Source organism: Azolla caroliniana, unplaced genomic scaffold (genome assembly GCF_043228905.1).
Source record: "Azolla caroliniana isolate FFs.n. ecotype wild unplaced genomic scaffold, voAzoCaro1.0.p SCAF_14, whole genome shotgun sequence".
Classification (NCBI taxonomy): domain Eukaryota; kingdom Viridiplantae; phylum Streptophyta; class Polypodiopsida; order Salviniales; family Salviniaceae; genus Azolla; species Azolla caroliniana.
In genome coordinates, this window is record NW_028230449.1 from 19,408,719 (window position 1) to 19,480,659 (window position 71,941).

The 71,941-nt window shown below is 38.1% G+C and overlaps 6 protein-coding genes across 9 annotated transcripts; 2 read left to right on the plus strand and 4 right to left on the minus strand.

Annotated features, from left to right (window-relative positions):
* The first annotated feature begins 5,499 nt into the window (after positions 1-5,499).
* On the plus strand, positions 5,500-9,284 carry LOC147855775 (pentatricopeptide repeat-containing protein At4g13650-like). 2 transcript variants are annotated; one of them, XM_087330491.1, is made up of 2 exons: positions 5,766-5,905; positions 6,057-9,283. In XM_087330491.1, the coding sequence occupies exon 2, from the start codon at positions 6,107-6,109 to the stop codon at positions 8,573-8,575; it is 2,469 nt and encodes an 822-aa protein (XP_087186617.1). In that variant the 5' UTR covers positions 5,766-5,905; positions 6,057-6,106; the 3' UTR covers positions 8,576-9,283. The 2 variants fall into 2 exon arrangements, with proteins under 2 accessions (XP_087186616.1, XP_087186617.1); XM_087330490.1 differs by having other exon boundaries at positions 5,500-9,284.
* Positions 9,285-12,915: 3,631 nt separating this feature from the next.
* On the plus strand, positions 12,916-14,869 carry LOC147855776 (uncharacterized). The gene has a single exon (XM_087330008.1). The coding sequence runs from the start codon at positions 12,944-12,946 to the stop codon at positions 14,750-14,752; it is 1,809 nt and encodes a 602-aa protein (XP_087186134.1). The 5' UTR covers positions 12,916-12,943; the 3' UTR covers positions 14,753-14,869.
* A 1,543-nt stretch (positions 14,870-16,412) lies between these two features.
* On the minus strand, positions 16,413-19,957 carry LOC147855777 (probably inactive leucine-rich repeat receptor-like protein kinase At5g48380). 2 transcript variants are annotated; one of them, XM_087330324.1, is made up of 3 exons: positions 19,328-19,957; positions 17,396-17,979; positions 16,413-17,254 (listed from the first exon to the last, which is right to left on the minus strand). In XM_087330324.1, exons 1-3 carry the CDS (start codon positions 19,842-19,844, stop codon positions 16,676-16,678), a joined length of 1,680 nt encoding a protein of 559 aa, XP_087186450.1. In that variant the 5' UTR covers positions 19,845-19,957; the 3' UTR covers positions 16,413-16,675. The 2 variants fall into 2 exon arrangements, with proteins under 2 accessions (XP_087186450.1, XP_087186449.1); XM_087330323.1 differs by having other exon boundaries at positions 16,413-17,979; positions 19,328-19,956.
* A 5,331-nt stretch (positions 19,958-25,288) lies between these two features.
* On the minus strand, positions 25,289-27,841 carry LOC147855778 (S-adenosyl-L-methionine-dependent methyltransferases superfamily protein). Its single transcript, XM_087330811.1, has 6 exons — positions 27,576-27,841; positions 27,065-27,171; positions 26,726-26,916; positions 26,349-26,590; positions 25,805-25,920; positions 25,289-25,545 (listed from the first exon to the last, which is right to left on the minus strand). Exons 1-6 carry the CDS (start codon positions 27,792-27,794, stop codon positions 25,314-25,316), a joined length of 1,107 nt encoding a protein of 368 aa, XP_087186937.1. The 5' UTR covers positions 27,795-27,841; the 3' UTR covers positions 25,289-25,313.
* Positions 27,842-30,299: 2,458 nt separating this feature from the next.
* LOC147855779 (GDP-mannose transporter GONST1-like) lies at positions 30,300-34,291 on the minus strand. The gene is made up of 9 exons (XM_087330532.1): positions 34,076-34,291; positions 33,370-33,565; positions 32,371-32,510; positions 32,164-32,293; positions 31,987-32,085; positions 31,727-31,881; positions 31,506-31,622; positions 30,705-30,802; positions 30,300-30,612 (listed from the first exon to the last, which is right to left on the minus strand). The coding sequence occupies exons 1-9, from the start codon at positions 34,153-34,155 to the stop codon at positions 30,572-30,574; spliced, it is 1,056 nt and encodes a 351-aa protein (XP_087186658.1). The 5' UTR covers positions 34,156-34,291; the 3' UTR covers positions 30,300-30,571.
* Positions 34,292-38,204: 3,913 nt separating this feature from the next.
* LOC147855780 (uncharacterized) lies at positions 38,205-45,233 on the minus strand. Of its 2 annotated transcripts, none has more exons than XM_087330124.1 (9): positions 44,883-45,233; positions 43,283-43,326; positions 43,163-43,208; positions 41,344-42,147; positions 40,870-41,213; positions 40,158-40,369; positions 39,544-39,800; positions 39,199-39,377; positions 38,205-38,600 (listed from the first exon to the last, which is right to left on the minus strand). In XM_087330124.1, exons 1-9 carry the CDS (start codon positions 45,124-45,126, stop codon positions 38,517-38,519), a joined length of 2,214 nt encoding a protein of 737 aa, XP_087186250.1. In that variant the 5' UTR covers positions 45,127-45,233; the 3' UTR covers positions 38,205-38,516. The 2 variants fall into 2 exon arrangements, with proteins under 2 accessions (XP_087186250.1, XP_087186251.1); XM_087330125.1 differs by having other exon boundaries at positions 43,283-43,345; positions 44,883-45,014.
* Between the last annotated feature and the right edge of the window lie 26,708 nt (positions 45,234-71,941).

Consider the following 71,941-nt stretch of genomic DNA (forward strand, 5'->3'; position numbering starts at 1 on the left):
AAATGTGTGTGAAAAAATACTAGTTACAGTTTACAAACTTACAACATCAAACTTAGCCAGATTTGAGAAATAATGTAACTCCAAATCTGGCAAGGAATCGGACATTGTATAAAACTATGAGTACTATCTTCCATTTCAACAATGCAAAAAAAGCAATTGCCTTGTTACTAATCCACATCACTTTTTAGAGCTAATCCCAAAGGCAAACCCCCAATCAAAACCCTCCAAATGAAGACCAATGTATTACTTCATGCAAATGAACCCTTAGTTAGCAATGGTCCAATGAATTTATTCCTACCAATAAGTGATAGTGTAAACTTTACTTTTGTTTGTACCACCATGTTGTGTGTTACCCATTTGATCCTTGGGAACCATCATTGATTGACTAGGAATTCAACATAAAATCCATTGCTGCTTCTTGAATCCACAATCTTAACATTGCAACGCTTAACTATAGATCGTGCACCTATAAGCATCATTTTATCAAATTGAATTGGTCAAGCGCATTAAAAATGCTTTTGCACGTATTGTTTTTGGTGTGATTTCACTATTGTCACATAATGTTTGTGAGTCGAGAACCTATACACATATTGGCATATTCTCATCCTCCACGTGTGATGCATATCAATCATGTTGAAGTTCCATGTGCATTCCTTCACAATAAGCTATTGTTGTTGGATGTCTTTAGTTCCGTATATATGCTAAATATGTGTAACTTCTATTTGTTTCACATTATGTAGACATTAGTGGATTATTTTGATACTAAATGGTGGTGATTAGGACAATCAAAATCGAAAAAATACATGGCAATATTCTTCTTTCATCATAATATGATGACTTTTGTTCATTACCATTGAAAAGGTCTAGATGTAAGCAATTATTGCAAGTTATGCATTATCGAGCAAAGATTCCCTAGTGTTATGGCACTTGGGAATGGATGTAAGTGATGCATTCATTGTTGACCAAGACGTGAAGATGTGAACAACTTAGGGCAATTACAATAGGCACTCTGACAACAATATAGTCAAGATTGGGCATTACCAATTGCAACGTCAATTGATAGGTATAAAGATATGAGGTCTGCAATGAAAGGCATGCCTTCTGTAGCGACGCAATACTTGAGAATGGATGTTACACCTGCATGATTAGTGAAGAGGCCAAGATTTGCCCAAACAAACCCAACATGCATGGTGATGACATAGTTACTAAGAACGGGTGTTGCACGTACATTGTGGACTTGTCCCCATACTACACACAGGTCACAACTAGCTAACCCATCACATGTGAATGATGTATCACATTCATTAATACTAAAAGTTGTTCCTATTCAAAATAAGTAAGAAGGTTGGGAATACTTGTCGCCGCAAATTAATTTCGAATGTGACAAGTTCTAAAATGCTTTCTGGGTTTTTCACAAGAGAAATGTTTGGTTTCTGAGCCTGAAGTAATATGATGGATTGCTAAGAAGGAGGTTTCTGTATGGATATATAGAAAAGTGTATGTATGTATGTATGTATGTATGTATGTATGTATGTATGAATGTATGTATGTATGTATGTGCGGTGTCTAAATACCACCAAAAATTGAAGAGGGCAAGTGAGGGAATCACGGAGAGGGACAGTGCAGGTCGCTCAGCCGAGGGCACATGCGATTTGCACCATCCAATGTGGGGAAAAAAAAACGCGCAAAGAAATCGTCACTTATTGGGGAGCCCGATTAGGAGCCTGATTAGGAGCCCCGCTTACCAATCAAGAGCCCGATTAGGAGCCCCGTTGTCTGACAACCTTTGTAACTAGGAGCCCGACTCTGTCAAAGGGAGCCCCTCTGCCTGACAACCTCTGTCACCAGGAGCCTGACTTTGTCAAAAGGAGCCCTGTTCATTATTAATGAGCACTGATTATAAAAACCCCGAATCACTCATTTTGAACCTATTTTGAAAAGAGAGTTTTAGGGTATTTGGAGGGAAGAATCAGAGAGGAGCACCACTTTCCACCAAAATCAGAGAAGCACAACACTTTTCGCCAGAATCCGAGAGGCGCACCACTTTCCGCCAGCGAACACTTCCCAACCACCTACATTCGATCTGCAAAATGAAGGCAATAATATGTATGTATTTTCATGGTTACTTTTATGTTTTACATCGTTTAAGGTTTCTTTTCATTTACATTTGATCACATGGTTCCATATTCTAACATGGTGAGAGATTTAGTTGTTCCATTTTTCAAATGTATCATATAAATGCATTGTTATAATTTCAGCATCAATATGAAGAAATGTTGAGGAGGAGCCCAATAGTCTATTGTGACCCGTTGAATAATCCACCGATGGTCAGCTTGAAGACATTGGGTGATTTGGATCCGATTCAACAGATTTTGTAAGTATGGCCCAAGTATTGAATAATGACATTTGTTATTGTAAGAGTTGCAGCAAATGTGTGTATTGGTGTAGGGTAAGGAGCAATGGTTCGGATTCGAAGATGTGGAGCTCCTTCGAAAACGTTGGCAAAATGGGCACGCCGGATTTTGGGCTTTCCCATATATTAACCGGAGGAAATGTTATACTTCGTAACATAAAATATATGATATCGATGTATTATCAAGCTTTTTTGTATCAATTTTTTGTAACAATGTTGTAAATCTTTTTAATACATTGGAACCAAGGTTGCCAACCTTTTTTGCATATTGTAACCAAGGCAACTTGAATGATCGTGGCATGTTGTAAATGGTTGATTTTGTAATATGGCATCTATACGTCTTGTGTATCTTCTTCTTGCCTCTTATTTGTAACATGGATGTAAAGCTTGTTTATGTGAAATTGTTTGTATACATGTTGATGAGTTTTGATTATGTTCAGAGGATGAAGTTTTGATTTTTCGGTTTTTGTATGCAATGGATTTACTTATGATACACTCTTATGCCAATGGATTTACTTATGATCTACTTTTAGGCCAATGGATTTACTTATGATACACTCTTATGCCAATGGATTTACTTATGATCTACTCTTATGCCAATGGATTTACTTATGATACACTCTTATGCCAATGGATTTACTTATGATCTACTCTGAGGGTGATGATCTACTTTTGTATAACCAAAACTGATGATGATGTATATGGATTTTGTAATATCAAAATCAATATTTAAATCTCATTTTAGTTGTATCTGACTCAATGTGGAGTCAAATCTGTTTTATAGTTCTCTGTTTGGTGTTCTTTGATAGGAAAGTCCAATAACTTGTGCCTTCATATATTTGCCTTTATTAAACATTAAATTGAGTAAGATCTTGAGGAGTTTGAGATATCGGATTAAGCCTTCTATTTGATTATCACTTTATTATACTTAGTCCATGATACATATTGTTAATATAGTCTCACATCCTACAGGTTATCAATCTCTATGGATAAAAAATGTCACTAGATCTCCAATGACATTAAGTTTCAAGTTTCAAATTAGGGTTAATGTTGAAAATTCTGTTTGAAATCCTCAAAAATCATTATGTTCTATGTATATGTTTTTTACACAAGTTTGTATCTATGAACTAAAACTACATATTGGGGCATCTTTATATGACACCTTTTTGCTCATTTTTTCTCACATTCTTATATTTTTTTGTGAAGCGAACATAAATCACAACTTTGTTATGTTATACATGTAGCTGCACTGAAAAGGCCATCATGGTAATATCTCAATGTTCTTATATGAATAACCATTGATTTATTGTATGGATCTTGGGTGTGTTAAACCAAGGATTTTCTGTTCAATGCTCAAAAAGGGTCACAATTCAATCTTATAGACAATCCTACAAGAATACTAATATATGAGTTCAATACATGCTAAACTTGTCCTATTATCATGAGATATTGTAGTTGAGGAATGTTAAGAGAGAATGGAGTATAATAGAATCTATTCTTATTTTCCATTCAACAATTAAACATGTCATCGTATATGTGATCCCTTGTGAAGGGGGTTTGCTATTTTGTAGTTAAAATTTGTGTGAAGGTAATTAATGTGCTTATATGCTCATCCTTCTTGGTGGGATTTGAGTATCATGCTTCTCTAGTACGACATCATACTTATTGCATCCGATGAGCATGTGAGAATGATATTCACCATCCACAAGGTTTTCTATGCATACCTTGTATATATTCAAAATTGGGTAGTATTATATTGATACTGGTACTCTAGAGGGATGTATGTATGGAAATTTATTTTTACACCCTAATAGGGAATCTTTCATGTGGAATTGAAATGTTATAAGTGCCACTGTTTTTTGTACTCTTTAGTAGTTGTTTGCTATATCTATTTAACCTTGGAAATTCCAAGTGGTGTCCAATGCTTCCTACAAGTTTGAAAATGTGAATGTGTTATTGTGTCATTTCTTCTTGTGTTGATTGATGATCCATAGGTAGTAGTATTCCATGGTAGAAAGTCAAAGAACCAAGAAAATGCCCAAGTTATGAAAGTTAACTTTACATGGAACATGAGTGAGTTGCATACTATTGTGAATAGAGTGAATGAGTGAGTTTGAAAATGTGAATGTGTCATTGTGTCATTTCTTCTTGTTTTGGCTCATGATCCATAGGTAGAGTATTCCATGGTATAAAGTCAAAGAACCAAGAAAAAGCCCAAATTACGAGAGTTAACTTAACTTGGAACATGAGTGAGTTGCATATTAAAGTGACAATCAATATAGCCCAAATGGTAAGAGCTAATTTTACTTAAACAAAAGTGTTAAGGGCAGGATGCGGATTAGAAGGATCACAGGGTAAAAGATCTACAATTGCAAAAGACAAGAATTCATCACGTTGTAACTTGTAAAGACGAGAATTCAATACCACTATTACGACCCTTAAATGTAAATGAAGTGTAAAGTGACTAACCAAATGTTGAAACCCTAATAAAGAAAGTAATCGAAGAAGAAAAAAAACCAAAGAGAAAGAATTAAAAAGAAGAAGGATTTGAACCATAAACCTAGCAAAACTCAAGGATAAACTCTAACCAATACCGTATTCATTTTTATTTTATCATATTGCTATATTATTCTTTATTACTTTACTTTTTTGAGAGTCGGGCTCCTACCCGCAGTTGGTCGGGCTCCTAGTGACAAAGGCTGTCAGATAATGGGGCTCCTTTTGACAGAGTCGGGCTCCTTGTGACAGAGGCTATTAGATAGCGGGGCTCCTTATGACAGAGTCGGGCTCCTGGTGGTAGAGGTTGTCAGAGAGTCGGGCTCCTTGTGTCAGAGTCGGGCTCCTGGTGACAGAGGTTGTCAGAGAGTCGGGCTCCTGGTGACAGATGTTGTCAGCTTTTTATCCAGATTGGACGGTGGAGGTCGCACGCGCCATCAGCTGAGCGACCTGCACCGACTGCGCCCGCGATTCCCTCACTTGCCCTCTTTAATTTTTGGTAGTAGTTAGTCACGAGCGTATGTATGAGCTCAGTCATGGTAGTCATACATATATTTAATGATGTATTTCAGCAGAAGAATGACATGATGATGATGAAGAAGAAGAGGAAGAAGAGGAATCGTAGGAGGAAGCTGTGGTAACATAGCCATGGATCGAATTGAACCATCTCGGTGAAGTGGAGAAAGGTGAGAAGTTCAGGGTAGAGAAGGATCTTTAAGCAGCTCACAAATCTTTCCGAGGCTTAAAAGTTGCATATCTGCGACACTGTGACTGGTTTCCTCGAATAGGATGTTGTGTTTTAGCAATAAATCATCTTGGAATTCTCGAATCATAAATTATGTGAAGTGTGGAGAGTTACAGCATGCTTTTGATCTATATCAGAAAGGTGAAGAACATGGATACTCTGTTCCTCTGAATGGGTATGCATATGTTGCCCTTATAAAGGCATGTATAAAGATGAAAGACCTTGAGAGAGGAATAAAAATCCATACAGAGGTTAGTAAATCAGGCTTAGTTGTAAATGATCCTTTTGTGAGAAGCACATTGCTTGATATGTACCTCAAGCATGGTGCCCTTATGAAAGCGCAAGAAATCTTTGACACAATTCCAATTCAAGATTCGATCTCATGGACTGCGTTGATTTCAGCTTATACAAGGCATGGATATGGAAGAAAAGCGCTTTGTTGTTTTGAGAAGATGGAAGCTAAAGGAATCTCGCCGGATGTTGTTACATACATTTGCGTCTTGAAAGCTTGCGGCAACGTAAAGTCTTCAGAGAAAGGTTGTGAAATTCATGCTCGGATTGAGAGTAATGGATTGTTGCAAAGTGATATAGTTGTTGCTACTGCTTTGATCGATATGTATGCCAAATGTGGTTTGTTTGATAAAGCAAAACAAGTCTTTGATGGGCTTTCACATCCCACAGTTGTTTCTTGGAATGCACTCATTTCAGGATATGTTCGGCATGGATATGGTGTGGAAGCATTGAAGTGTTATAAACAAATGAAGCTTGCTCGCGTATCTTCGGACGCTATCACATTCATTTGCGTCTTGAAAGCATGCTCGTTGATAAGAGATGTAAATGAAGGTCAAGAAATCCATACCGAAATCGAGAGGACAAAGTTTCTGGAGAGAGACCCAAACGTTGGAACTTCTCTAGTTGATATGTACGCCAAATGTGCATGTCTTGCTAAAGCTCATAAGGTCTTTGATACAATTCCATGTAGGAATGCAATCACGTGGAATGCACTAATTGGAGGGTACACTGAACAAGGGTATGGTGAAGAGGCACTTAATCTTTTCAAGAAGATGCAATCTGAAGGTGTTCCATTAGATTCTGTCACCTTTACATGTAGTTTGAAAGCTTGTGCTACTGTAGGGGCTATAAGTAAGGGTGAAGAAATACATGCTGAAATTGCTAGAAGGGGAATCTTGTTCAAAGATATTGTTATGGGCAACACTTTGGTTGATATGTATGCCAAATGCGGTCATCTTGCTAAAGCACAAGACATTCTTAACAGCCTTCCCTCACGGAATGTTGTGTCATGGAATGCATTGATTGCAGGTTACACTGAACATGGATTTGCAAGAGAAGCATTAGATTGCTATGAAAAGATGAAACTTGAGTCAGTTGAACCAGATGCAATCACCATTATATGCATCTTAAGAGCCTGTGGAACCATGAGAGCGACACAAAAAGGGCAAGAAATACATGCTGAAATATCTCGAAAGGGTTTGTTGGGAGAAGATCCAGATATCGCGAACAGTCTCATAGATATGTACAATAAGTTTCAATCCCTTACCAAAGCACTACAAGTATTTGACACACTGCCCATTAGGGACAATGTAATAACATGGAATTCAATCATTTCCGGGTGTGCAAACCATGATTACAGTGAAGAAGCTCTGCATTTCTTTCAACAAATGCAACTTGAGAATGTCTTTCCGGATGTCATTACATATATTTGCAGTTTGAAGGCTTCTGGAAGCTTAGGAGCATCATGCATGGGTCAGGAAATACATGCAAAAGTTGAAAGAGACGGCTTACTTGAGAAAGATCACCTTCTTGGCACTGCATTGATTGATATGTATGCCAAATGTGGCTTACTTGATAGAGCACAATCAGTATTTCATAAACTTTCGGAAAGAGACACTGTTGCATGGAATGCATTAATATCAGGGTATTCTGAACATGGGCAAGGTGAAAAAGCTCTTGAGTGTTATGAACGAATGAAACTTGACGATGTCTATCTGACTGCGGCGACATGTGTCTCCACCTTGAAAGCATGCGCGATACAAATGGCTGAAGAAACAGGTCTAGAAATACATTCGGAGATCGCAAGACGAGGGTTTTTCTGCAGTGATCTTGTCAGCAATACATTGGTTGATATGTATGTGAAATTTGGTTTTGTTGACAAAGCACAAGAAGTGTTTGACAATCTTCATGTTCGGGATGTAGTGACTTGGACAGCTTTAATTGCCGGGTATTTGGAACAAGGGCATCCTGAAGAAGCACTGAATCGGTTTCAAGAGATGCGAGTCCAAGGAATCTCCCCCAATTCTGTGACTTATATTTTTGGGTTGAAAGCTTGTTCTAACATAGGGGCTCTTCAGAGGGGACAAGAAATACACGCGGAAATAGAGAGGTTTGGGTTGCTTGAAAATGATCTCCTTGGAAATGCGGTCGTCGATATGTACGCCAAATGTGGGTCACTTCACATAGCAACAAGAGTGTTTAGAATGCTTCCGATTCGAGGTGTTGCCTCATATAATTCACTAATGTCAGGTTATACTCAGCTTGGGGAACCTGAAAATACCCTTTGTCTGTATGATAGAATGTTAAAGGAGGATATAAAACCAGATTCTGTTACCTTCGTTATTGTGCTCAATGCTTGTGGTCAGGCAAACCTCTTGGAGATTGGCCAAACACATTTTGAGGCGATGGAAAAGATATATGAAATTATTCCCTCCATCGAACATTACACTTGTATGATTGATCTTCTAAGTCGGGCGGGCCAATTAGAGCAGGCACTAATGATGATTACAGAGTCTCCTTGTCATCCCGATCTTGTTGTTTGGCACACTATTCTAGGTGCTTGTAAAGAATGGGGAAATTTGGAACTTGGGAGACAAGCATTTCAACATGCATTGTCTTTGGATGACTGAAGTGGTGCCGTATATGTCTTAATGTCTAATGTATGTCCAAGCATTAGACTGAAGGATGAAGAAAATGGATTGGCGCATCATATACACAATGATTAGAGAGAAAGCCAATGGCTTATGCAAATCCTCATGCCAAATTACGCAAAATACAAACACATAATTCATGAAGAGCAATATGCACGAAGCTAGAATAAGGAAAACCAAGTTGCCATGGCTTCAGTCGAAAGAAGAGCCAATTATCTCTCTTTATTTAACCCCTTGTTATACAAGGTATGTACAAATGAGGGGGAGACCAAAATGAGGCGAGAGTTAATGTGTCAAGTGTATCTTCTTGACAATCCTGAGTTGATATAAAGCAACATAGCTCTATGGCCCAATTCCATGACACCAGCTTCAATACATCATATCTAACTAAGAAATTTAATGCCATATAGATTCCAATAGGTGGATGTATCAAAATTCTTTAATTATTATATAATCACGATGTTCCATGTGGTAAAACCCATGCTTTGCAACATCAAGGTTGGGGGTTTTGGTCTCTAGCAAGAATGGGTTTCCTCGGTTGTTTTTGGCTTGCCAAATGCCTTGAGAGATGGAAACACCGTAGCCTGAGAAAAACTGGTGGACTGATTTCACCATTTTCTTGACAACCCATTGCTTTCCTAACAAAGTTGCACATGTTTATCCTACAATTTGCTCTTAAAAAATATGACTTACAGGGTTGAAAATGAAACCATTGTCTAATGCAAACCTAACAAAGCTTGACATACTTGCCCTAAAAGCACATCATTGTAGAATACTTTTCACAACACATGGGTTGAAAATAAAACTATGGTTTAATTTTCATGCTCACCCTATAGGATTGGTAGGAGAGCGGAAAAAAAATGTAATATAGTGAAAGATGGTGAGAGAAGAGGCAATAGAAAGTTGCAAATCATTCCATGCAAATTTAGACAAGTATACAACTAATCACCTAATGGCAAGCTTAGAAAAGTCTTACATGTAATAATGGCATGATTCCAAATACATATAAAGTTTGTATCTTGTCTAAGTTTTGTAGAAAATATTGGATATATTTGAAAAATACGTGTCCAAAATGTTCATGTAGGACATGAGGCATTTTTATGACTTGATGAACTTAACGTAATGGATTCTATCTTATGCAATCCAAAGAGAGAGAAAGAATTCATATTTTGTTGGCCTAATAGCTTAAAATTTTCAATATGCATATAATATTCCAAAATATATAATACAAAAGGAAGATTTCAAAACATTAACCAAATTCATCCAAGTTATCGAGCTTTTGTCAATCTCTCTTTACGAGGATGGGATAATATTTACTATTCTTGTTGATATTGTTGGTGTCTCTTTACATTTAGAGGTGTCAAAATTTCGGACAATTAATATTGTGAGTTGTGACACATGTATCCAAACAAGAGTGTAACGTTGTTTGGAGTTTCATTACTTATCAACTTGCTTTGTTTGCTTTATATATATATATATATAATACATAGATTGCACACAAAAGATCCACAAAAGAGAGGAAAACGTATAAACTCTTCGAAAGCATGACACCTCTAAGGTTAGAGACATAAGTTAGAATATTTTGTAGTCATGAATACTTCATGAACACTTTATCTGCGTCATTCTAAGTTCTCTCTAATTTTGGAATCTCCATTGGTAACTTATTCAGCTATCAACAAAAGGTCATTAGTTCAAACCCCTACTTTTACTTGACTTTGTTACGGTATATATTAAACTACGTGCCACGTTGGTGTATCAAACCAACAATTTCATAGTCTCCAAATAGCTAGCACATCAATGTCCACTATGAGCCACATGCCAGAACAATTTATCATACTAACAATCTCTCACAAGTTTGAAAACATTTGACACGACCATCTCAATGACGGCATGATGGACGCCTCTTTGTCACACACACTCTCTAATCTCCTTTTCTCTCAAACAAGTTTATGTATTCATTTTCTTTTTTCACACCTAATTCAAAGAAGTCAACATTATCTCTTTTGCTCTTCAAAATCTTTCTAATTCTCTGCGAATTTTCAAAGTTTTTTTTTTCCAAAAAAAATTCAAAGTTATGTTAAATTAGTTTGAATGAAAGTTGAATTAATACATGTTATTTCTAGACATACATCCATTAACTAAAAACAATAATATGAGATATGGACAATGTGTGACGAGAGAAAGAGCAACGTTTTCTAGAGTTTCCTTAGAAGAATGTGCATTCTTAGAATATTCATTACATTTGTGAGTGTTGGATCTTAAACATTTCCACTTGTCTTTGCTTCATCAAATTTGATTCACATTTTGTCGAGATTGCACTTCGTGGATTGTGTTCTTCATGACTGTTCATGCTTCACCCTCACAACATGTCCTTTTCATTGTATTTGTGCTTCATTATGTACTATGCACATTTTCGCCTTTTATTTGTTCTCATAGTCTACACATGCTCAATGTTTTTGTCGGGTTCAATGTGCATGTGCACATTTCACATTTCTATACATAGGTAATGAGATGTAGCATTGTAGGAAGGGCACCTCATGAGTCACCAGTGGGTCTCAAAAGGTTAAATTCATTGCAAACAAAACTGTAATGTAATGTTTGTTGACATAGACCATAGACCAAATCTTATACCACGTGAACAAACACCTATTTATCATTTACGTGAAGATTATGCACAACCATTGTGTTGATCCTAATATTTATTTGAATTCCATGAAGTTTAAGTTCCTATTCAAGTTGTTTAATACCGTGGGACCGAAGGTAAAGATTTGATGCAATAGTTTTTCTACAAGCCATTTTTCATTTGACATAAATTTGCTTAGTATGAATTTATTTTTTAAAAGTGTAGATATTGTTTCTTAGTGACATTTGTAGATCTCGAATTCCAATTTTCCTAAAATTGGTCTAGATATCATTCTCATTGAATTGGAAACATCATGAATGCACCTTAGTTTGTGGAATCTTCACTCTTCCGCAAAGAATATATAAATTTGTGATGTGAACGGAATTGAAATTGGTGAAATCAAAGCTCTGAAATGAAAGCTCCCAAAATCAAGCTTCACATAAATAAAAGAAAGGTTGAAAAGCATGTTATTCCAGAAACGTGAATGTCGTCATGTGGCTATTGGCCCAACTTTAGGTCTTCGATGCATTTGTTGCCAACACAGTTCATTTGAAATCATTTCACTTTGCTTTCACACCACAATATGACTTTCTATGTCTTCTTCTTCATGTGAACCCACCCTTTACTCATGTATGTTTTTGGGCATGGGGGTCCACCATGTCATTGCTAAGGTTACACAGTAGTTGACAAGTGGCATGACAGAGTTAGTTGGTACATTTAAAGTTACCCCACCATGTCCTTGATAAGTGTATAGTGACAAGTGGCAGGACGTTGTTGGTACATGTAGAGGTACCCCGAATTGATGAGGTAGGCAAATAAAAGGAGAAGCGTAAGAGAAGCTGTAACAAGTTGTGCCACATTATTCGATCCAATGTCGTACAAAGGTTGTTCGACAGAGTTCTGAATTGGTGGGAGAGCACACGATAAAAATCCAAATCAGGTGGTAACGATGATAAAAAGAGAGAGTCAATGTAAGCATTGGTGAGAAGGCACACGGTTTGATCGGTCCATGTGGGTGTTGAAGTCGGCAGCTTAGGATTTCGAGATCCCGAGTGCGAAAACAACGAATGGGGATCGAAACGCATGGTCCGGTGGGCGGGCGGTGTGAATGGGTGTGAACGAGCGAGGCGAAGGCGAAAGCGAAAGCATGGAGGGGTTTAGAAGGTGACACGGCGACAAAAGTGTGTAGGGGTTAGGGTGAGGGTGAGGGTTTTGTGTTAGATGCGATGGATGAGAGATGAGATTGCAATAGAAAGACAAAAAGGCAAAAAGGAAGAAGAAAGAAGAAGAAGAAGAAGAAGAAGAAGAACAAAAATAAAAACAGTGGGCAGCATGGGGGGGGGGGGGGGGGGCGCTCTGCTTCTCACGTGGAAGGGAAGGGTCACGTGACGACACGTGGAGAGAATACACGCAGAGAGAGAAAGAAAAGTCTCTCTCTCTCTCTCTCTCTGTCTGTGTCTGTGTCTTTTCAAATTTCCATATGCGACGTGTCAAATGGAAAGAGGAGATGTCCGGACACGTGTGAAACCAAAAAAAGCATTATACACACACACACACACACACACACCTCTCTCTCTCTCTCGCTCTCTCTTGCTTTGCTTCCTCTGTTTTTTCCATTCCATGTAGAAAAACTCTTTGTCCCTGTTTCCATTTCATGTACAAAAAGAAGGAGAGCAGGAGCAGAGATATATGTCTGTGTGTGTTTGCTTTTTTAAATTTAGGCTATGGCTGCTCTCCTCCCTTCTTCTTCTTCTTCTTCTTCTTCTTCTTCTTCTTCTGATCAATCCCTGTCTAATCTAGACCTCTCTCTTGGTGGCCTCTTCTCTTCTACCAAACCTTCCTCCTCCTCACTAACCTTAGACATCCCTACTACTCTTCCTCCTAACCCTAACCCTAACCCTAACCCTAACCTTCTTCAGATTCCATGTATTCTTGATCAGAGCTCCAACAGTGTAGTAGTAGTGAGCAGCAAGCAAGCAGCCATGGAATCTGCTCCTCCTTCCTACACTACTGCTCTTCAATACCCTCCCATACCCCATCCTCCGAGTCTTCTTCCTCAACAACCTTACCATCATCATCAATGGATTCATCCTTTCAATCATCAGGCTGTGAGCAGCATACCTAATTATAAAACTGGCCCTCCTCCTCCTCCTCCTCTTCTTCCTGTCCCCAGGCTCTCCATACCTTGTCTCTCTCATCTTCATCATCACCATCATCACCATAGTAGCATAGAGTCTACCCCAAGTAGCATAAGTTTCTCACCCTTCCCTCCCTTCCTCAATCCGGTGATTCCTAGGGTCATGAGCTCGAATCCGGATTTCTCTAGTTTAGACAAGAAGGAAACATCATTAGTTAGAAGAGAAGATGAATCCTCTAGCACGTTATTTAATGCAGGCATAATAGAGCCAAAGGAGAGAGGAGGTGTAGCAGCAATCAGGGAAGATTGTAATAGCATTACAAAGGTAGAAGAGCCAGAGAAGATGAGGAAGAATAAGAAGAAGAATAAGAAGAGGAGGAGGAGGGGGGTAGTGTTAACAAAGAAGGCTTGTCAAGGAGAGATCATTAAGAAAGTGAGGTTTAATGAAGATATAATCGTGGAGCAAAAGCAATTGAGAGAATCACATGGTAAGCTTGACCCACATGTTCAGTGTATGATGCCTATTGACCTATCATGCCAGCCAATGGGCACACATAAAAGGATGCATAGTAGCAATGTCTCTAGCCCTAATGCTCGTAAAGCCGTCGTCGGGTCCACCGATACAGATACAAAGGTGGCCATTTCCTTTGTTAAACCCAAGTCAAGCCCTCAAAGCAAGGTTATGGTAGATGGCATTAAGGCCAAGCTTGATAATGCAAATAGTGACACTAGAGTTCTACCCAAGTCAAGCCCTCAAAGCAAGGTTATGGTAGATGGCATTAAGGCCAAGCTTGATAATGCAAGTAGTGACACTAGAGTTCTAAGAGGACTTTATGGTGGTAACATTGATGATGAGGAGAAGGGGGAGAAGGGTGATGATAATGAGAAACTTGCACGCCAAGAAGAGATCGGAAGACCCGACAAACGCGATGCAACTTCTTGCGACAACAAACACGAAGAAGGAGAGCCCCTAGGAACTGTGGACGACGAGAGTGCCAAGGAAACACCCGAGCCTCGTCTGAGACAAGTTGTCGGGGACTACGAGAGCGAGAATCGAAGTCAAGTTGTCGGGGACAATGATGAGAGCGAGAAGAAGAGAGCCCTGAGATCGTATCGATGGCGAGCGATCGGGGCCAACATGAGTGAGAAGGAAATGATGGAATTATATCGATCCATCCTACATTTGCCACGGGTTTCAACCACGGGGATCGGGCCCAACGGGAAGACCATATATGGTGTAATGTATATGAATGAGGCCAACAAGGCATGTTTGGTTTGTAGGTGCCATGGGGAGCACATGTCCCCACTAGAGTTTGTAGAGCACTCTGGGAGTAGTGACACCTCCAATCCTGAAAGGCACATAATGATCCACTATCTCCCTTCTTCTTTTCAATAAACAAAAACAAAAACAAAACAAAACAAAACAAGTTTTGCTTTTTATTTATTTTGAGTGTGCTTTTGGCTAATATCTTTGTTATGTTTGATTCATTTCTAATTTTCACAATACATTTTATATCTTTACTTCCATCGGATGCAAAACCCCATGCCATAGAAGATACATATTGACTACCCCAAGTTCTTCCTTGCTCAAGGGTTTTTGTCGGCGTGGTCAAAACCAAACCAAACCTCGGAAGAACGATAATATACTATAGGCTCCTTTGCATGCTTTCATCATATAAATGTGAACATTAATTCAGACAGCAATATTCAGGAACAAGTCACGAGAATATCAATAATCAATCAATTATCCGGCCATTCATGAATATTTTTCCACCCAAATGGTGGCATGTTCATCATTTTAATAGGCATTTGGATTTACCAATAAATAATCAATCAAGGATAATGTACACATATTTGTCAATTATAATAATTCTACACTTCACTAGCATAATTGGGCATAGAAGGGATGTATAAAATACTTGCTCCATAGGTTTTTGCATTAGATAATAGAAAAACAAGGTTCCATCACTCTATTATCGATTGAAAAGTACAAGACTTGGGCCCAATCTTGTAAACAAAATCTTTGACAAGAAGATAGGATGAATCATGTATTTTTGCATTAGAAAATAGAAAAACAAGGTTCCATCACTCTACATTATTGATTGAAAAGTACAAGACTTGGCCCCCAATCTTGTAAACAAAATCTTTGAGAAGAAGATAGGATAACGACCAAGCATTCTGAAAGTAAAGACATGTCAATAACAAAGACACAACTTCACACTAATCCTGAACCAATATATACACCAAAGATTTGAAAAGCGATAAGGTCGAAACCACTTTGCATTATTTAGCTAAACAGTCACCTCCTAATGCCAGCTCAAAGAGAGGAAAGCAGTCAACTATTGCAAGAAGGAAATTTAAAAGCATTTGCCCTTCTCAGAATGGTGTCAATCACCACTACTGACGTTAAAAGGCCTCAGCCCTCAAAGTCAAAACTGCTGAGTAGCTAGAGAGATGCTCGCTAATCCCACAGCTCACAAAAACAAACTATTGCAAGCAAGGAATTTAATGCAGCAATTCCCCCATTAGATTGCTATCTTTCAACAAGATGAATCAAACATACACAGGACATAGCCATATCGTTAGTTAGTTCAAGATACACATGCTACTATTTTTTACCCCCATGTTGCTTTTGTACAAATAAAGCTTTAATGAGACTTTAAAGAGCTACATAATACACAGTACCATGTTGCTCAAGAGTTGATTGGGCACTTGTAAACGATTTAAATGCTTTGAGATAGCACAACATAAACATTGATAAACATTGACTGTTTTTCACAACCTTTTTTCCAAATAAGATCAGGTATAAATGAGAAACGAAAACAAGTAGCGCAAAATACTGACACATTTACTCATATCATCAAAATTTTGTGAGTGTTAGTTAAGCATAAATATTATAAAAATGTTCACCACAACCAGTGAAACATCTACTGACAAAGACAAAATAGTCATTTATAAGGATTCAAAAGACCAAATATAAATATTATTTAGAGAAAAGAAAATTGAATATGCACATCGACAGTAACCAATGTTTAGGCTGTAATCATCAGAGATAATAAAACCAAACACATGTCTTCATGTATTAGAATTCAGGAATATCATAAAATGAAAAATATCATAGTCGCACAGAATAAGGGAATCTATAGCCGGGCCATATATATATATATATATATATATGCAAACCAAGGTCAGGGTATGGCCCCTTTGAGTTTTACAGCCATGTGCGATGAAAGATCACATTTAATGATAATATTCCCGAATACACCAAAAGGAAATACACAAGTTAGTTTAAGAACAGAACAGTTTTTGTTCAGATACCTCACACAACTGCACCTTCATCTATGGATTCCATCTCCTTGGATTCTGTGAAGGGCAGGAAATCATCATTGTCAGTGAGGTTGTATTTCTGGCCTATGGCCCTCAGCATCTGGTGTACCTCATACATCGAGGGCCTTTCCTTTGGAATTGAATGAATACATCTACATGCAATCCTTAGGATTTGGTTGAGCTCACTATCAAATCCCTTCGTCTTGAGTGTCTTGTCCATAGCCTCATCACGACGTCCATTATTTGAAAGGAAAGTTACCCACTCCGCCAAATTCCCTCTAAAGTCACTTTCACTACACACATCGCTCGCCTTTTGACCTGTCACAAGCTCGAGTAGCACTACACCAAAGCTATAGACATCCCCTTTCACTGTAGGAACTAGTGTTCGGGCATACTCTGGAGCCACATAGCCAATATCACCAAAATCACCATTGACGAAGGTATTAATGTGGGTATCCACGGGTTTCATGAGACGAGCTAGCCCAAAATCCGTGATCCTTGGCTCGTAATCATCGTCTAGAAGAATGATACTACTACTAATGTTGCAATGGATGATTCTTGGATTACATGTGTGATGCAACCATGCAAGGCCACGAGCCATTCCGATGCTTATCTTGACCCGTGTTGGCCAATCAGGATTTCTCCCCTCTGGCAGCACTTCATGAAGCCAATCTTTGAGGCTTCCATTCACCATATGCTTATAGATAAGTAGCTTTTCAGAACCTGCTACACAATATCCAAGCAACGGAACAAGATTCCTATGCCTTACTCTACCCAATATCTCCATCTCGGATTTGAATTGCTTATCACTATGCAAAGAAGATGGGTTCAATCTCTTGACTGCCAACATAGACCCATCAGCAAGAAATGCTTTATAAACTGTCCCTGTTCTTCCCGACCAGATTATGTTCTCTTTACTAAAATCATTCGTCACAAACATGAGCTCTGAGAGTTTTAGCTTCATCAATGGCTTCTCAAATAAGGAAACAACTACAGATTTAGGCATGCGTTTCGCCCATTTATGTTCATCTCGAAGAAAAGCACTTTCTTTTGTTCGGGCTCGGCCTGAATAATAATACCACACAAGTAGTGTGCACACGAGGGCTAAAACTGCAGCCCCAGCCAAAGCACCACCAATGATGGGCCCCATCTTTGGGCCAGGATTGCATGATTTGTTATCCAATGGAGCACCACAAAGACCAGGGTTATTGCTAAAGGATGCTGCAGGAAATGGGTCCCGATGAATCGCTGTTCGATTGATATAACTAGATGGGATGGATCCAGTTAGAGAGTTACCTGAAAAGTTCAATTCAACTTGGTTAGCTTAGACTTGCAACTATCCTTTAATATCACCATTTGAAAGAAAGCCAGTCTGACTTTGAGAGAACTTTTTTTTAATTTGCATTATTTGAAAAAAATTAAGATAAGAGATACTCTCCATATTATGAGTTGTTCAAGAGTAAGCAAAGCCTTTGAACCGTTAACATTATCTCAACATGCATTATTTGAATATCACCTTCAATTTATGAAGTTGAAGGCAACAGAGACCCTCTAAAATACAAAATGTTTTAGAATAAAGAATTATTGAGATATTGGGTAACAGATAATTTGCTTATATACATGTCCTCATATACATTCCTAATACACATGTTGTACATGCAAGTATGAAATACAACATATATTCATGTACACTATTCGCAACATGCCTGTGGTCAATGATTGGGCTAGAGATACACAACGGAAGCACAACATACACATGTGAAACAGAAATTGCATTTTCTATTCATGCAACTAGATGCAAATGAATCCCGTCAAAAGAGACATTTGCAAGGTCAAGTTTGATAGCTTAAATTTGCAAATACGAAACTTTAAACTCTAAACCTATCATTGATGTAACTAGATTGTGAAAAATTCACTTGTAGAAGAGTTACTTGAAAGATCAAGTACAAACCTAAACCTAAACCCAAACCACAAAATATAAAACCTTAAGCTCTAAATCCTAACATTTTATAGATGTAAGTAGCCACATTGGGATAAATCCAGTCAAGTTAACAAACAAAAGGTTTATTTCAGATATCAAGCCCGGTTAGCCTTGGAGAAATCCCTGTTTGGCACAGGAGCTCTCTGGAGAATTGATCTTCTAAACTCTAATCCTTAATCCTAAAACCTAAAATAGAAAGCTCAAAACTTTAAGCCTAAAACTTTTATTGATGTGACTGTATAACGTCAAGTAGAAACTGTATACCTTCTATTGAGAAAACTAGAATCTAAACCTTGGATTGATGACAGTTATAACTACGTTACAGAAGACTTGTGTGAAAGAACAAGTACAATCCTTAACCCAGAACACAAAATACAAAACTTTAAACCCTAAACCCTAACATGGTACCTTCAATTGATGTAAGTAGACGGGGATAACTTCACTTCAGTTAACATATAAAGTACTAGCCTGAAAGATGAAGTACATTTAAACTGAGAACAATAGCGGTTGTATATGGAGGCCAAAACTCTAAACGATTTAAACCATCAGTTGATATAACTACATTGAGATTAATCCAGTTAGGTTAAGAACGAAAAGAGTTAGCACCCGAGAGATCAAGCTAAACCAGAACGAAAAGATTATACAAAGGTAAGAATTAGTTACCCGAAAGATCAAGAACAGTTAACCTCGGAAGGATCCCAATTTGCCATGGAAGCTGACCAGATAATTGGTTCTCTTGCAATTTCAGACTATTGAGATAAACACAGTCCTGGAAACCTTCTGGAACATTCCCTGAGAATTCATTCTGAGAAAGATCTATAGCTGTGCTATAAGGAAGATCCTTGCATATATCTGAAGGAATATTTCCATTGAACTTATTTTGAGATAGATCAAGTTCTTGTAAAGATGAACAAAGGTCTAGTCCTTCTGGGAAACTTCCAGAAAGACTTGAGTGTGTGAGCTTTAAGCTAAATACTTTATTTTCTAGAGCATTCCAGCAGTTAACGCCAGAAAAGCTGCAGACGGAGCCTTTAGAGGCATTATTGAAGTTCCAGTTGGACAGAAGCCCTAATGGATCTTCGACCGAGTTATGGAAAGCTTGTAAACACGCTGTGTCGTCCTCTGAGTGAACCAAGGGAGAAGAAAGAAGGGGAAGAAGAAGCAGAAAAATAAGCTTCATTTCTTGTTTTATACTTTGTACTGCAAGGCTATATAGCTATAATGAGAGCTGAAGAATGAGATCTGAGATATGGAGACCTCTGACACAGAAAGGAGGGGAGAGAGAGGAGGAAGTTGAGCATTCAGAGCTCACTTAGAAGAAGAAGAAGAAGAAGAAGAAGAAGAAGTCATGGTCCTCTTAACTCCCCCAGAAAAAATGCAGGTCAAACGTTTAACTGTATCTCTCATGTTTCATGGGCGAAACCCTAAATTGCTCTCTCTCTCTCTCTCTCTCTCTCTCCCTCTCCCTCTCTTTGGTCTGTCCATGAAATGGCCACTCACTCAGTCACACCAGTATGTATGTATGTTATGTTACTTATGTATGTATGTATGTATGTATGTATGTATGTATGTATGTATGTATGTATGTATGTATGTATGTATGTATGTATTGTTATGTTACTTATGTATGTATATATGTATGTATGTATGTATGTATGTATGTTATGTTATGTTACTTATGTATGTATATATGTATGTATGTATGTATGTATGTATGTATGTATGTATGTATGTGTGTGTGTGTGTGTGTATGTATGTATGTATGTATGTATATGTATGTATGTATGTGTGTGTGTGTGTGTGTGTGTGTGTGTGTGTGTGTGTGTGTGTGCTTGTATGCGTGTATGTATGTATGATCAATATAGTTAGTCAGTGAAGGCCAATAGAAATGGGCGGTGCCCACACTCCTAACTATCATTAGCATTAGCATTAGCACTAGCATTGCATTTCGGGGGTAACATGTAGGTCACTTAAATGGCCAGATGGACACACTCCATGTTGATCGTTGAAACAACCTCACACCCGTGTGATCATATGTTGGTAACCCATCGGGTCACACTAATTTGCCAAACAACCTCGACACTACTGCCACATTGGTAGGTTATATATATCGACCACACGATCCTCACATTGCCTCCACTCCTCCATTTAACACATGGTCTGGATGGCTGTCTCAAGTGCTTCAATGGCTTCTTATCAATACATTTATTGCCTCAAATTGTTTCGAGACCCGAGGATTCCCATTTCTTTGGACTCAGAAGGTAGCAAGAGACATGAACATGTAACCCGTTTCTCTTGAGTGACGAAAAAGAGATCCAACGAATTTGTGAAGCCCATAATAAAATCATTCGGTCATATTGTTTGTCAAACAGTTGTTATGTCCAACTACCTTTCATGTGTTAAATATTGATGGAAATGGCCAATCTCTTATGATTCAACGAAGCTAATGTTTGAAAATGAATTTCCGAATATTGATTTGAGTATTGTGTGAGATTCCTAGAGCTTTTGAGAACGACATCCTACAGGGTTATCACAAATACAAATTAGATGCATTGATGTGTACTTTGTCGATGCATCTAATTTAGAGTAATGAACAACTTGAATTTCAATCATATGTTAATGCATCGACATTCGGAAAATTGGTGGTTCACCTAGGTCACCCATAGAACAATGTGGGAATAACCTTATCTTATCTTTTCTCAAAATACTCTTGGTGGTAAAGAGAACAAAAACTCAACATGCATTATCTCATGTATCGTAACTTTCCTCAACAACACTATCATTTGCGCACAATGAATGTTTGAAGAGTTGCATGGAAGTATATTAAAACTTTTGTAAAAGTTGGCAAAAATCCCCATCATTTTCTCGAATGTCAACGAATGGACAAGCTATTCCCTTCTTTCAAGATTCTCACAACTGTGTATTCCAATGGTTTCATGCAACAAGACTTGTGGGAGTTCTACATGACAAACTCATATATAAGAAATGGTACGTGTCAACGATTCATGAAATTGCAAACTACTATCGTCACAAAGCCCTGACATTAGTACTACTTCACAAATAAAGCACACGATTACGAAATTAAATGAAGGATAAGGTGATTAGAGCACAGTCATCAAATAAATTTTAGTTCCAACTTCCAACAACATCAACAAACTTCAAATCTAGATTCTACAAATTGTTATGGGGCAACCATCCCAATCAAAAAGAAATGGGGAAATTCTAAGATAAGTGAAAGTTTTCCTTATCTCCCCAAATGTTCTCAAGTTTGTTTTTTTCATTCATTCAAAAAGTGTCATCAGTCAACTCTCAAAAAAGAGAAAAGGGGATGAAGTGACTATGTAATTGCTCAAAAGCATAGATGATTGAGAAAAAAGGGATGAATGCCCATATAATTGGCCAAATAGCACATACAATTGCTCTTTCGGGTTGGCGGATGACATCAACAAAATAGAGAGTAATTTACAAGTATTTTAGTCTATTCCTAAAAAAGGATTTCATGTGTCTATGGAACAACACTTGTTACATCGACAAATGATATCAAACACAATGAAAAGACGTGTATAAATCTATGCATATAAGATTTGTGTGTGTACATAAGCACACTATTCAACACATCCTAATCAAAGAGATATTCCTTTTTCATGCATCATCATGATATTGGAAATATGAACATAAAAAGACTAATACAAGTGTTACTTTTGCACAAGAAATCACCCAGGACTGATGCTACCTAATGTCTTTAAAACACATGCAAGTTGAAGCGTTCTTGATATGTATACATACACATACACACAAACACTAAATAATGCATTTTAAATTGTTCATTCTCGATGTATATAGATTCTATTCACTTAAGCATTTCAAAGAAAAACATGTGCTCAATGGTTAATGTATCTATTACCACAAGGTGTCTCTCACCCATGGTGACTTGGTTATCAATCACTAATGTCTCTCCCATCACTAATTTTATTGAAATTTGCATGTGTTTTAAAGACATTAGGTAGCATCAGTCTTGGGTGATTAGGATCCAAGACAATTGACTTGCTTCTAATAGTAAAAAATAGCTTCTCCTAAACAAGGTGGTCAATAGGATTGTTGAGTAACACGTTTGCTTAACCTTTTTGCGCCCTTGAGTAATTGAAAATTTTAAAAAATTGTGCCCAACAAGTTTTGTCAATTAAGAACTCAAGCATTTTGGAAGCATGTGAACTTCTTGAGACCATTGTAGACAATGATCTAGTGGGCAGAGCACTCCAAGAAGTTATGCCACTACTCAAAAGAATTGACATTAGCCGAAATCTATTTGTCATGGATTTCGTAATTCATTTCTATAGCTTGGAATTTTCTATAAGGAACAATGATTGGATGCAACTCATCGACCACCAATCTATGACAAGACAGTTCTAAGTGCTAAATCAAATGGGTAAACCTCCATTATGAAGTGTTTGTGTACTTAAACATGGACTAAAATGAAGGTAGATGTGAAGATACAAATGCCACTTCAAACTATCAAATGCCTCTCTTGCACTTGAAATCCATGTTAAGATTTGGTATATACGCTATGACTTGTGTGAGCATCAACATGGCTTTCAAAAATTCTTGATAAACTGTAGTAGAAGCAAGAGCATCGCAAGAATCATTGCATACTGCACATGAATCATTGAACCTTTTAGAGGATCCATTAAGCTACCTTTTGGAGAGCCTACATATCTCAAGAATTCCACTTGATTGCAAATGAAACTCATCACATTCTTTTCTATCAATTTTTTTTTTTCCCGAAAAAAAGGATACTACATTAGTATTAGAAATTGCGATAAGACTATACATACAAGATATATCACAGATCCCCTTTTTTCTAAATTCTAATCATCGGCTTAAATAAATACTTTGGTGCAGAGTAAAACCACTCCACCTTATCAGAAAGCCGCCTATAAAATATACCTATGTCCCAGATGACATTAAACCCCAATCGCTTAAGCTCCACTTCTTGCGTATTACCTTTTATACTATCCAACAAACCTTTCAGATTATGCATAATCTCTGTCCAAATCCCAGAAATTATTTGGGTAGGTATTTTAGTCACATTTTGAAATACCTTCAAACATCGAGCCTTCCAAATATACCAAATTGTAATACTACTTACTGATTGCCATATTTGAGGTTTATTAGTCTCAATTTGTGGATTCAAAGGTATCAATTTTTTTTCCCATCAAACCATGTCTCATTACAATAGCATCTGCAACCTACTATGTTCTTTTCTATCAAAATTATACTAGGATATGGAACAAAATAGGGAATGTACATTTTTAAGGTTGGAAGTCCTTGCATTTCTACAAAAAACCAGCATGATTCTCTAAATGGATCAATAAATGTTGATGTTGAAATTAGTATTGCATATAGGCAAAAAGTACATTGTTTTTGCAAAAGCTATGCTCCGTCTTCATATATGGATCAATTCACCATCCCTCTTTGTATATGGGTCAATACATTAGTTTTCTTTGCATATATTGATATAGATATCAATGTACCTAGTTGATGCAAAAAGCAATATCCCTCTTGGTATGGCATGTGAGCAAAACCTATATCATTTGTACAAACCTGTCACCCCTCTTTGTATATAGACCTATATTATCTTCCATATTCACACCAGAGGTGTCGATGTAGAACTACGTGCATGATGGCCTTTGAAGATGTATTAATATATGTTGACCCAAATGTTAAACTTCAAGTCATGCCATGTGGCCTAAAAACACATACTTTCTACATAAACACTCACCCCTTACTCATGGAATAATATATGTCAATGTTGTTGACCCTTGTTCATTAGCAAAAAGGCACTATGTTTATATAGAAACTTAGATTCCTCAATGTAGAGGCACAACGTAAGCATAAAAAAACTAAAAAGTAATTGCTCTTTTTTGAAATATGCTAGGTTTTGTTCATGTCACTCAAACCCAAAGACACAGATTGACGATAATAAGGAATAACCTCCATAAACTCATCCCGCCACTTTGCTAGATGATTATATATCAGATCTTGAGGAAATTTATTTCACATCATATATATATGTGATACATGCAACAATGTTTGGAGTCTTATAAGTGTATCATCACCATGAACTTCAAAGGCTCACAACCGACCATTATGCATTGAGCATCCACATTAGATTAGAGATTGCACCATCATTCTATGATTGTGGCATGCCATAGTGAGACAACAGACCTCAAGAAGACATTTTTAGCTTCAGTAAAGAAGATAGGTTGTAAAATTGATGGTAACGTTACTTAGCTGCTGTTTTGATATAGTCAAGATTCTGCTATTTCGATATAATCAAGATTCAATGCAAGTTACAGAAGCATTGATTGATGGAGGTACAAACTCTCTTGCTCCCTTTTTGACACATATACCCAATACTTGTTGGGTAGTTACTGGAATATGCATTACCAAAATGTTACCAAAACATCTGCTGAAAATATCAGGTATTCCGTGTGTTCGTGTTGTTTTTCTCTTTCTATTTTTCTTGTAACGTGGGCCTTGAATTATTGGGTACAACGAAACTTTCAATCTCTGGAGATGTGCCCCAAGATACTGGTATTATATTACCAAAGAGGTTGGAGGAAATGCACAAAAAGGTGCAGCATAGTCTTTATTGAGAGAGAATTGATCTGTTCTTGGCCTTTTGCTGGGCTACCGCAACAACATATGCATTCCAAGCACTCTGTTGATGAAAAGCTGTGGTTTCTTCATATTTAGAATTGTTTTCCCAAATGTCATCATTGTCTTTCGCATTGTCCAAGGCATGCATATCCCGTAGCCAAAAATGAATTGAATCAAATCCTGCTTCTTCCAGACATTCTCGAACTTCAGGCAAGCTCCACCTGACCAAGAGAGACGTTTTGGTAATTTAGAACAGCAAAAAATGTAGCAATATGAAACTTAGATAGGAACCGTAACTAGGTTCTCAAAAGTTTTATCAGAATACACAAATTTTACTGCTGAGGGGTGTTTGCATAGTAGATAAGTTTTAGTGCTACTAAGGGAGATGGGATGATATAGGTTTGGATTGGGATGACATATTGACTTGGATTCAAAAAATAATCATTACACTAAAGGAAAATAAAAAGACAGGAAATTTACATTCGCCAATGATAGGAGAATGCGTGTCGGAGCGTATTCTTGTTGTTCAGCTGGAAATGCAGGCTTATCTTGGTCATTCGAGTGAGAACATCAAACGCTTCTTGTTCCCATATATACTGGCCACAATACAAAGTTTATATTATCGATTAAATTTAGATAAAAAAGCATCTCTATCTGAGTTGTTCTAGTGGTTTAAGACATTGCTGTCAGGCATAAGCCAGGAGTTCAAGTTTCACCCCTGCCCTCAGCCCGTACAAATAAGTTCTCATTAAGAGAAAAATAAGTATTCCTACAATGTTGCATTAAAGAAAGAAAAAGCAAATGCATAAAAAAGCAAGTGTACAATATTGTAATAAGAGAAAAATGAACATGTCTATAACATTATAATAACAGAAAACCATGCTTATAAGGTTGCATTAAGAAAGCAAGAAAAAAAACTTTCAATCAACTTTTGTAAGAAAAGCATGAAAGCATGTCGATAATGTTTGTATGGAGAGAAAAATCGAATGCATATCTACAATGGCTATAAATAAAATAAACTTACAGTGAAACCCGAGAAACGTCTCCTCAATTTCAAGGGCAGTTCAGAAGATATCCCACCATATAGATCCATTGCGAATATCCCACCCTTGTTGGACAAACTATCACGAGCATGTTTGAAGTAGGAAACGAGATCCGAACGTTTGTGAAGACAACAACAACTATAGTTGAATGCACACACTATATCCACGGAAGGCCAAGGCTCACTTTGTTCATCCATTCCATCACCGTCCTTGATGATGTTACCTTCACACCATAACCTCTTTTAGTGTGAATGTCCACATTAGTATTTCAATATGATTATATTGTAGACAAATACTAAATGTTTTTAGAGCTCTAATGCCACATATAATCGAATATATTTTAATTCTGGTTTTTTACCTATGGACGTTGAAGTAATGAGCTTCGCAGAAGACAATGGTTTAAGCACGTTACCACTCCAGAGACGAACTCTACTACAAGAGTCACCTCCAAGCTTTTGAAAATTGTTGCATAATCCCCATGTGAGAGCCTCTTCATCAAGATCCAATCCAGTTGCAACACGTTGAATCCCGCCTTTTAGCCATTCCGAACTGGATGAAACTCAATTTTTTAAAAATAAAATAAAAAAAACAAATCCTTTCAATAAGTTCTAAAAAAGGTTGTATTGCTTTTAAACTAAACAAGTGACAATTTATAAGCTTTCAGAAAGATAAATTGAGAAGTGATATGAAAAGAGACCATATCAAAGCTGTGCCACAAAAATCTTCTCTTAAATGGATCGGAGATCGACCACCGATGTACGTAAGGAAGAACTTCTGAAGGTAACTTATGTCGCCCTTGGGAGACTGAAAAAACGAAAGACATGAGAAAGATGACACCAAAATAGTTGAAAAGACTCGATAGAAATGTCTACTGTTCATGATCAGTCATTCTAGTGTGTAATCTAGAGTTCTGTTCGTCTTTCAATGGGTATCTATGCATATAACGAATGCCTCAGTATCACCACGTACAAAATCCTCATTTCTGGTAATCATGGGGAATGAAGAGATGCATTGAAAATCCCAGGAAATGACTAGCTTTAAGACATTTATTTCTGTTCTTCGTAGTTGCTACACATGGTCATACATAATATGTACATATATACAATGCACGCTTGCATGAGCGAGTGATGATTGTGTTTCCTCATCTAAAACTGAGAGTTACCAGCACAAACGCGTAAAATGTGAGAGCAAAGCAGAGCAGGCCCGACCTGAACAGAGAGCTGATAGAGGTGAAACTTGTTAGTTCCATCCAGATGAAGATGGTTATTTGGGTTTCCTTCTTCTTCTTCTTCTTCATCTTCTAGTGAGAGCGCAGAGTAATCATTAGGATCGAAAGCAGAAGAAGGCATGGAATCTTCTCCTTCTTCGTCTTCATCTTGCTGATGACGTCGACCACGCCGTTGTGGCCTCTGTTTTCCCTTCCCCATACGACCCCCCTCTCTCTCTCTCTCTCTCTCTCTCTCACAAAAACACACACAATTACTAGACACTCTCTGTTTCCTAGGTTTCCTTAGACCTTATCGACGACTAGACTTTTCTTGACCTTAAATATGTATGTAGTAGGGCATCATTTTGGCAGAAATGGCAGAACACGCCTATGGTGACACTAGTAGGAAGTGGCCCGAGGTGGAACTACCAACCCCCACGTTGGCTGTTTCCGGCTCACTTACCACCCTCCCTCTGTTGTCGGCCCCAAGAGTTGTCTCGTACTAGTCATCAGTACAGGGCATTGTTTTAGCTGTTGGTACTTACACTAAGTAGTCCGTCCGAAAGGCGTTGTAACTAGTCTCGATTTCTAGGACTTGAGCGGAGGGGGATTCCCCGTTCTATGCTTAAGCCTCCATTTACAGTCTCTTTGTAATAATCTTACCTAACTAATGGGAAAGTAGCTTCATTTTGGAAAAAAAAAGAAAGTATGCTTTTCATATTACCTTCTATCATCAAGTTTCTTCTTCGTGTGTGGTGTCCGTCTAACTAAATTCATCACACGATGATTATGAAGGAAATCAACCAGCCAATGCTTGTGGAAGTTTTTGTTTAGTTGTAAGCGCATACACTTGATAAAAACTACCAGTGAATACATATGCCAATATCTATGGGTGTTTGGAGGATAGGTTTCCCCTTGGTACCACGGTCCACCATTGTGAACACGTATATACATACATACCCATGACACACACCCTAGTAGGAGTTGTGCTTATTCTCTTAAAGGTTAAGGAACACCAAATCTATGACTTGATGTGATGATTGTTTTGCAGGTATGGGCAAAGATCAAGGGTGTCACAACTTTGTCTCCTAACCTACGATGGCAATCTAGTATTGTCTAGTAATCTACTCATATAGTTAATCTATTGTGAAATCCCCACAATCGAGTTTACAATGCACCTTTTATGATTCAACTTGTTACAATAATTCCTATAATCTACATTTAACTTTTACATTGATTATTTTCAAACCCAAATCATTACAAAAGTACTCTATATAAACAATGCCACATATGTTGTGAAGCACACATGGTCAATTTTGCAAGAGTATATACATTGAAGTTTGAACATCAATTGCTTCTATAGGCAAAAAGAAAAGGAAGCTACTATGAAGGGTTATCACACCACAATTTCGAATCCAATTCTTATATCACCTTGAAAATACCTTATATAATATTACAATGGATTATAGACATAATGTAAACAAGAACTACTCTTATTGCCACATCACTCTATACAATGGCCATTCTAATGTCATCTAGCTACATTCATGTTCTGCACGAAATACAAAACTTTTGGATATGATCATCATTGTCATTAACTTGAAGTTACAAGAACTCTAACAGGGCAAATCTAATGAATTGCACATTGTTCGGAACATAAATATTCTCCATAAGTGTGCATAGTTATATATAGTCAATTAGTTAAATCTATCAAATGCAAAGGGCATACAAGACAAACTTGCAATTGAATGCCATCACTATCCCTTGAGGCTTGCCATGTAGAAATATACACATCCATCTAGGAGCCCTTTCTACACACGTCTATTGATGATAACCCTTGGTGATGTGCAATGGGTCAACTACATATCAATACATATATGGAGCCCTAAATGTGTTATTTTGTCCTGAACATATGCAATGCAAAAGTTCCCTTTCAAATGTGCTTGAATGTATTACTTTATTATTGGATTTGGAACATAAGCATAAACGCAACCATCTATATGCACAAACACACTAGCATACAAGACTATCCATGAAGCATAGTCTACGGATACAAGACAACATGAGATTTAGGATCAAACACTCTAATCGGCTAAACAAGAACAAATTTGGATGCACCTCTATATAAAATTTAAAATCAAATTACTTCATATAAAATCAATGAAAGAGAAAATGGATCAAAAGGCATTAAAAACGATCCAAAATTCCACCTCAATTGGAATATATTTTTTCTACTATTGGAAGGGTGAGACTTGAAAGTCTGTAAGACTAAAATACAATAAAGAAATATTCACGATTGAATTTATAAATCTTTTCATGTTCGATAAGCTAGAGTTGTTTGTGGAGGATTGTGATAAAAACTCAAATGATCTGGTTAAGATAATAGAGAGACACATTCAAATGTGTCTATCTAGTAATGTTGTGTGGAGAGTATGTTCAACTCAAATAATCCAATTAATATAATCTGCATAATGAACAAACTTATTGGCACCTTAACCTTACGTATTTAAGCATAGATACGTCTTCAAAAAGTTAGAAACTATGTTTTGCTTAACGAAAGATTAACTTGCTTATCAATAGTGAAAATCTATAGTTCCTGCAAAATCTATAGTTGATTTTAATTAAAAGGGCTATATTTGCGAATATTTCCTTGGAAAGTAAATAAAGATCTTGTTTGGTGACTGGTCCAAATGGGTGTCTCAAAATTATGAAACCATACACAACAAAAGAATGTAACCAGCATTTCAAACAGAGTTAAGCATACAATCATCTCTATGATCTCTAACGTTTAGCAGTCTCTTTATAGTCGTAAGTGACTATCTCAAGATCATCAAGAATGAGGCCCAAAAAGGATGATAAATTGAACATAACTTACATACAACACATGAATCTTCACAAAATTGAGGGGAACTTGGCCTTGTGTAGTATTTCCTTTGAAATTCCACTAGCCACATAATGGAAGATATTGAATGCATTGCCACTCCACATATTAACACTTTACATTTTTGCTTTTGCAAACATGACCCCAGCAAAAAGACCTGCAAAACATTTCGTGCTTACCGAAATATATGCTTACTGAAAAAAACTTTACATTTTAAAAAGAATGTGATTTTAAACTATATATGCTTACCGAAAAGTATACTGAACAGATTGGTCAAACTGATAGGAACATTGAAGAGGAGAATGCCAGCAATCGCAATCGGGATCTTGTTTAAAGACCCTACCAAACTACAATAATAATCACATTACTCTCTCTCTCTCTATGGTGTAAGAACTTAATTTGAAACAGTTCTGCATGATGTTGAAAGATGGAATGCTGACTAATCACAAAAACAAAACTTAGTGAATAGCCAACAAATCCTTGGTTGTTAATTTGTATTGAGGCTTGAATTATTTCTCCTGAAATAGTAATCTGTTTATGGAACAGTCTGAATACTATCATTCTCTACCCTTTGAAGCACTAGTATGGCTGTGCATTGCAGAAATTCAGTGTTTTTCTTATTCAAGATCCTAATCACTCCAAGTTGTTTCCTAGGAGAACTTACCACCATCCCTTCCTGTATGAACAGGTTACAGGTTAATGAGGAAGTTACTGACGACCTACTGAATTATTGTATCAGGCGCGTTCTTTTACTGTGAGCGAGCATGGAAATCTAGGCAAAAATTGGTGAAGAGGGAGACTAAAGGGCCATCCAAGAACTTTAAAATTTGAGAAGCAAACTATATACACAGAGACATTCGCTTTCTCAAAGTTCATGAGCAATATGTCCATTTGTGAGCTTTCCAAAGGTAGAGTAAAGAGTACAAAATAGAAACCTGTCGATGCCAAAATTTACCTCAAAAAAACATATAAAGTTTCTTTTCTTTTCTTTCTATCTTCCAGAAGAGCCAATTTGATACTGTGAAATATGAATATGTATCAAACGCATACCTATAAGTAGTTGGACCAGTTTGCCGTAAGAACCACATGGATGTAAAACTGATGCCAAGTCCCACAAATCCACTTACTATTGTTACGAACCAAAACATTGGAAGTCTAACAACAGGACTGTTTCCTCAAGAAAATCAATCAGGACAATGCATTAGAACCTATACATGCATCCTACAAGTAAACTCTCCCGTATAACAATAAAATATCTTAAATATACTCACGATGTAGAAAGATATCGCATCTCATCAAACATCAAGGCTAAAAGAAGTCCAAATGGCAATGACAAAGCATTATTGAGCAGGACCATCGAATACTCATTCAAATTTCCAGATTTTGTTGCCCCTTTTGCTACGTCCATAACTTTCCTGAGCGTTAACTGTATGGACAAAAGTAATTTGTTTTTTTCTGGATGACAACTTTTGAAAACAGACTAGAAAAATATCATTCAGTTCATATGAGAAGCATGTTGAGAATTCCTTACCGAATATGCTGCTGTTAGAAAACAATTTACGATCTGCCATGCATAGCCAATGCCACTAAAAGACATGTCACTTAGACCTCCACAAACAGCAGAGATAAGCTACAAAATATCATAAGATCCTAATTATTATCAAAGAAACAAGAGTTTATCAATTTACATTCAAATATGAGACAATACCATTAGCAAGAGGGAGGTCCAAACTTTCGAGTTGTGTTTCTTATTAAAAAAGTAAGCTTCTCCCACTGCTGTAATTATGTTTGCTGTGTTTTTCATAATCGTGAGCATAGCAATATTCATGTACTTCAAACTGCAAAAAGTAACTGACTTTTTGAAATGGAGACATTGTTAAAATGATAATACCAAAGCCCATTTACCAAATCATACCTTAAAATACTTGAAATCAGCATTCCAATAAAGATAATGTTGACTGGGAGCCAAACAATCACAAGTTTTAACGTCAACGGTTCAGTTGTGATGTATCCAAAAGCCTTTAAAGCACAGACAATCAATACACACACCAAATTCTGTATTGAAACAAAACGCAAGGAACATTAGGAGGAATTGCTTGCATGTGCATGGCCAGGAAGGCATGGCTATGGCCCTAAACCCTAAGGAACACACACTAACCATACTGTAAAAACAATGTCATGAGATCCTAGTATATTTATATTCGTTCTATTCTAAGGGGACATTTCAGTAGAAAATATTTTAAAAGTTATTTCAAAAATAAAAATATATAATTTGGATCTCATGTTAAATCAATTGAAGATAACAATTACAAACTACTTATTTTCGTTTTTCCTTTACATAACCGAAAGCCTAGTTAGCTCATTGGATTCCACCGAAAAGCTTAACTATTTGATGAGACTGCGGCAATGTTTAGAAAAATAGTGGCACTTAGCAGGTAGATTGCCAGGTCCTTTTTCAGATCGGCACAAAGTAAGAAAGGGTTTTGTTTCAAATCCACTTTTAAGTTGTTTATATAAATCTGGTATAAATCCATTTGATTACTTACAACCATATTCATCAAAAGTTAACTTTAAAATTTATGGCAAATATAACCGAAATGCCTATGTAATTAGTAGTTTGCTATGGTGAGGGAATCTTTGCTAATTAAGTTTTCCTTTGTTTTTTTCTCCAATGCCCCTGAGTTCCTGTCATTTCCCCAAATACTCACGGTAAATCCCCCACCGAAGAGAAAAAAGGGATGAACTGATCATATATTTGCTCAAATAGCACATTGATTGCTCTTTCAGTAATAGATCCAAGGCATTCTGGGAATTAAAGGATAATGAGGGGTTTGTTACGAGATTCTGAATTAATTTAATTGCAAAGCATAGGTAGAAGACACTGATAACTGGTAAGCAGAAAAAACTAGCAAACCTGAAAGCACATAAATGATATCCCTGCTCCAAAGTTATATCCAGATAAGGCCAACTTGTTAAGGAGAACCATGCTACATGAACATAAACAATAAGCAACTCCTGCTATAATTGCCTCCCTGTTCCTTCTCCGGTCCTCATATACAACGTTTGCTTTCTCATCTTGCAACGCATCTTTAGTTTTCTCCAAAAGCAACCTATAAAACAAAGCAACAGCGAATTAATGAAAACTTCACATAATACTTGACAAACAAATAATCAGCTTTGCACAAAGGTTTGATGTTAACACCATCATCATAAGCGAACTTAAAACTTCATGAAATAATTTTGAAAAAGCAATGCTCAAGTTTTATTTTACTAGTTCCACAGTCTTTATTTTCTACATATACGCCTAAAAGTTCATATACTAAGTATTCAGGAGAAAAAAAACATACATTTTCCCTACAGTAAGAAGATTTCACAGAAACGATTCTATAATTTTAGAATGCAGAAAGAGAACATATTGCGTTGTCTTTTCTTTTCTGCATTCAACAATGAAGTTCATCAACTAGGTATGCAAGAGAAAAACATACATTTTTCATGGCTTTGAAATGCAGAAAGAGAGCGCGTCTTTTATTGACTTTAACGATTCCATGGCCTTGGCACACAGAAAAACGAGCATATGTCGCTGTCTTTTCTTTTTAAAGTTTCAAGAAAAGAATGTTTACCTGGTATCTTTCAGGAAAGGGTCTTGCTTCTCTTCATCTTCTAGGTGATGATTGTGGATGCCATTAGCAGAATGAGCCATGGAGATGATGATGAGCAACGCAAAGCAAAGAAGGAGCTGAGAAGAAGAATGGCGGCGAATAGGATGAAGAAAATGAAGATGAATACGATAATGAAGGCAACGTAAAGAAGAAGGATCGGGGGGGAGATGAAGTTGATGACGATGACTAAGACTAAGACGAAGAAGAAGAAGAAGAAGAAGAAGAAGAATCTCAGGAGGAAGAGGGGTAATAAGAGAATGACAACGAAGAAGTGCGCGATGATGTAAAGAATGGAGAATCAGTAGGAAGATGGAGATAAGGAAGAAGAAGAAGAAGAAGGAGAAGGAGAAGGAAATGAAAATGCTGGCGATGGCGATGGCGATGGCGATGAGAAAGAAGAAGAAGGTGAGGAAGTGGCGTTTCGATGGAGAAGCTGTTGCAGAAGAGACGATGATGATGGGAAAGAAAGGGAAGGAGGAGGAGGAGGAGCTACCATCACCATGGCTGGCATCATCATCATCATCATCATCGCGTTAATTGAAGAGGACGAACAGCTGAAGACGACACAGACACGAGGTTCGAATGCCATCGCTTTCTCTTCTCTCTCTCTCTCTCTATCCGTTTTGCTTCTTCTTCTTCTTCTTCTTCTTCTTTTCTCTGTTTGTTTTGTGTTTTCCAATAGCAAATCGAAAAAGCAAAAAAAAAGAAACAGAAAAAAAGCAGAAAATCAAAAAGCAACATAAGAAAAAAAAAACTTTATGCTTTATGCCAAAATTTCAAAATAAACGAGAAAAAAGGTAAATAAGCTCGCCTTCTTTTTCCTTTTTCTTTTCATTTCTTTTATTTATTTATTTACCTTTCATTTCTGTGTTCTGTTTTTTTTTTTTTTTCCGGTTTGCCATTTGTTCTTTCTTTTTCTTTCACTCGTTTTGTCTTTTTTCCTCTCTTTTTTCACTCTTTGTTTTGTCTTTTTGTTCTCTTTTGTCCAAAAAATTCCACTTTTTTTCACTCTTCTGCTCTTTTTTTAGCTTCTTCTTTTTGTGTGACCCACCCTCGTGTTTCTCGATCTTCTTCTTCTTTGCTCAGATTGCTCTTTTATAGCATATGGTGCTCTGGTGGTGCCAAGGGAATGGCTGACTCTCCAAACAAAAGCCCTTCAACATCTCTCACCTTTCCACTTCCATTCCCTACTCTCTCTCTCTCTTTCTCTCTCTCTCATGTCTTTGTCTTGTCTTGTCAATGAATCTCGCTTAAGCACGAGGAAGTTATGGGCACGCGAAGAAGTTATTTCGCAACATGCTCGAATCCTACTCTAAAGAGCCTTTAAAACGACACTTCTCTCTCTCTCTCTCTCTCATATTAAAAAGTATATATCTATCTATCTATAGAACAAAAGGTTGTGAATTGTATGATGACCACAAAGATATCGACCTCTCTCTCTCTCTCTCTCGTGAGAACAATAGATATTGAATGGTACAAAGACCAAGAGGTTGAGTCTTGAGAATGTGATCGCTCAATTTCACCCGGATGGGGGACCCGAGAATGGTTGGGCTCATTACAGTCCAAGATGCTATGTTGTTCACTGAGAATGTGATAGCCAAATTCACGTGATAGGAAGCTTTTGGAATGATTGCAATCCAAGATGCCATGAAAGAAAGGTATATGTATTTCAGGACAATTATGTTGAGATTCAAGATTCCTAAACATAGGAAAGAAGTGGGGACACATATTCAAGGGCTCTCCCAATGTTGCAATGCCCCATCACACAAGGCCATGATTTTAGACTAGAGATGGATTGGAATTTTCCAACAAACACTAGTTTATATAAAGTTTAACGAAATGAGGTATGTCATATTCTAATATCCAAATCTAAATGAATGTTAGAGATGGTTTTTTGGGAATTGGGTTTTTGCAAGCCCATCAAGTTGTGGAAGGGGACAATAGAATTTGGATGGAGATCTTGTCTTCCCTTTCATGCTAAGGTTTTTATTCGGAGAGTTTTGGTAGCAAGATTAGATTAGGCATATGCATTAAGGAGTAGAAATGTTGCTAGTGGCGTGTATGTTATTTGTACATTGGTGTTGGAACATAGTACACACAAATTTATCAATTACATTCAAAGTATCATCTCAAATCAATACTTCAATGTAGAGTAGAAGTTAGAACCACCCCACCTTGTCAAAAAGAAGTGTATATATGTGGTGTGGACATCCAAAATAGAGAGATCAAAGCTCGCTTTCCAATAGGTTTTCTCATAATTGGATTCCTTGGTGTTTTCACCACACTTGGATGTTGTGTTTCAAATTTTTGGGTGTTTAGGCATATGGCATGCTTGGTGTAGCTACATTTCATGATATTGGATTTTATTTCACTTTACAATTTTCAGTATGTTCAGATTTGTAATTGTGGAATTTGTGATGGGGTCGCATGTCTTGAAGGGAGACATGTTGCACCCAATTTCTAGTATGTTTTCGTCTAACATTCAAATTGTTCAAGAAAGAGAAGTTGTTATTCCAAAGCCCAATGGCATTGAAGATTTCCTCATTAGGTTGGAAACATGAAAAACCTTCCATATATGAAAATATACTAAAAAATGCCAAATCTATTGAAACATGAAACTCTGTGAGACAATATTTTAAACTTTTAACCATAAAGCTACTAAAATACAATAGAGACATTTCATCTCACCTCTATTGTGATACAAAGGCTAATACCAACATCTAATATCAATAGTTCCTAACTTTCCGGAGTGCTCGGAGAAAGGTGTCCTCATTCCCTTGAATGACGGTTGAAATTTTGAAACTTGTCAAGTTGGTTACAAATATTAATGAAAGGAAATGTTTTCAATCAATTTTCTTCTAACGACATAAACTTATCACACATTCTCATAATTTCCTATTGTTCCTATAATAACAAACATAGTAAATTCTCATAATTATTTATTGTGCAAGCCTTTCTTCACTCAAAAGATGGTTCAACTTATTGGTTGTAAGTTTTCATAATTTTCAATGAAACGTATTTCAGAAACTTCCGAACAATATGAAATGCTTGGTTGGAGATATTAGCATACAATAGAACAATCCCGATATTAGTATACAAGAAATCTTACAAAACCCCATCCCTTAGCCATAAATCTTTGTATTTCAAAGTTTTCCTACTATATTTCTCTTTTTAGCTATTGAATATGTTACTTTGCCTTCTAGAAACATGCTTGTATCCGAGGTGGTTAAGTTGTCATTCACAATGTTAATGGGAAATGTAAATCATTGAGGAAAAGAAACATTCAAGTAAAAACACCAATGCATTTATGAAAGATAAGACAGATCAAAACAAAGGGAAATTTCATGTTGTGAAGTTGTAAGGTAGTGACCACAAGGTGTTGCAACTTATCAAATGTGAAGATTTGCATGAATATTAGGGGGAACAAATCAAATGTTAGTTCCATGTAAAAGATTCCAGTTACTCAATGATTTATGACTTTGATCATTTAACAATTTCAATCTCTACATTTGTCTTTCTTTGTCCTCTAATGGCATGTAATGATGTCTATTATTTGTTTACCTAGTTTCCCATCGTCCAATGTAATGACTTCTCTTGTTAATTAATGTACATAGTTTTGGCACACAAATTTACTTTTAACGATCCATTTAAAGGTTAGCTTAACCGTCTCATTCTCTACTTTTTTCTAACTATTCATCAAGCAAGCACTCAAATCTCCATTTTTTAATAAACACATGTCATTTTTGACTCATTTTGGTCATACCTCTCTAAAGAGCCCAACTATTGTGGTGGTACCTTTTTCTATCAAAACTTCGTTTTACAATTTAGTGTGATATTTTGGTTCAAAAAGATGTTTGGCCACTTCTTTAAGTATCCAATACATTCACAAACAAGAGGAAGTGCATGTCACTATGCCATTGATTAAAATATCTTCTCATCCCCTTGGTCACCTTGTTTCATTACATTCTCCCTCAATGTGGTGAGCTAAGATGAACTATAGTGAAACGGAGCAATATTGCAATGTGATGACCCTTGGAAGTGGCATGACACCCCATTTCTAGAAGCAAGTAATATATGAGGATAACATAAATTCTCTTAACAATCTTCAATTGCTTTAAAAAATTGTTCACATCTCAATACAAATCATCATCATACATCGGACATGCACATCCTCTACATATCCATTTATCGACAACTTACAACACTCTTGGCTTGTTTGCGAAAATTGCCAACAAAAACAAGCTCCTCTTGTGCCATCACAACATTTGAGCCACAAACTAAAAATAGCTGTCATGTTACACCAACAACAATGTACAAAAGTTTCTGAAAAAATGAATCCTTGCAAACATTGGATTTCTTCTACGCACCCCCTTTTCACGTTATTTTTGCAGATACATTATATTTACACTATTGCACCATCTGGCATGCTATTAGAACTAGTCTTCCGATGGTGAAATAGTTTTGCAATACTCTTGCGTTCACAATCCTACATAAACAAACATAGCATTTTAACACCAAATCAGTATAATACAATGTTACAAGGGATATAAACATAAGTTGTAATCTTCATACATTAATGGAGTCAATTAGGCTAGCCTATGGCCCCTACAAATTGATTCCATTAAAGTAAGGTTCATGTTCCATATGCGCTCATAACATATAATGGTAAAGCTAAAGGATGGTCAATTGATTTCACCAAAGCAGGAAACATGCAATTTGAGCATGGAATTAGAAAGGGAAAAATACAAAATACTAGGACATTGTTAACTTATTGGGTATTAACCAGGATACCCCAAAGTTTCTAAATAAGATAAGATCAATTTCTGTCAGGGAAGTTTTGTAAACTTTGGGGTGTTCCAATAATTACTACTCAGGCAGTTTTTGGAAACTAAGGGGTATGTGATTTTTACTTTTTCTTTTTTACTTAAGGATATTCTAGTAAATTGCCCAAGAAATTAAGGAGTATTTAAATAGTTTTTGAAAACTTAGGGGTATTTCAGTAAATAACCAACAAGTTCTACATATATTCTGGTAAAATTTCCCAACTTAAATAGTTGCCAAAGTAACAATGATGAAAAGTTCACCTTAAACATGTTCAGATAGAACAGCTTCCCTGGATTTGTTCTCACCAGCTTCATGTATGTATACGCAAAGCTTAACTGGTCACGAGATGTAAACCGATCTACTTCATTGAACCATAAACAAGAGAAAAGGTTTGACATAGGAGAATGCTCTCGAATGATAAATGAACCTTCCGGAACATCTGCAATGTCTCAAGAGAAAACAATATAAGAGGAATTGCTAATGGAAAAGAATAACTATGAAATTGGTGAAAAAGTATAAAATATGTATAAAAAGCTGTACGAAATAGATGTATACAATATGTCTGATTGTGTTCTAAATACAGGCTGCAGGGTTTGAAAACTTACTGCTTGGGAGTAGCTTTTTTGGGTCTGATGCATTGAACCTTGTTAAACCATCTTTCTGGTAGAATGCAAACTGTTCATCAATTGCACTATGATTGTACTTATTCAGTTTCTTGTTTTGCTGCACTTCTTCCCAGACACAGTGCCGATCATAATGATTCGAAATGGCATATTCATGGCCTTTTCGCCACAAAAAATATTCTAGAATCAAGATAGGATCATTCTGCAAGCGAAGCTTACTATCAAGCCATATGGAGAACCTGTGATAGAGTTTTTATACCATAAATAGTCATAAAAATCTTTAACCAAATCATGCACTTGAATGCAAATTTATATCATCAAAGAGATGCTCTAGATCAATTTTATGCAAATTTCTGTTGTGAAAAGACAAGTTCTGGATGAATGTATATTCCTGTTGTAAAAGAAATTTTAGCATGAAAAGTCATAAAAATATCTAACCAAACCATGCATTTGAATGCTTATTTATACCATGAGAAGCTCTAGATAAAGTGTATGCACGTTTCTGTTATGAAAAGTGACGTTATGGATCAAATTGTCAGTATATTCATGTTATAAAAGAGAAGTTCTAGATCCATTAAGAATGAACATTCCCTTACCGAGCAGTTGGAAAAAGACGATGAGACAAAAACTTAGGAATCTTCCCAACCCGACGAGCATCTGTATATGGCATATTGCTCACTAGTACAAGTTTCCATAAGCCAAGATAACCTCTCTCATCCGGTTGTTGCCGCTCCTCCTTTAGTAGATCTAATGTTTGTTGATCTACAAACATAACGAAGCACACATCCTTCTTGAAAGATCCTGTCAACTGGACAATTAATAGGCCCTTCCTTAGTAAAGAAACTAACATTTAAAGGCGACAATGTTTTTTTCTTCATTCAATTTTTTTCTGAGGGGGAATTGATTGCCATTTCTGGCAACAAAAGGTGGGATGGGAATTGAATTTCTGACCTATGGCATACAAGGATATAAAGAAACAACATAATAGCAGATATTTTAAGAATGGGGTAATATAAATAGGGAATTTGTAAATTCACAGTTTTTTCTGTATTTTCACAGTTTTTTTTTTAGTTCAGAAATATGATTACAAATGATAGCCAGAAAAACTGTGAAAATACAGAAAAAACTGTGAATTTACCAATTTCCTATAAATAATACCCTGGTATATGGCCTAATATATGTACATGTACTTCAATATAATAAGACATCACCAAATAATAGTATCACGCTTGGTATTAGGCCATACACAAAGGGTATTTTGAATGCTACCCCCTATAATAATAATATATTGTAATGACAAGGGCATACTCGAATCCTTGGAGAATGAATATTATCTGAGCTGCCAAATATACATGAGATTACAGCAACCTTACAAGTACTCATATACCGAGTATCCTCTTCTGTAAGATCAAAACCCGATGTTCTAGAACTTCCAGATTCTTGAACAAAACCACAATGAATAGTTTGGTCCATAGCTTGGAAGGATCGATTCCTTTGTAGAAGTGTTTGATGACCAGCAAACCTAGTTTCCCAACCAGGAACTCCCTGTGAATCTTCATATTGTATGTAATTCAAGGAGAAGTTCCTAAACCGACTATTAGGTTCCGGAAATCCATGACTGGTGTTGAGAAAATCAATGTGGCATGGATCGCCTGGTTTGGAAAGAAAGTAGCAATTATATGCACCAAAACATTCAAAGGCCCTACTAGGAAATCAAAGAAAATTTTGAATAGCAGAGTACGTGATATATCTTGCATGAGGCATTAATTCATAGTAACTTACGTTGATGATGGCGAGTTTTCTGAACCGATCGATGCCGCGTCACAGCTTCCCTTTTCAAGCTTCTCGTACTTTCTTCATGGATTCCACTTAGTGTCTTGGAGGTTTCCATTGAGTCACCCATTACATTGTTCTTCTGTAGCTCTATGTTATGTTGGGGATTACGAGTTTCCTGGAAAGATGTTTGAGGATATTCTTCTTCATAAATGTCATAGAGCACATTTTCATCTGAGAGTGAAGTTTCACTTTTGCTCACTTCAGTTGAATTCGACTGACCTATATTTACCTTGAACGTGATATCCTCATCAATGGTTCGACTACCTCCGCTATGATCATGATTTATTGCTGCCTCCATAGTATTCAAACCTGACGTATCTTGTACTTTTGAAGTGTAAGGCTCCCTCTCAAAACCATCTTCAAGTTTCTGTTCATGTTCACGCAGCTCTTTTCGACCTCTCTCATTGTATAAGCCACCATTTCCTATACTGGAGAGCTTCAATGGAGTTTCTTGCTGGTGAAGAGGATCAGATTCCCGTTTTACATTAGTAAAACTACTATCTCTTTTAGCCTTCAACTTTGCATCACTCTTTAAACTTTCATCTTTCGAAATATGTCCATGAATCTGCTCATCATCCATTTCCACGTCATCATCATCATAATAATCTGAATACTTGTTCCGCTTTCTATCATCTTTATCCCAGTATCGTGAATCTCTATTTACAAAGTCATCTTCCACAAATGTCCTGCCAAATTGAACTTCCCTTTTCGTTTCATGGTTTTTTTCACCATCAATATCATCCTTCCAATCTGTATGAGTAATTGATGTTACAGTCAGCTTGAGCTTAAAAATGATATAAATCTTTGTAAGTATTAGCTGCACAAATTTTCCTACATATATCTACAGCAAATCCCCCTTCCATCATCACATACATTATTCTTTTTTTATCGTAGTTAGCTTACCCTAGTGGTAATTTGTTAGACTACCAGCACAAATCCTTGGGTTCAAGCCTCAACTTCCACACCTCTTTACTAAACCATAGATACTTTTTCCTAATTTACTAAATGCCACTGTGGAATGTACAGGTTGAAACCATGATATCGTAGTTTCCACCTGACAACCTGACCAGATGAGCTACAACAATCTGGGCAACAGTATTCTTTTCTGATCTTAAATGAGCTTTGGTGAAACATCTCAGAAAGTAATGAGTTTTCATTTTTCAATATTTAATTGTTGCATCCTATACTGTTAGAATCTCAGCTTTAATTTAAACGAGCTTTTGTGAAACATCTCACAATATAGGATTCAGTGTTGAAGTACTTTAGTTGTAGGGTTTTGTGTTGAGATGGCTCTGCTGAGGTAGCAACTTGCCCATAAAGAGGTTAGACATTTTTTGCTAAGGGATCACAAACTGGTCTCTCCCAAAAAATCTCTCTTTCCCTTTTTGGAAGGCAAACTTCCTAAATATATAATAGGGTCAACTTAGCAGTCCTCCACTAAAGCTCTCCAATCCCTCAGCTCTCCCTTTTCCTCTTAATTTTGTAATAGATGGTGCTTAAAACAGTGTGCTATGTGCACCTGTACAATACACACTCAGTTTATCTTTAATTACATGACTAAGAAACTTTGCCTTTTCTTTTAATTAAAAATTTAAGTTTCCTAAAAATTGGCAGTTTATCATGCACTAATCAGTTTTTTACTTCTGTATTTCTAACACATCATACAAACATCAGGGCTTGTAACTCCACTACAAGTCGAACATAATCTTGTGGTTAACTGGTACCCTCTCCCAAATCAACAATTAGCACTCACTTTAGCACTCACTTGTATTTAATTTGAAAGAGTCACTGGCATTTCTTTGCAATGGATCCTGTCAACAATAAGACCATTGTATCAGAAACATATATTGTTTTCTAAAGCAAAAATGCATGTTTCACCAAATACCTGGTTTTCCAAGAAGTCATGTGTTTGTAACCACGCTGGTCTACCTGTCATTGTAACAAGGATCTATCCTAATCCAATAATTAGATTAAATAAACCATAAATAATTGAATAACAAGATAGAGCCTAGCAGCAATACTTTCCACTTCAAGCAACCGTTTTCTACATGTTTAGATGCATCCCATAGTAAGCCTGGCGGTTGTAGATTCAGCCATGGGGATGAGAATGTGCATGGAAAGAAAACACCATGTGGAATAGAGGGTAGGCTATCCATTTACATATCCAACTCATGGGTCATTCCAGAGTATGTGCCTATTTTTCTTGTTCCTATCCTTAAGTTGGTTCCTAATGAATAAATCATCTGTTATTATGTGTTGTAATAAGGTGGTTATGCATAAAGCATCTACGGTTATGCAAGAAAAAAGTAGCAAAAGTTAACGTCTTCAGATCTCAGAGCTAGCAGATGCATGAATAAGCAATAACATGCAATAAATTGTTTTCTAAATCATATGAGGTTACGCGTATTGTAATAATAATGCAAGAAAAGAGCAACAAAAGGTAGAGTCTTAGGATCTCCAAACTAGCAAATGCATGAATAAGCAACAATACGCAATAAACTATTTTTTAAAACAACAAAAGCAATGAACAACAAAGTAGAGGATAAGGAACTAGCATCAAAATATACGTCGTAAGTGAGGGAGGTATTGAAAATAAGCACTGCTTTAGACTTAATTTTGTAATGTTAATACAGACATATCCACCTATAACTTCAGACTCAGCCATAAGACCCATATGTTAATGAAGGCATGTCCACATATAAATTCAGACTTATTCATGAGAACCCCACATTCATAAACACAAGTTCACATATGCCTTTATAGTCAATCATGAGAAACCCATATTAATGGAAACACATCCACATATTAATTAAGATTCAATCATGAGAAAGAAAGATATATAACGTCTCTTAAGAGGCCATAATGGCTATGCAGCTGAACCAGAGATTACATCTCAAATTGTTATCTCATCCTGGGGAACAACAAATCAAAATAATTATAAATATAAAGAGACCACTAAGGCTACCAGGGAGCAACTGAAGGCATACCCACATACAATTTTAGACTCAACCACGGGAAATCCATGCTAATATCTAAAGATACCTTTAGACTCAATAATTAAAACCTCATGTTAATGAAGACATGCCCACATATAGCTTAAGACCAAATCAAGTTAGAGATGACATCCTGAAATATAAATTAGAGTCGATCATAGACAGAAGCAATCATACACACAACCTTAGACTCGATTATGGACATATTTGCATAAAAATTTGAGCTCAATCATAGAGATATCCACATATAAATTTGGACTCCATCAATTTGAGGGATATAACTTTGGAAATCATTATGTTAATAGGAAATATCCACCTATGAACTTCAAGTCAATCATATGTACATATTTCAGCTCGATCATGTTAATAAAATATTTCCACTCTGAATTTCAACTTAATCATGTTTATGAAGACATACAGATAATATAGCTTTAATCATGTTTATGAAGACATAACCATACAAAAATTTCGATTTAAAATGCATAATCTGACCTTTGTGGTTCCTAACGAAAGAGAAGAGATAATTCCCTCCTATAACAGTGAAGCTGACCAGACACAGAGCAATCACTACGAAGGCACCATATCCACATGAAGAATGAGAAGCCCTAGCTCCTGTTCTGATCTGCTTTTTTACTCTGTAATTGTTATATTTCATGACTCCAATGGGAACAGTACTGCTCTTCTGATGATCAGAATTTATAGTATGAAGATCTTGCTGCGAACGAAGAGAGGCCATTTCTCTCTACACATCCTTTTGTTAATTTTCAATCCTTCACAATTCTTCTTTTGTTTGTGAATGCATGGTCCTCTGTTTATTTTCTTCTTCCTGAGAGAGAGAGAGAGAGATCAGAGAAAAACAGAACAAGTATATACTTTTTGGGCTTTTGTTTTTGTTAATGAGAAGTTAAGTATTAAAAAACTCTTAGTCTGTCTGAACTTTGCATTAAAAAAACAGAGACTGAGTATTCAAGAACTCAATTCAAAGAAGCAAAAAAAACCTAATGTGTGTGTGTGTGTATTGTAAATTTGTATGTATGTATGTATGTATTACAACAACCTAAAGGCTCACGGGTCACACTTCCACATGAAGAAAAATGAACACGGGAAAAAAATGCCTCAATCTCGGCTTGATCGCGCCTACTTGGGGCCTCCTATGTATACATGCCCACACTCTAAAACACCTATAAGATATGGTTTCAAATCTTACCAAAATAGATGACCTTACAGAATTCACAGATTGAATGCATTACCTCACATCGATTAGCAGACATATAACCTCACCAATTAAGCTCTCTCTCTCTCTCTCTCTCTCTCTCTCTCTCTCTCTCAATTGCATGAAAAGAATGCTATGTACCTTGTTGATACAACTGACTTAGGTGTTGCCACCACATGGGTGGAGGGACATGTTGAAGTGCCAATAGGTAGAAAGAACACGTTTGTCGAGGAGACAAGGATAGAATTGTTAGGAATATGTCCCTCCTGTGGGAGGAGCCGACAATTGAAGACAAGGAGTAGTCGATTGGTCAGGCTGAGAGCCAACAATCGATGACATGGAGAGTTGACAACATTCTATAAGTGATCCAAGTTGAAGAAACAACCGACTAGTCAGGCCGACTGGACAGTCAACATAGGAGTCGGCAAGTCGAATCAACTAGTCGACTAGTCAACTGATTAACTGTTATTGTTATTACTATAATAATAGGAATAATAGTAGTAGAGGCTACATTTGTAAGTAGCCCATATTGTGTATAAGTATAAATACACCTAGGGCAAACTTATAGTGTGTAGAACAGAAAGTGTAGAGCATAATAGAGAGAGCCCTGTGTGGCTGATACACTATGTGCAGAAGAGTGTTGTATTCTTGTTCCTTTTTGTATTCTCTATTGTATAGTGGATCTCTGTTCCTGTGGTTTCCCCGTTTAGGGTTTCCACGTAAAACTCCGTGTATTTGTTGTTTTCACGTTCTGTCTGTACATTTCAACATATCGTCATCTCAGATCTACGATCCCATCTCAATAATAACTTAACTCCATGTCTTTTTGATAGTTTGTCATCCATTATTACCTTTTCATGTCTCATGTTACACAAGTAAATTATGGAAGAGAGAGCTTATTTTGTTTACTTCCGCCATGATCATGGTCAATGTTAGATCCTACCCCAATTGTTTATTATTTTTATGACCCCACTATGCTCCAACTAGTTTGTGATATACTTCCACAAACCCTTTCTAGTTTGATACTCTTACCTCGTCCACTTCTTCAAAGTCCTATCTAGAACATTGTTCCATTTGTTTCTATGTCATAGTGACATGATGAAAACAAAGACAATGATGATCGAGAGATAACATGCACATGTGGCCATGTACAATTGAAAGAGCAGTGACATTATGAACTCTCTTAAATATTTCACTATTAAGGTTCCGATGGACATATGTAGGCAAGATGAATGCAAAGAAGATTTGATGTAGAACATAATCAATACTTTATATATTAGAATATCTATGTGCGTAAGGACATCTGAAGTTCAAACAATTATATATGGGGTATGGAGTTTGGGCAACATTCAACACGATATTTCTCAATTTCACATGAGGCCACATGGACATTGAGTAAAAAAAAGAAGAATTGGTCTCACAAATCAAGGTGTGTTCGCTTCACAACAAGGAAATTATATGCAAATGAGGTATGTTTACTATTAGAGCACTCAAAATACAAAGTTCATAAGAGAAGAGTTCCCTTTGCTTCTTAAGAAGAAGGAAGAGGTTTTGATTATTTCATAAATAAGCCACCAAAAGTAGTGGGACATATCACCATAAGAGCCATTTAGCATCATGGGTAACAACTCATATTTTTGGGCCCAAAATTATGGGATGAGCTCCGTTAATTGTTTACTTTTGGTCCATTAGGCAATTAGACACCTATAGGATGATAATAAAGATCACGCGGCATTTGAATGGATCAACATGGCTAATCTTGCTTTCTCTCTCTTTTTATTTGGGTTTTGTTAGTTTTCACTTCTCAAACAAGTGAACAAACTATAGCATGTGTATTGTTTTTGTCTTACATGCCACATTGGCCTCTCTAAAGAAATCAATATACTCCTTATGCTTCAATCTCTCTCTCTCTCTCTCTCTCATCGAATTCATATAAATAATTTATTGATTCATTGTCTAATTGATGGCACGACAAGTAGTAGTTATAATGTTATAATATGTGGTTTGGTTGTTCCCATTTATATAGTCTACCATTATGATCATGTCATCTTGCAAGATAGGGGAATATAGCTAAAAGTGAATCACTCCAATCATCGTGTAAGGTTATGATTGGTCAACAATATTGAATCATGGAAATTCCTAGAGAAGTGCAATTGTATAACAAAGAGTGAAGGATATGAAACAAATGACCAAGCTAAGGCTTCTAAGTATCTTTTTCTGTAAATAAACAAGGATCTAGGCATGTAGGTTAGATTAGATTAGGTTTGTTCATTGTGCACAAGGAGACCAAATTTCACTTACATGACCAAATAAACATATATTATATGCATCTCCTTCTAAGAAAGGAGACTCCTATTATAGTAAAAACACTCTATGTGTAAATAATGCATGAAATATGTGCTCACCCTTCTTGGTGGAGATTTGTGTAGGATACTTAAATTATCATGCTCATATAACAAGTCATCATAATTATCGTGAATTATATCTTATGTCGAGCTTGCAAGAAGCAAGTAATATTCATCCTCCACTTGATTTTGATTGCATATCTTCATAATTCAACACCCAAGTAAAAGCTCTCCGAGAGCTAAGACTCATGAAGCTAGTAAAATGTGGTTATATACGTTTTGGTCTTTGTACCTTGTATCAGGGCCAACATTGAGGATTAATAATTTGATAATAATCCATTTTTGACATTATAGCATATTGCCACTTCTTCCTTAGTGCCTCTTGGAATCTATCCTAACTGATCACATACTTCATATCATCACCTAAAGCTCCAATAGATCTTCTTCTTCCCATTTTTTAAACCATTTTATAATGTCCACTACTCAACCAAATTATGAAGTGATTTGCTAATATACATACTTTTCTTTGGTATGATAAGAGGTGACTATATTTTATTGCACACATGTACACCCACTACATATGGGATCAAACACACATTGGAGAATTGAGCTTGAGATCTCCGCACCAAGGTTGTTAGGTACGTTAGGTACAATATGGATACCATAGGTATTTAACGTATTAATACCCGTATAGTACCTCCCAATTTAAAAATACGTTAAATACGTTTTCTTAATATGTTAAATACTTATAAAATACGTAAAATACGTATAGTATGTTAAATACTTCTAGAATTTGAAAATTATTTACCTTTCTAAAAAATATCTATAATATTGTAAAAAACATCTATGTTTACACAATTTTGTGATGTAAAATATAATTCTACATCCTAAAATGCATATGAGACATTTGAACATTTCACATCCTAAAATACTTGTAGTAATATGGATGTCGAGATTCCCTTATTCTATAAATCAGTGTAAGTGTGTATCACGATGTTCTACTTCAAATTGTAATTATTTACAATTATGCCTTTATAGATTGAAGAATCGTCTACGATTACCACACTCATGATAGGTTTCTCTTTTCTTCGTTTTCTTCTTCTTCTATCTTCTGTGATTATCACACTCAGGACAGGTTTATGTCTTCTTTTCTCTCTTCTTCTTCTTCTTCTTCTTCTTCTTCATTGTTGTCTCTTCTATTCTTCTTTCTTCCTTCCTTTGGCTTCTTTTTCACTAAAATCTTTTTTTTCTTTTGCTTTTTGTTAGGGTTTTACTTACATTTTCTTTATAAATACGTATTATACCTGTTTTTAAATACGTTAAATACCGTATTGGACAAATGTACATGATATTTGACTGAACAACATTGAGGTATAGTACGTACTATACAAATGATGAGGTACTATATGTCAGAACCAAGGATAAAAGATAGAGTGATGGAAGAAGGATATTAGAGAACACGAGAAGAAAGGAACGAAATACTAAGAGAAGAATGGATGTATAAGATAGAGAAAGAAAGAGAATGGATACAAGATATGTAATGAAAGCTAAAGACTGGTGTTGATTCGAATTGATTTGAGAATACATGTATGCCCTTATTTATAGGTTCCTATAGAATAGCTTAGAGATTTCTAGAATGTTCTAGAATGTTCTAGACCTAGAATGCTCTAGGACATTCTAGAACATTCTCGAATAATCTAGAGGTTTTACAATAATCAATGTAATACAAGAAGTAGCTTTTATTGTTTCATATAACAATAAGCTATCTTAATGGTTGAGGTTTTCAAGTATGGATTACAAGGTTCGAGGTTCAAGTCCGGGTGACGCCATAATGGTCATCTGTTCATGACACTATCCCTCCTTCGAGAACGCCGAGTGGAAATCAGCGTTAACATTGTTGGGCCGGGCTTGTTTGGATAGTGACGATGGAAGTCGTTGACCAGAGCTTCAACATTACAAACGTTATCAATGGGTTCCCAAGTACGATCACTCGGAGGATAGCCAAGCCAATCAACTAGATAATAAAGCTTATTGCGCACAATCTTAGAATCGAGAATAACAGCTACCTCGTATTCGGGGCCGTCCACAAGTTGTACAGAAGGCGGTGGTGGCACGACACGATTAGGAATTAAAGAGGTGCGGCAAGGTTCCAAAAGAGAGCTATGAAAGACAGGGTAAAGCCTCATATGTGCAGGAAGGTTAAGACGAAATGTTGCATCATTAATCTGCGCCGTGATGACAAAAGGACCTAAGCGTTGATAGTCAAGCTTAGCACACGGTCGGGTAGTCTTGATGTGATGACGAAGCAACCATACACGGTCACCAACCTTAAATGGAGACTTAAGACGATGTCGATCGACATTGGTCTTATGGTGTGCTTGCGCTTTCTGAAGATGTGACGATAACTTGAACTGGATTTGTTGTAGTCGGTGGAGGTGATGCGCCGCACTAGGGTTCGTGGCACCTCGGGAAGATCCAGTATACACCATCGAGGGTGGTTGCCAGTGTAGGCAAAGAAAGGTGTAACTTTGGTAGAAGAGTGGACCGTGTTGTTGTATGCAAACTTGGCAAGATGTAAAATATTACTCCAATCATCTTGTTGATAACTAATGAAACATCGAAGATATTGCTCGAGCGTTTGATTTGTGCGCTCTGTTTGTTCGTCAGTTTGGGGATGATAAGCCGAAGAGAGTTTGCAAGAGATTTTGAGGCCTGCCCATAGGTGCTTCCAAAAGTGTGAGATAAATTGAGGACCTCGATCGCTAATAATATCATTCGGGAGACCATGATGGCGAAACACTTCACGCATAATGAAATCTGCAGTTTCTTCACTATTGATGGTCTTTACACATGGTACAAAATGTGCCATCTTGGTGAACTGATCCACTACTGTTAAAATAGTATCAAAGCCTTTGGAAGGTGGCAGATTCGTAATGAAATCCATAGAAATAGACTGCCATGGCTTGTTGGGAGGGGGTAATGGTTGTAGTAAGCCATAAGGGTGATGCCAAGGTATTTTGGCGCGACAGCAAGTGTCACAAGTGCGAACATAATCTTCGCATTTTTTTTGCAAGTGAGGCCACCAAAACGAACGTTTCACCAGCTCAATGGTCTTGGAAATACCAAAATGTCCAGCCATGGGGGCATCATGACAATGTTCCAACACTTGAAGTCGGGGTGATCCGTCGGGGACGTAAAGGAGATTCTTGTGGAAGAGTAAGCCATCTTGCCACTTGAAGTCCTGATAATGTTGAGATGACCCTGGCAATGTGGAGCAAGGTGGACGACTTGAACCATAGTGGGCTAAGACATCCTTAGCGAAATCATCTGAATGAAGTTGTTGCCGAATAGTGTCAAGAAGGGTAGAATCAAGTGGCGTGGCATAAATTGTTGTTACCTGTAGCTTTGATGGTCCGAGGAGAATTTGCTTTTGATTGTCAAAGGCCGGATCTCCAGGTCGAAGTGCTAGATACGAACGCCGAGACAAAGCATCTGCTTTCCCTTGTTGTTTTCCGGGGCGAAAAATGATCTTGAAATCAAAACGCGTTAGAAATTGGGCCCACCATGCTTGGCGTCTATTTAATACTCGAGTTGTTTGAAAATATGTGAGATTTTTGTGATCACTATAAATGATAATCTGATGAGGTGATCCTTCTAGAAAATGACGCCATTGCTCGAATGAGTCGACCACAACTAGTAACTCCTTGTCATGCACCTCATAGTTTATCTCCAAAACAGTAAATTTTCTCGAGTGAAACGCAACTGAATGTGTCTGTCCGTCCTCGCCTAGTTGCGATAGGATACTCACTAATGCAAAGTCCGATGCATCTGCCTCAATAGTAAATGGCTTTTCAAGATCAATATGTGCTAGGATGGGTGCTGATGTGAATGCCTCTTTCAGTTGCGTAAAAGCCTTGTCCGCTACGATACTCCAAAAAAATTCTTGATTTTTCTTGGTGAGTTGAGTAAGGGGCAACACAATGCTTGAATAATTATGTATGAATTTGCGATAGAAGTTCGCAAATCCGAGGAAACACTGGACATCCCGAACTGAGCATGGGGGTTTCCATTCCAATATTGTTTGGACTTTTGATGGGTCCATGAAAACACCCTGGGATGAAATAGTGTATCCCAAAAATTCGACTTGTTTGCAATCAAAATTGCACTTCTCAAGTTTGGCATAAAGACCATACTTCCTTAGGCGTTGAAGTACTTGCCATACATGTATATCATGCTCCCCCTGTGTTTTAGAGTAAATCAATAGATCATCTAGGTAGATGATTAGAAAAATATCCAAGAAATCCCGGAAGATGTCATTTGCCATATGTTGGAATACTGCAGGTGCATTTGTGAGCCCGAAAGGCATGACTGTATACTCGAAATGACCATACCGAGTACAAAATGTTGTTTTCCACTCATCTCCCGGCCGAATTCGAACAAGATTATATGCACCCCTTAGATCAATTTTAGTAAAATGCTTTGCCCCACCAATGCATTCTAAGAGATTGGAGATTAAAGGTAAAGCATACCTATTCCTTATGGTGACTTTATTTAAGCCTCGATAGTCCATGACCAAACGAAGGGAGCTGTCCTTTTTCTTCACAAAAAAGATAGGAGCACCAGCTGGAGACTTTGAATGTCGAATAAACCCATGTGCAAGATTTTCCTCGATGTATTCTCGAAAAACCTCAAGCTCAGTGGGTGATCAATTGTAAATTGGACCCCACGGTGGCTCTTTTCCTGGTTGGAGATCAATAGGACAGTCGTACGGCCGATGCTTTGGAAGAACACTAGCTTTGACTTTGTCGAAAACATCAACATAGTTGATATTTTTTGGGAATTTGGATGTCTGAATTCGCTTGAGTGACACTAGAAGGTGTCACTGATACTGCAAATAAGAAAAGCTCCTCCTTGTTGCGAATCAACGCTCCGATTCACCTTCACCACCCGGCCACAACCGACAAATCGCGAATCAATGCAGCAGAAAATAGGAAACACAGAGAAAGACACGATAACACAGGGATTAACGTGGAAAACCCTATACGGGAAAAACCACGGGAGTCCTCGAACTCCAACTATCACTATGAACAGAGATGTACAATGGTGAAGCTTCAAGGCAACAACCTTGAGCTCACTGTCTTCGCCACAGGCGGCGGTAATACACAGAGGCAACGACCTCTTCGTCTCTCTCTCTCTCTCTCTCTCTCTCTCTCGGCTGCTCTCTTCACTCTCTCTAAGTGGAAAAACAGAAAAATGAGTAGCAACGTAAAACTGTTTGCCCTAAGTCATATTTATACACATATGACTTTCAGGCTATTTACAAATATAGCCACAAGGGCCCTTGGCAAACATATTCACAAATATGTCCCCGCATCCGGATCTCTCTCCGGGTACATACCTCATCCGGTTCCGTAGCCGGGTCTTTGTCATCCGGTTCCGTAGCCGGGTCTTTGTCATCCGGCTCCGTAGCCGGGTCTTCATCATCCGGCTCCGTAGCCGGGTACTCTTCATCCGGCTTCATGCCGGGTACTCTTCATCCGGCTTCATGCCGGGTACTCTTCATCCTCCGGTTCCGTAACCGCAACCGGGCTTGCCGTCATTCATCTCCGGACATCCCATCCGGAGGGACCGTAAATCCCAACAAACTCCCCCTTCACTTCGGCATGGGATGTCTCTCCAATCCGATCCTCTTCCGGCATGCTTCCAGCTTGTCGGGTGTAAGTACCTTAGTCAGCATATCCGACCCGTTCTCGTCCGTGTGGATCTTCGTCAGCACGAACTCCTTGTCTTCTATCCTTTCCCGGATCCAGTGATATCTTCGCTGGATGTGCTTCGTCCGGGAGTGATAGGCCGCGTTCTTCGCAAGGTGGATGGCACTCTGACTGTCGCAGTAGAGTCGGTACTCCTCCTGCCGGATACCGAGCTCTCTAATGAAGTCCTTCATCCATATTATTTCCTTGCCGGCTTCAACAGCCGCCATGTACTCCGCCTCCGTGGTTGACAGTGCAACCGTCTTCTGCAGCCTCGACTGCCATGAAACAGCTCCCCCTGCATACGTCATCACATACCCTGATGTGGACCGGCTGGTATCTGCATCAGCCGACATATCCGAATCGGTAAATCCATCGAGTTCGGGCTTACCGGAGCCGAATCGGAGGCACATGTTTGCCGTGCCCTTCAGGTATCGGAGTATCCATTTGACCGCGTTCCAATGCTCTTTGCCGGGATTGCTCATATACCGGCTCACCACTCCGACTGCATATCCTATGTCCGGTCGGGTACACACCATCGCGTACATCAAGCTCCCGACGGCAGAGGCATATGGTACTTTCATCATGTCCTCCTTCTCAGCCTTTGTCTTGGGGCTTTGCTTGCTGGACAGCTTGCAGTTTGCCGGGAGTGTTGACCCCACCGGTCTTGCTTCCGACATGTTGAACCGGTGAAGCACCTTTGTCACGTACTTCTCCTGTGACAACCACAACTGCTTCTTCTTCCGGTCCCGGATGATGTGCATCCCTAGTATTTGCCTTGCCGGACCCAGGTCCTTCATTGAGAAGGTTCGGTGAAGTGCTTTCTTCAGCATCCGTATCTTGCCCTGGTCCCGTCCGACGATCAACATGTCGTCCACGTAGAGGAGGAGTATTAGAAAGTCTCCTCCTTCGAACTTCTTCACAAACACGCAGTGATTGGTCCGCGTTTTGTGGTACCCTTCGTCTGTCATGAAGGAGTCGAACTTCCGGTACCATTGCCGGGGAGCCTGCTTCAGACCGTAGAGGCTCTTCTTCAACCGGCATACCAGGTGCTCCTTTCCTTTCTTCTCGAATCCTTCCGGTTGCTGCATGTAGATCTCTTCTTCGAGGTCACCGTGAAGGAATGCCGTCTTCACGTCCATCTGTTCTACCTCGAGGTCCATGCTTGCCGCTATGCTCAGCACCGTCCGGATGGAGGTCATCTTCACTACCGGGGCAAATATCTCGTCGAAGTCGACGCCCTTCTTCTGCTGGAACCCCTTCACCACGATCCTGGCTTTGTATCTCGGGGGGTTTCCGGCATCTCCCGGTTTCAGCTTGAACACCCACTTGTTTCGAAGTGCCCGCTTTCCTTTCGGCAACTCCACAAGTTCATATGTGTGGTTCTCATGCAGGGAATCCATCTCCTCCTGCATGGCACTTAACCACCTGCGGCTATGTGTGTCAAGCTCTGCTTCTTCAAAATTCTCCGGCTCCCCCTCATCGGTTAGCAGCACGTGCTCTGGTTCCGGAAATCTCCGGGGGGCCCTTCTCTCTCTTAGAGGATATCTTCGTTCCGGAGCTTCGGTAACCGGTTCTTCCGATTCTTCTTCATCCGAATCCATTTCGGGATCGGGGCCGGTTCCGGTATCATTTTCATCTTCTTCGGCCGGTTCTGTTTCTTCACCGTCTTCGGCCGGATCCTCGAGTGCTAACCGGTCTCTTGCCGGTCGGGACTGCTCCTTGTAGAGTTGATCCTCACCGGTCGACTTGGAGCTCTTCATCTTCTTCTCCGACTCCCAGTCGGCGAGTGTCTTGTCCTCCATGAAGATGATATCTCGACTCCTGAATATCTTCTTGTCGACCGGGTCCCATACTCGGTAGCCGAACTCGTCGTTGCCGTAACCGAGGAATATGCATGGCCGGGTCTTTGGATCTAGCTTTCCTCTCCGGTCCTTTGCCACATGCACATATGCGAGACACCCGAACACCTTCAGATGCCGGTAGGATACTTCCCTACTGGTCCACACTCTTTGCGGCGTGTCTCCATCCAAAGGTACTGAGGGTGATCTGTTTATCACGTATGTCGCCGTCGACATTGCCTCAGCCCAAAACCCCTTGGGTAATTTCGCATGCGCCAGCATACTCCGGACCCTCTCCATTATGGTCCGGTTCATCCTCTCGGCCAGCCCGTTCAGTTCCGGCGTCTTCGGCACAGTAAACTCGAGCCGGATTCCCTTCGAGCGACAGTACTCCTCGAACTGCCCCCGGTATTCCCCTCCGTTATCCGCTCGTATCGCTTTCAGCTCCTTGCCGGATTCCCTTTCCACTCTCGCGTGGAGTTCTTTGAAGGCAGACAATACTTGGTCCTTTGTCTTCAATGGTGCCGTCCACAGCTTCCGGCTGTGATCATCTATGAATGTTACGAAGTACTGGGCTCCGCCATGTGACTTCGTTTCTACCTGACACACATCAGTGTGCACCAACTCCAATGGTGCGCTACGTCTCGTCGGTGGCCTTGAGTGGAAGGAGGCTCGGTTCTGCTTACCGGCCAGGCAATCGGTGCACTTCTCCAGGTGCACATGCTTCACTGGAATAAGGTTGTCTTCTGCAAGCCTCTTCATCCCCTTCTCGCTCATGTGGCACAGTCTCTTGTGCCATAGCTCACCGGCAGTGTCAGCTGCCACGTTCAGCTCCTCCGGACATAGCCGGGAATTCATCAGGTACAGTGTGTTGATCTTCCGGGCCCGAGCCACTATCAGGCTCCCTTTGCTGAACTTCATGACACCGTTCCGGATGCTACCCGTGTAGCCTTCATCGTCTAGCCTCCCGGCCGAAATCAGGTTCAATCGAACCTCCGGAACGTGTCGTACATCTTTCAACAGCATCTTGCATCCGGTCGAGGTTGTCAACCACACGTCTCCTATGCCGGCAATCCGGCACGTACCTTCGTTTCCCATCCGGACACAGCCGTGCTCACCGGCTATGTAGGATGAGAAGTATTTCTTCTCCGGGGTCAGGTGGAACGACGCTCCGGAATCGACCACCCAGGTCATCTCTTCACCGGCAAGGTTCAGCTCCCTCTCTTCGGTAATGAGCATTATTTCTTCTTCACTTGCCACGAGTGCCGTCGTTCCTTTCCGGTCCTGCCCTCGCCGATCCGGACCTCTCCGGCCCGTGGCTCCCCGATATGCACCGTTTCTCTCCGGTGACTTCTTCGAATCGGTGTCGTCGGCTCCGTTGTCCTTTCGGTAATGCCGACAATTCTTCCGGAAGTGCCCCGGCTTCCCACAGTGGAAGCATGTGGGTCTTCCTCTTGACTGCGACCGGGTCCCCGACTTCTCCCGTCTTTGCGGACTCCGGTTCCATTGTCTTCCCCGTTCCGATTCGGTAAGCAGCGCCTTCGAGTCGGAGGCCGGTTCTTTATCTCTCCGACGCGCTTCTTCGTTCAAAATACTTGTCTTTACCGTTTGTAGAGACAAGTTATCTTCGGTGCAGGAGGTGCTGAGAGTCACCACCAAGTTCTCCCAGCTTTCCGGCAATGTACACATCAGAATGATGGCTTGCATTGCATCCTCCAGCGGGAACTTGATCGCCGCAAGCTGGTTCACGAATCCCATGAACGTGCTTACGTGTTCCACCATACTCTCGCCGTCCCGGTACTTGAGATTCACTATCTTCCTCATCAGGGAGGTCCGGTTCAACGCATTCTTCCTCTCGTAGAGGCCCGACAGCTTCCGCCACATCTCGTATGCGTTGGTGTCGTTCGCCACATGTTGTAGAACGCTCACGTCGACGTATTGCCGAATGGTTGCAACGGCTTTCCGGTTCAGAAGCCTCCATTCCGTCTCAAGTACCCCCTTCGGTATTTCCGACCTGTCAATCGGTTCGTACAGGTCCCGAACAATCAGAAGATCCTCCATCTTGATCTTCCAGTCGGCGTAGTTCTGCGCATTCAGCACCATCATCCCCGGCTGCCCGCTGCTGCCGCCTTCCATTTTCAGCACTGCCGTCGCTCTGATACCACTTTGTTGCGAATCAACGCTCCGATTCACCTTCACCACCCGGCCACAACCGACAAATCGTGAATCAATGCAGCAGAAAATAGGAAACACAGAGAAAGACACGATAACACAGGGATTAACGTGGAAAACCCTATACGGGAAAAACCACGGGAGTCCTCGAACTCCAACTATCACTATGAACAGAGATGTACAATGGTGAAGCTTCAAGGCAACAACCTTGAGCTCACTGTCTTCGCCACAGGCGGCGGTAATACACAGAGGCAACGACCTCTTCGTCTCTCTCTCTCTCTCTCTCTCTCTCTCGGCTGCTCTCTTCACTCTCTCTAAGTGGAAAAACAGAAAAATGAGTAGCAACGTAAAACTGTTTGCCCTAAGTCATATTTATACACATATGACTTTCAGGCTATTTACAAATATAGCCACAAGGGCCCTTGGCAAACATATTCACAAATATGTCCCCGCATCCGGATCTCTCTCCGGGTACATACCTCATCCGGTTCCGTAGCCGGGTCTTTGTCATCCGGTTCCGTAGCCGGGTCTTTGTCATCCGGTTCCGTAGCCGGGTCTTTGTCATCCGGCTCCGTAGCCGGGTCTTCATCATCCGGCTCCGTAGCCGGGTACTCTTCATCCGGCTTCATGCCGGGTACTCTTCATCCGGCTTCATGCCGGGTACTCTTCATCCTCCGGTTCCGTAACCGCAACCGGGCTTGCCGTCATTCATCTCCGGACATCCCATCCGGAGGGACCGTAAATCCCAACACTCCTTGCCTCCCACTTGGCACAATTGTTGCAATGTGATGGCTGAAATTTGATGAGAAGGATATGGTGCATCAGTAGAACTATATACTTTAGGAGGATAATCTCGAGTTCGATCCTTGACAATGATATTTTCCACTAAAGGGCACCTAATTTCTCGCTTCCTCCGATCGATTCTAGGGTTATGTAGCTCGAACCATGGCAAACCGAGGACAATTGGATGCTCAGGACTACGGATTATGTTAAAGGAAACTACACATCCTAAATCACCCAAGAGTATGTGTATTGGCTCAGACTCTTCAAATATCTTCCCGGAAGCTATGGGGCGTCCATCAATCACTACTACGGAAACTGGACAAGGAAGTGTATGCAAAGATATTTGGTGTTTTTGGGCAAAATCTCTATCCATGAAACAAGAATTGGCTCCAATATCTAAGAGGGTTTGGACTTGAAGTTGACAACTGGGTGTCCTAACTTGTACTAGGGCTGAGAAGACTCTATTGACATGCTTGGAAGAAATGGAACCCACACTAGGTTGTACATATCTAGGGTTGTCCAACCAAATGACTCCTATTTTGGCCGGACTTATTCGTTTGACTCCTCTTCTAATTGGCTTAGGACTTCAAATTTATTGGACAAGGGTGGATTATTCATAATATTAGATTCACTAACTACTTCTAAAATGTTGGACTCATTTTTATTGTCATAGTGAATTTGATTTACCTGAGGTCTCGGCTTACGGGAGCAATGAATGGCTATATGTCCTGGACCTCCGCAATATAAGCATAGATGGTTTGCTCGACGACGTTGCTTCTCTTCGTCTGACAACGGTCCTCGTCGTTGAGTCATATCGATCTCCATGGGTGCAGGACTATCCATTGGGACTGGACTACGTGTTTGCCTTGGAGATGGAGCAGGGCTATACATTTGCCTTGGGGATGATTGTGCCGTTACTGATGCATAAGTTGGTGTGAATCTTGAACTTGTTATTTGTTGTTGTCGCTCACATCGACGCTCAAAAAGGCGATTATCACACCGTATTGCTCGACTAATAGCTTTTGTAAGTGACCTTGGATCCTTGGGGAAGGTAAGAAGTAAGTCTTTGACATCACTATGAAGGCCTGAACGGAATTGCTCCATTAGGGCTTGTTCATCCCAAGGAATATCGCTTGCGATGAGACGGAAATTGGCAGCATATGTCGAAGTTGGTTGATCACCTTGATGAAGTGTACGAATCTTGTTGATAGCTGTTCTCGCCCCATCAATATCTCCGAAACAAGCCTTAAATTCCTTGATAAATTCCTCGAAATTATTCAATAGAGGAGAATTGGTCTCTAGCAATGGAGCAAACCACGACAACGTTATGTCAGTCAATAAGGTGCCCACTAGCCCGACTCGTGATGCATCTATTGGATAACGCACGGGATGCATTTGAATCACCAACCGTACTTGATTCAAGAAACCTCGGAAATGCACCCTCGACCCATCAAATTTAGCTGGGAGGTTAATTTTGGGCTCCTTGATAAGTCCCTGACCTTCAACCCTTTGTTGTTGTAACACTACGATTGTCGACTCTAACTGTTGCACTCGTCGTGTGAACTCCTCTTGTTGTTGTTGCTTCTCTATAGTAACCTTTTGTAGATCCCCAAGTAGACGTTGATTCTCTACTTCAAGAGATGCGAACTTGGATTTAAGTTTCTCCATTTCTGCAACAAGGGTGAGATATTCTTCTGAGTTAATGGCAGCCATGGTTTCAGGATGGTTACAAAGGAGGATAAGAGAGAGAGAGAGAGAGAGAGAGAGAGAGAGAGAGAGAGAGAGAGAGAGAGAGAATTCGAATCAAACTGTCAGAACCAAGGATAAAAGATAGAGTGATGGAAGAAAGATATTAGAGAACACGAGAAGAAAGGAACGAAATACTAAGAGAAGAATGGATGTATAAGATAGAGAAAGAAAGAGAATGGATACAAGATATGTAATGAGAGCTAAAGACTGGTGTTGATTCGAATTGATTTGAGAATACATGTATGCCCTTATTTATAGGTTCCTATAGAATAACTTAGAGATTTCTAGAATGTTCTAGAATGTTCTAGACCTAGAATGCTCTATGACATTCTAGAACATTCTAGAATAATCTAGAGTTTTTACAATAATCAATGTAATACAAGTAGCTTTTATTGTTTCATATAACAATAAGCTATCTTAATGGTTGAGGTTTTCAAGTATGGATTACAAGGTTCGAGGTTCAAGTTTGGTGACGCCATAATGGTCATGTGTTCATGACACTATACGTATTTAAACGTTAAATACAGGTACGTAAACAACCATGCTCCACACACCCCTTCAAGCTCAAAGATGTTGTATTTTCCAGTGGCCAACGAGCTTGGATTGCATCTACTCGTTTTTCCACTTGTCCTCAACCTCTATGACTTAAGAAATGATCATAGACCAATGGATGTAAAAAATGGCCCAAGCTTGCCCACATCAAGTGCTTTCTTAAAGACATGATTCGTTTTTCGATCAATTCAAACATGTTGGAGATTGGTGTCCCAAAGTGTGATCCTCTCTTTGGGTGTCGTGATAGTTGACCTCAATATCGTTCATTTGCTAATGGAACACCCAATTCCTCACCTATTGTATGATGTTGAGATTGCTATAAAATAGTTGAACCAAGTTGCCAATTTGAATGTTAATTAAGTCCATCAAGAGTGCCTGCAACTTCATTGGTAGCGACAATTGCTCCCCAACTTTGCCTTTGTGCTCAATAAGGCGAATATATGTTTCTTTTTACTACACTGAAGTATTTGTTTTCCCAAAAAACACTACTTCGCATTAGTTAGCAAATAGAATACAACAGAGTTTACCCGAATCCACAATGGGATCAACATATATACAACTCGGAGGAACAACTCCAAAACTATCAAACAAAAATAACAAAAACTCACACGACCCTTAAATCCAACAGAACTGAATAACTCTTTTATAACAAAGTTATCCAGGTAACATGACTATACTAACCCACTTGTGCTTTAGCTATACATACATAATTACAACCCATGTACAATATTGGGAGCCATCGGCGGAAACAACCACCTAGTGTCAAGACTCATGAGTAGGAGAGAGAGAGAGAGAGAGAAGACAAGAAATGGAAATAAGATTATATTATGAGGAAACAAGGTTACAAAGAGTAGGCTAAGGGCTAAAGACTGGTGTTGAACCGAACATCAAGTTGTGATGAATGAATAAACACCTATTTATAGGTCCTTATGGAGTATTCTAGAATGTTCTAGAATACTCTAAATATCTTGTAATAATTAATTAATATATTTATTATACCTATACATCATATGTGTTATTATAATGGTCAAAGGTCTAACATATTGACCAAAACGTCATGGGCTCGAATCCTTGTAAGACCAAAATGCATGTCTTCATGATACCTAGGCACCTTATAATTCCACTTAGGCTTTGACAAAAATTTGACCATCATGGGAGAACCACCCCATTTCAGCAAGAACTTCTTTGATCTTGCCCTTTTTCCTTCATTTGATTCCCCCCCTGAATCGAGTCATACTGTCCGCGCAACCAAGCCACAAAGCTCAAACCAGATATTTAACATCACCAAAGTATTTATTTAAGCCGATGGTTAAATTTTAGAAAATTGGCTCATTACCGAAAGGTACATCTTTTCTGTATAGCCTTAGGGCATTTCTTAATACTAATGTAGTATCTTCTTTTGGGAAAAAAATAAAAATATATATATTTGTGTTACAACATGTATCAACATGTGAATTGTCAATGCATCTAAGATAGTTGGAGGTATGTCATAAATTCATTAAAGAAGTATTCTCTATTATCTTATGACTATACACATTGTATCTTGCGGTTGGTTTCTTTCTCTACAAGACTTTTGAAGTTGCAAATAACAATCGACAACGGTTCGGTTTGAATCGAACTGAACTGCGAAACCACGGCTTAACGGATTAAATGGTTCAACTCAAGTTCAACTTTTTTTAAATGGTTTGGTTCCATTTTATCGGTTTGAAACTGTGGTTTAACAGTTTGATGGTTTTTAAATTTTTAATATTTTTTCAAAATTTAATTTAATTATTATTTAAAAACCATTTCATTTTTAAGCCTAATTCTCACATGTTAGGGAAAATCTTTAAAATTTTGGAAAATTATAATTTAAAATAATGAAATTTTTTAAATTTTGAATTTTGACCTAAGTTGAAAACTGAAACTGAACCATGAAACCGCAGTATTAGTGGTTTAATGGTTTGGATTTGACTTGACACTTCGGTTTAAATGATTTCAATTTAACGGTTTCATGGTTCGGTTCAGTTTTTGAAATTTTTAAACGGTTCGATTTGGACACTCTCGAACCAAACTGAATTGAACCATTGCCGATTGCTAGTTGCAAAGTGAGTACGAACTTCCCCCTTCACATGCATTGGATCTAGTGGATCTATGTGTACCGAAAAAACAATCATTTATGAAGGTGATATAGCAAGTTTTTGCAAGATTTAACAAGTGGCACCGGTTTGGTTTGGTTTGAGAGTGTCAAAATTGAAGAAGTTTGAAACAGAACTATTTAAACCGTTAAGTTGTTTAAGCCACGGTTTCATGGTTTAGTTCGGTTCAAACTGAACCGTTGCCGACTATTATGCAAGATCCCAATTTTTTAAGTGGATTAGTATGTACATCTAAAAGATCAATGATCACACTCCTTTAAATGGATGGCGACATTGCTTGCCAATCTGGCATGCTTCACACACACACACACACACACACACACACACACACACACACACACACAATGTTCATTTCTCCTCTGAACTTTGGTAGTGCAATAACGATTCCTTTTTATTGCATCAACCATAACTTGCATAGATTGATGTGGCCAATTAATTTGTGCCACAATATTCTATGTTGCTCGTACTCTTTTGACCTTTGATGAACATCATGTATTTTTACCATGTTGTTATCAAGGATAAACATCCAAACATCCACCCTTCTCTTCTTTCACGTATGGCCAATCACTATTTTTCCTTGATGTGTTTGATACCTCCCCATTGATTGAATTGGTAATTGAATATTTGTTCCATAATTTTTCCAAGGACACTAGATTTTTTCCACAATCATGCAACATATTCTACTTGCACTTCCAATGTTTGTCTTTTTTGTTGAATGAATCATTTTTAATGTGTCCAATCATATGTGTAGTGTCGTGTCGTCACATGTCTCAATGGAGCCATATGTTTGTAGGTCACAAAACCATTCACCATGAATCATCTTGCAATCCAATTAGCTAAGTCCACAAAATGTGTGCCATCAAACTTGCTAGTGTCCTCAACGTAGAGTTGGCCTTGTGCCTCAATATGAACATGCCATCATAATCGTCATAATGACAGTCGGCAACATAATTAGTGATTTCCTTATTGTTGTTAACATCACTTTTATTCTTATGAAAATCTACCTCAATTTGGTTGAGCTTACCATAATACCAACATTCCAATTTGTTTTTGTGGTTTGGTAAACAAAACTACCCATTCTTTTAAGGTTTCCTCTTGCCAAGTGAACCCCATGAGACCCAACCAAGATGTAGGCTACCCATGCCGTCCAATGAAAAAACCGGGATGAACTCAAATGCCATGAATGGGATGCACTTGAAAAAACACAAAGCATTGATTCAACGTTTGCGCAACAAACCATGCACAGTCAAGCACACACTGAAGACAAAGCAAAGGACAACTCCTTTCCTCGACCTTCAAGGCAAAATCCTGAATGGCATAGCCTGCTCAAGCAAACCAAAAATGCGATGAATGAATGCTTGCGCAAAAGTTTTTCAACTTGTGCGCCATTCACCGATTCTTGGAACACTTCGATTTTCAAATGCTCAACCATTCCATATGAGCAATTATCCCACATGACAATGACATCCCAAGGGCACCCACTATGCTACATTTTCAAAATGAGTGGTTTGCCATGGTTCGGCACTACCAAGTGCAAATCTCTCTCCTTGTTGGTGCACAACCTCTTCACACCATCTAGAATGTTGATAATAATATATTGTCTTTATTTTCACTTTGTTTATTTAGGTGGGAGAGGTTGTAAAGCGATAGAGGGTAAGAAGTAGATTAATATTAATCACATATTAGTAAGACAAGGGCTAATCTCTCTCCTTGTCGGTGTGCAATCTCTCCACACCATCTAGAATGTTGATAATTCAATGTTGTCTTTATTTTCATTTTGCTTATTTAGTCAGGGAGGTTGTAAAGCAATAGACGATAAGTCATAGATGAACATTAATCACATAGCATAAACATACCTTGAAATTGTAAGGTACTTGACACGGCCTTATATATATAATTGCGCACCAAGTGTGAAGCGGCCACATTCATATTTAAAGCTATAAAAGATGCTTTGTAGTGTTGGCTACACTCATCCACATTAATTAAAACATTAAGGATACTATTCTTATCTCCCTAATTATAATTAAGTGCTAAGAGAGATTAACTACAATGATTAGTAAGTTGAGTGTTAATCTCTCTTCTGCTTGGTGCGCAACCTCTTCGCACCATCTGAAACGTTAAAAATAAGATATTGTCTTTATTAATACTTTGTTTATTAATGTGTACAAGACTATAAAGAGGTAGAGGGTGAGACAGAGATTTATATAATCACACAGTTCATGATCGCACCACGTTGCATGACTCAAGAACCTCACTCTGGTCCCCGAATCATGGTTGAGGGGAGAGTCCTATCTTAGAGAATTCAGTGTCATTGAATCAAGTTTTGTCAATGGAGCTAACACAATTCATACCCTTTGAGTGTTGCATTTCCAAATGTCACTATCAAGTTCCAAGGGGTCTCCTTCCATACACGGGGCTAACCAAGGGATTGGGAGATGTTAATCACCAATGGCGAAAACACATCATACATCAACACATAAAAACACATACCTTCCATTCCATGCAACCATTGAATTCTGGAAGGCTTCTAAGTTAATCCAAATTAATACGACGTACCTAATCATTGATTAACCCAAAGTACACCAAAGACAAATACACCAAAGAGAGAGATTAATCCAAGTACACCAAAGACAATTATGTATAACAACTAAACCACTAGATTAGGGAGGATTAGGAAATGTTGATCTATTTCAACAATCTAAAGTTTTGCTTGCGAAATTGGTAATTCGAGGATTGTTACCAGGATCAGAACCATGAGAACATTTATAGTTATATGAATTGCAAAAGTTTTGTCCCAAAACTAATGGAGATTGGAGGCCCAATTTTCGATGGAGGTTTATGGAAGACAACAAGTAGGCTATTTCCACAAAATGGGAAGACAAATTTGCTCGGTCTGTTCTTAATTCACGGAAAGATGTCTCTCTTGATTTAGTTAAGAGATTTCAAAAAAAAGAAGCCAAATTATGTAGACAACCCTTGATTTGGAATTCGTATTTTACTGAATATAGGGAATGTATGTTGGGAAGGCATAGTCAATGTGCATAGGCAAAATTAGATCACAGGCCAACACAATCTATAGGTGCGTTGTCGTGTGGGAATGTCACACGTGCCAAACATCGTGATGTGCGTGTCACACACACACGGACAAGCACCCGGCCTCTATCCGCTAGTGGATATGGAGGAGATGAATTAGCCGTTTAGGTTTATTGTCGGGTTGTTCTTTGCTGTTGAAGGTGCACCCGAACTAGACTCAGTGGTGCGGTGGATTGATGTGGAGGTGGCGGTAATGTGGTGGTGCGCAACATTTTAACGGGCAACAACAACGGTGAAACGGTCTTTGCCAATGCTATTTCCTTCTTGACGAGAATTTCAGAGATAAAGTGAATGACCACACGAAATGAAATTGTAGTAGCCGAAGTGACGCACTAATGTGGTTGAGAGAGAGAGAGAGAGAGAGAAATTCTAATTCCGGGTTTGAACCCTTAACTTCAATGTTGAGAAACAAGACATGTCACCAATAAGATAAGTAGATTTTTTCTCATTAATATCTTGATTTAAGACATAGCTTGATTCCCCCCATTTCTTTTTCTTCCTTTCTTTTATAGATGCCCCCATGCATATGATGCATGTGAGGGTACAAGACATGCATACAATCCATGGAATGCATGCGATGCATGATTGCCATTTGGCTCTCATGCATTACATCTGATGCATGATGACCATGTCACTCATTCAAGCTCTCATGTATAAGCATTTTACATGTGAAAAGTACGATGATGAAAGTATAACTTAAAGAAACAGCTTAGCCTAATGGTAAGTCAATTGTGTCCTAACTTGGAGGTGCAACGTTCAAACCTCACTTGCACCCCTTGGTATGCATGAAAATGCTACTAGACCTTAGGGGTTCTCATTTCATTCATATTTACAACATGCTAACGTATAAGTGTAACCATCGCCCCTCTCATTTGTGTGCACATTGCACCTTCTCGATTTTCTCCATTCCACGCAATTTTCACACTGTTGCCGAAAATCTTAACGACAACGTGGACAACATTCTTGTCTACACTTATAGAGTAAAGAATGATAATGCTTAATAATATACGGGGCCAACTGCCAAAACACAACATATTCCACAATACAAGCCACCCCTTTCTAATATTTAGAGATGCAATTTGGATCTTTTACATATGATGGGTTTATTTACTCCGTTGGATGTTTTGATTGGAGTAAAAGCCCTTATTAGGGAAGAACCTTGTATGACCTTTGATGTACGAGATGATGGTAGGTTAACTTTCACATACGGAAATTAATTTGTTTATTTTTTGTTTGCATAAAGAAGTGACGGTGCTCGCAAATGATGAACCAAATTGGGTCTTAGATCTGGATCCACAAAAGGTGAATTCCTTTTCTAGGATTTGGATTATGGAAAGGAGAACAATATTGGAAGGCATGGATTCAAGATTAGATAAAACATGTGCCTTTTTTTCAATATTCTGTGAAGATTGGTAGGAAAATATTAGGTGCTAGATCATGGAAAGAACCAATCACAACTATTTTTTGGAGACAGAATGGACTTTCTCCACAACATCTCAAACAATTTTGGAAATGGTTGTGGGGCATAAAAATGAGTAGGAAAATTGTTTGTTTTTGTTGGTTGTTGGTTCATAGAATTATACCAGTTAATGGTTGGCAAAAGGGGAATGTAGACAATATGATCTAAAAGAGATTGTTATGCATTGTTTGTGGAGTTGTGACTTTGTGATTAAAATATGGAAAAGAATCATAACACTGTTAATACCAATATATCCCCGAGCAGTGTATACATGGGGTGCGGTATTATTGGCGGTGGTACAAGATTAACCAATGGTATATGAATAAGAGGATGTTGCAGATGCTATTGCTATGAGACATGGTTTGATGCAAAAAACATTGATATATTTGAATCTACAAAGAGAGACTAATAAACCTAAAAATATGGCAATTGGTAAGTAGTATCACAATCTGGTATATTTGGAGGGCTCGATGTTTGAAGGTATCACAATTTGGTGATTGAAAGACCTGACCAAATAATTTTTGAGATTTGGACAGAGATTGTGCATAATTTTAGAAGTTATTTAGATAACATAAAAGGTAATACACAACAGACAAAGCTCAAATGATTGGAGTTTCATGTGGACAAAGGCATATTTTATAGACGGATTTCTGATAAGGTGTAGTGGTTTTACTCTACACTAAAGTATTTATATTAAACTGAGGATTAGAATTTAGAAAAGGGGTTCATTACAAAAAGGTACATCTTTTATGATAGCCTTAAGGCGTTTCTTAATACTAATGTAGAATATTTTTTTGGGAAAAAAAGCATGTATGTTACGGGCATAACCATAATTTATCCCGTGGTAAGTTGTAGTGTAGATTCTATACACGAGGAATTGAGACAACCCATAAGGGCCAAGGGTGAACTTGCCTAGGGCCTTAGGTCTGGCTATAAATATGAGGCCCAACTACCCTTAGTAGGGACATCATTCGACTATGTTGAGACTCTGATCTTGTGGTTATTAAACTCTTGTAGCGAGTGCGCCGGTACCAGGTATGACTCGATGCCAAGGTGGTGGTACGGGACGCCGATCGAGGCTCAAGTCCTTCTCAATCCGTTTGACTGAGGGTGGTCGGGTGTATCGGCACCCTTCTTTCTCTCTCTTCCTCTATCCACTTATCTCTTATTTCCTTATTTCATGCTTACATTAGGATTAACCTCTAACAATGTATATGAACACTGAGAATATAAAGTGAACCAACAACTCGACAAGAGAGGAGAGGGTTGCTTTATATAGCATTATCATTGTTGATTTGGGTATGACCTAGGATATCTATTACATTGACTATATAATTGGGAGTCACATCATTGAGAGTTACAAGGGAGTGAATAGATTTATGGTCATCCACCGCTTGTGTGACACACATGTTGAATAGTGTAGTCACACATGTGCACCCACTATTTTTGAGATCACACTTGACACCATAGTATGAACCATACGTACCATACGCGCATTCGCATTCGAGAATGTTTCAATCATTTTGTGTGAGAAAAATACCCTCAAAGAATGATAAATACCATACTTTTGGATTAACTATTTATTATGAGGTAAATAAGCCTAAAAAATGGAAAAAAAACATTAAAAAAATGAGAAAAAAACAAAAAAAAATCGCAAGAATGTTTGAATAACATTCGCATTCATTTTCCAACGTAGGAAAACGAATGTTATGCTAGACGAACACGAATTTTCGGTACTATGTTGTATGTTGTACACACAGAGATAGTTGAGCTTGATATTTCCACATTTTGTATAAGTATGTGTGACAATGAAGACATGAAAAAACATCTAAGGTAAGTCTTTTGAATGTATTTTTTTGTATATCATTCTCCTATTCACTTCCTTTAAATGTTCAATGGATTTGGAGAGGCCATACGATCTTTATTAGGAAAACTCATTTGAAGCTTTCGAGAATGTACATCTTAAAGTGTCGGGAAAATAAATTGACTCGTGCATACCTTGTTTTACATTGATGGGATTCCTTATAAACAAATGAATTGTTTATAAGATGGTCCATCATTTTTAGAAAAATATTCACATGTCAAAGCATTTACTAGCATCACAATACATAATATATATTGGGTAAATTCTATGCACCCTAACATGAACACATGCGGCATGTCCCTTTAAAGAAAAGATAAAATCAATGCCTGAATTGCATACACATACATCATTGTGAAGACATTAACACTACTCAAGAAAACATATGTACATGGTAAGAGACAGTTTTAGGAAACAAAAAAAATCTGAACTTAATGCCTACATTATTGTACAAGGTGACTTAGATCATAGATACAAATTTAGTTATTTGTGGTCCCACATGATCTTGAGTAATTCTGTAAAGTTTAAAGGCAACATGTTTCACACTTTATTATGGATTTGATGATGATAGATTAATGACCACTATCATATTTATTCTCAAGTTCCACTGGAAAGCTAATGGTTTTGTCATGCAAATATCGTTACCACCTCAATACGGGGTGGATTATTAATCAACATAGTTTAATAGATAATATTATGATGCGATTGAGGTTGCTTCGAAATTCAACGACATTGTCACATGATGGACAATTCAAACTCAATCAATGTAATGAGGGCGACATACCACGAACAAATGCAAATGCATATACACCCTTTCCACATAAAATCTGTTATAACTAAAAAAATAGGATAAAATGTACTGGCATGGACCCACATAACCACAATTTCTCTCATGCCGCATAGATTACAAAATCATGAGATTGCTCAAGAAAATCATGCAATATGTGTTTATGTAGTAATGTTCCCCATTATCTCACATTTAAATGTGCAAAGTACTCCAAGGTATACATCGATTTATCGTGCTACAACAAATAATAGTAATAAAAGCTAGTAGCTCTATAACATCTTCAATGCTACTAAAGCTAATCTTAGAATGGGCAATGCACGAAAATAGGTGTTAGACATATAAATCCTCATTATAAATTTGTAAAATATGATAAAGATAAGAATAACATATCATTGTACATAAGTATATAATATGGAAAACCTTGAAACCACGTTCAAAATCTAGTGTTACATGATGCCCTTATTCATATTAAAAGTCAGCTATTGTATAATCAAATAGACTTTTGGTTCTTAATTTTAATAACAAACACATTGTAGTTGAATAAAAACCGAAAGGTAACTTGAAAAGTAGATGAAGATTCATCTTCCAACCATGGTCTTATATAGCATACCATTTTCATTGTTTGTTTTTGCTCTATTTATTATTTGCTATTAAATCTAGTATGCTTTGTTCACTCTATTGTGTGCGGCTCACATCCATGACCACCCTAAACCTATATGAATCGTCTATTGAATGTACAAGTGTCCTTGTGGTCTCATAAGTTTCTTTCCAATCTTGACATGTTATGCACATTAAAGGAAAACCGCTAACAATAAGCAATTAAAACATTTCTTTCATGTTGCAGAAACATACCTAAGGGTGACTATTAAACTCGATTGAATATTTTTGTATGCCACTTGTGGGCATTACTTGCATGTGTGGCTCAATATATGATAGTTCATCATTTGCTTGTTAGAGATATGTTCCTTCCAATATAAGAAAAGAACCATGGGACCATTTAAGCATGGATTCTTTTATGAGGAGAATCGTTAAGCAATCGAAGAGTATATGTTAAGTTCAAATCATATCCATTCAACAAGGTACCATCTCTAATCTACTATAATGATAACTTCTTGATTGATGATTTGATAGTTTCCTTCATGTTACAGTTTGATACCTTTATGGTTTTTCCCTAGGTAAATTCTCATGAATTGATCAAGTTCACTCTTACATATACCTCTAAACACCAAGGATTCATCTATATTAATGTGCTCACTTAACTTTAGCCTATGACAATTAAATTATGATTGTAGTTGACCTTAGCATCCACATCCGTGGACCTTGATTGATGTCGTGAAGCTCAATGAAAGCTCATTATTTTTATTGATTTCATATGTATTCATAAGAACAAAATGTGCCCATATGCACCATATATTCCAAACATTTGGATTTAAGCATGAATTCAATAAAAAGAATTTCTTCTTGTGAAGAAGTTATGTGTTGATGGGAAGTTTAAAAATACCATGAACCCCTATTTTAGCCTATGGACCTTTTCCTTAGTAGAATTCTTCAACAATGTCTAAAGGATCATCAATAATAGATCGAATTATGAGTTGTGAGTTACCGGTCGACTACAAACTCAAGCAATGAAGATTGAAGGCCAACCCATTCCATCAAGGTAAATAATTTCTTTAAATAAATGTAAGGAGTTTTTTTTAGATCAAGGAGAAAAAGAGGGAAGGTGCGATATGAGTTTCAACTTCTAAGTGATCTCAAGGAAAAGTTGTCCCTATCCGTAAGTGTTTTTAGAGGATCAAATCGAGGAGAGA

Bases quoted from the DNA above. Each gene is read 5' to 3' on its own strand.
- LOC147855775 (XM_087330490.1), top strand. From the start codon at position 5,699: ATGTTGTGTTTTAGCAATAAATCATCTTGGAATTCTCGAATCATAAAT.
- LOC147855776 (XM_087330008.1), top strand. From the start codon at position 12,944: ATGGCTGCTCTCCTCCCTTCTTCTTCTTCTTCTTCTTCTTCTTCTTCT.
- LOC147855777 (XM_087330323.1), bottom strand. From the start codon at position 19,844: ATGAAGCTTATTTTTCTGCTTCTTCTTCCCCTTCTTTCTTCTCCCTTG. The intron at 17,980-19,327 runs GTAACTAATTCT...TGAACTTTTCAG, and splicing joins AACTGTTCTTGATCTTTCGG to GTAACTCTCTAACTGGATCC.
- LOC147855778 (XM_087330811.1), bottom strand. From the start codon at position 27,794: ATGGGGAAGGGAAAACAGAGGCCACAACGGCGTGGTCGACGTCATCAG. The intron at 27,172-27,575 runs GTCGGGCCTGCT...TCGTTTTTTCAG, and splicing joins TCTATCAGCTCTCTGTTCAG to TCTCCCAAGGGCGACATAAG. The intron at 25,546-25,804 runs GTAAATTTCCTG...TCTCTTGGTCAG, and splicing joins TTCTCCTATCATTGGCGAAT to GTGGAGCTTGCCTGAAGTTC.
- LOC147855779 (XM_087330532.1), bottom strand. From the start codon at position 34,155: ATGGCTCATTCTGCTAATGGCATCCACAATCATCACCTAGAAGATGAA. The intron at 32,086-32,163 runs GTATTGTCTCAT...GATATTTTGTAG, and splicing joins GGACCTCCCTCTTGCTAATG to CTTATCTCTGCTGTTTGTGG. The intron at 30,613-30,704 runs GTAAGCATATAT...AATGTTTTGCAG, and splicing joins TCTGTTCAGTATACTTTTCG to GTCTTTTTGCTGGGGTCATG.
- LOC147855780 (XM_087330124.1), bottom strand. From the start codon at position 45,126: ATGGCCTCTCTTCGTTCGCAGCAAGATCTTCATACTATAAATTCTGAT. The intron at 40,370-40,869 runs GTATGCCCTTGT...TTAATTGTCCAG, and splicing joins TTCATTCTCCAAGGATTCGA to TTGACAGGATCTTTCAAGAA. The intron at 39,378-39,543 runs GTAAGTTTTCAA...GAGACATTGCAG, and splicing joins AAAAAAGCTACTCCCAAGCA to ATGTTCCGGAAGGTTCATTT.